The sequence below is a fragment of the Lolium perenne genome, unplaced genomic scaffold, assembly GCF_019359855.2.
Source record: "Lolium perenne isolate Kyuss_39 unplaced genomic scaffold, Kyuss_2.0 unplaced26, whole genome shotgun sequence".
Taxonomy (NCBI): Eukaryota; Viridiplantae; Streptophyta; class Magnoliopsida; order Poales; family Poaceae; genus Lolium; species Lolium perenne.
The window spans coordinates 337006-409094 of NW_027248984.1; the positions used below are offsets into that span (position 1 = coordinate 337006).

Below are 72089 nucleotides of genomic sequence, written 5' to 3' on the forward strand. Positions count from 1 at the left end.
GCTCATACTAGGATTTATAAGTGAAAGGTTATGGTTGATGATCCGCGTACTGTGTTACGATGATTCGGGGTAATCCCGACGGATGGAATCAAATGTTGTGGCACAAGTGTGCAACCTCTGCAGAGTGTCAATCTATTCGAATAGCCGCGTCCACGGTTACAGACGGTTGGAAAGGCCATACAGTTTCCGATGTCGTCTCTTTGAAAATGATGTTGAAAGATGATGGTGAAATGACTTGTGGTGAATTGAATTGAAATCACCACTTGAATGGTGGGAATGACACTAATGTTCCCACTTGAGTTAGTTAGCACTTGAATAAGCTTTTCTCAACTATTGTGAACTAAAACTAGCTTTATGCAAATAAACTAGAGCTTAGCAAACCATACTAGAATGTCGAGCACTTACATTAGTATTAGTTTGCGAGTACTCGACGTACTCACGGCTTTGTCCCTGGCTATTCAAATGGCCAGAGTATGAAGATGAACAAGGAGACGACTAGCAGGACGCCTACGACAACTAGGAGTCTTCCAACGTCAAGCGTTGGCCTGTGGACTAGAGAGTCCTTGTATCTTACGCTTCCGCTATGAACTATGAACTTGTGGTTGTTCGTTGATCAATAGATCAACTATTCGTGTAATATGGATCATGTGATTCCAATTTGTAAGGCTTATGGTTTGTAATGAATGATGACTGTGATACTTAACTATTATGCCTCGCAACAACAATATTCCTGGGATTGCGATGTATGACATAATAGGCATCCGGACTTAAAAATCCGGGTGTTGACAATAGCCACGACCCCTGTTCCTGGAAATCGCGAGATGTTCTCTCTCGCTGCCTTGCGGCCCCAATTTACGCATCATATTGACACGTCGTGCAAGTGGGGGACACACGTCCTCCGCTTTTCCTGGCGCACGCACTGTAACGCCTGTAAGGCGAAATTACTTTTTTACCCCTGTTCCACGTGTACATCATCTGCCGCACACTTTTTCCATCCAACGGTTCGCCGCTTCGCCGCACCTCTATTTAAGGTCTTCATCTTCTTCCTCCAGCACTTTCGCTCGCGCCGCTCCTCTGCTCTCCTCTGCAAAAATTCCCTCTTGCGCTCCATAACTCCCTGAGCTCAACCACTCTCACATTGTGTTCCTGCGCCATTGTTGATGCCACCGCGCAGATTGATCAGGCACAGCACTCCTGAATCCAAGATGGCTTCCGCAGATCTAGGGAGCGCTGAGTGGGAGAGATCCAAAATCTCCGCCCAAGACATCAACCTCCTGAAGAAACTGGGGATCAGCAAGAAGCCAAAGGCGCTGTGTTTCCCCAGCGAAGAAAGCTACCCAACCCCTCCAATGGAGTATCGGGTTAGTTTCGTCGATCATCTCATCCGCGGCCTCTCTGCCCCCATTCACCCTTTTCTTCGGGGGTTGCTTTTTGTTTATGGACTGCAGCTTCATCACCTCACTCCCAACTTTATCCTCCACATTTCCATCTTCATCACCCTTTGTGAGTCCTTTCTCGGCGTCCAGCCTAACTGGGCGCTGTGGAAACGCATCTTTTTTTGTCGCCGCAATGGCTCTCCCAATGTCGCCTATAACATAGGTGGCGTTGTTATCTGCGTTCGCCCTAATGTCGATTACTTCGATGTCAAATTCCCTGACTCAGTTCAAGGGTGGCGCAAAAAATGGTTGTACATCCATGAGGAGAACCATGGATGTGCTGAAGACAACATCCCTCCTTTTGATGGTGCCGAGAAAATCTACCGCCGCCGCTCCTGGGATGCCGAGGCTACCGAGGAAGAAAAAATGGCGACGGAGGCACTAACGACCCGCATCCACGAGCTCCAAAGCACCCGCGGTAAAGAACTGTCGGGTATCCAAATCACGACGTATTTCCTTAGGATCAGAGTGCAGCCTCTGTAGGCTCGCAAAAATCCCCTCTGGAAGTATGCTGGCGACAATGATGTGGATCGCCTGTCGGTGGATTTGCCGGTCAAGGACTTAGAAAAACTCGTCCGGAAAATTTCCTCCCTCAGCAAAAAAGATGCTGTCCCCTCTTCTTGTCGGATAAAACCATACAGCGCCACCAATGCGCTTCCCAAGGTAACTTTTGTCGACTCTCTATTTTTGCTGACATCCTTTGCATAACTCCTTTATTGACATCCTTCTTTGCTTTGTCCAGAACCATCCAGATATTGTCTCTCTTCCTCCCCTTCCTGAAGGTGGGGAAGTCGAAGAATGAGCCGTTGTCACTGATGACAACCAAGATGCTCCTTGTCCTGAGAGTGAACCCGCAGGTTCTCGAAAATCTGCGGGATCCTCTGAAAAGGAGGCTGGCTCTGAGGCTACCACATCGGCACAGTCTTCTCCTCTTGCTGTTTCTCCAAAGAACAAAAGGAAGAGGACTGATGTCGAAGATTTCGGCACCTCCAAAGCCGAAGAAGCTGCTCCTTCACGTCGGAAGGCAGCTTTCGATCCATACCTTGAAGCCCTCGTCAGTTCGTAAGTCACCTTTTGTTTCTTACTGTTTTGCTACTTGAAGATTTTTGTCTATCTTGCTTCTTATACTGTCGCCATTTAATCGTAGTGGTGACGAGGAAGAAATGCCAACTATTGATGCGACTGCTCAAACGAGTACGTCGCATACTCTAGTTGTTTCTGAGGTGCAAGTTGAAGGAGAAGAATCCTCGCCTCCTCAACAAAACACCGATGCGCCTACTCCTCCTGCAAGCCTCCTCGTCCCTTCACCAAAAAGGGCGAGGGTTGAATCAATCACAGAGCCTACCTTACAATTGGGTAGCTCCTCGACTCCTCTTTTGGATGATGTAAGTCCTTGAATGCTTTCTGATGCTGTCGATGTTTTCACTATTTGCTTCTTTTCATTTTGTGCTATCGCACTTTTTTCCCCTACCGACGCTTTCTTTCTCTATCTTTCTTTAACAGCCTTTGATTAAGGAGTTCATCCGCTTCGGTGCCCAATTCGTTGGGTACCGCGAGTATGCTAGCAAAACTGAAGGTAATGTCCTTTTGCTTCTCTTTACCCTTCCCTTTCTCACTCCTTTCTTGTCGTGATTTTTACTGGATTTTACTATCTTGGCAGAAGAACTGGCAGAGGCCAACAAACGTGCCGACACACTTGCTCAGAAATTAGATCAAAGTGAGGAGGCTCGTAAGAAGGCCGAATCAGATGCTAGTAAGGCTAGGGCAGAGGCTGACAAGGCCAAGGCCGACGCTGCTGGTGTCGAAGAACTTCAGAAGAGGCTTCACGACGTCGAGACTTCGTTGAGCGAGCATATAGCCGCACAATCTGCTCGCGAAGACGCGATTACTAAACGCCTGAAGTCGCAAAACCGTCGCTTTGTAAGTGAGTACTCGAACCATTTTGTATTCTTTGGACTTGCTTTTCTTTACTCATTTGTTGATCAATAAATTCTGCCTCGACAGGTAAAACATCTCAGGAATATGAGCTTGAAGATCCCGACAATGATCCTCTTCTTGACGCACTTGCGTTCCTTGAGTTTCACGGAGAAGAAGCACGCGACGGCATTGATCAGGCCAAGGAAGGATTGTCGCGGATCTTCCCCTACTTCTTCCCGAAGAAAAAGGAACCCGCGAATTTTCTTGCTCTTGCTAAGGACTTTAATCCGCCAGAAGATCTTGGACTGAAGCTGCGCCAAGAAAATATGAAGGTTGCCGTTGAAAGCACTGTCGCCTTGGTTGCTGACAGCCAGCAAAATATTGACTGGACCAAAGTTGGCGACACACAGGAGATGGAGACCACGAAGTGGCGATCGCTGATCAAGGCTGCGAAGCCCAACACAAAGAAGATCCTCGCTTATCTTGGATTCAAGCCTACTCCTGCTCCTAGCTCGTCGAAGCCGGAGGTCTAGTAGAATGCCCTATCTTGTTCTGTTTTTACTTTTACTTTTCCTTTTGAATTTGTCGTCGCAGTAGTTTTGGCGACAAACGTTGTAGTAATTCTTTTGAAGACTCCTTCTGTAATATCTTTGTAAATTTCCTGAAGATCAATGGAATTCTATTTTGCGTGATCATTGATACTGAAATTTTTTTTTCAGTTGATATTTGATAACTACTCCACAAATCCTCATCCTGCCGATACTTTTCCTGCTTCCTCCTTCTCGAAGAAAACTCTTGTCGATGATAACCTTATCGAAGGTTCTTCAAGTAAACACTCCTCGCAAGATTTGCAAGAACTTCGCCAGCAACTTCAATCCATGAAAAAACAAATGCTTGTACTAATGGAACAGTCTCAAAGATCTTCAGAGAGGGAAAAAATTGCTCTTCAACAGGCTTAGGATGCTATGGCTGCGAAGGATGCCGCGGTTGCTGAGGCTGCCGAAGCTTCTTCTCGAGAAAATTATATGCTTCAACTGATGACTGACGCCAGCCTGGATATGACAGGTATGCTTCATGCATTTAACCATGCTTGATGTCGTTCCTGGTATTGTTCCTTCTTTAATAATTTCTCCGCTGAAACAGGCTCATTTTTGGATACTGCTGCCGAAGATCAACGTGTTGAGGCTCGAGCCAATGTACTACTCAGACTTGCCGCACAACACGGTTCTAACTTTTGGGTTACGCCTGAGCGTACTCGCCAAATTGTTAGATTCCAAGATCGCGCGGGTCAGGTCCGTGATTTCCTCGACTTCTGTACAAGGACCTTGTTTTTAGTTTATGGGACCATGTTTCCGCGTAACAAGATGCCAGAAACTCTTCCTGCTTTGATGGAAAAATTTCGAGATGCCCCTCGAATCCATGGCTTTGTGCGCGCCCAACTATCTGCTGGCGCAAGATTTGCTATGATGATGATAAAAATTTGCTATCCAAAATTGCCCATGAATCAAGTTGTTTCCAAGTGCATGGCCAAGATGTCAAAAAGGAAAAGAAACATGGGCAAAATTGATGATATTGTGACTCCTGTAGCAGAAGATATGATGGATGAACTTCTTCGGATGGATGCTGAGTTCTTCGTGAAGGGTAGCTATGCTGAGCATAGTACTCGTGCTACAAATGAGCGAATAACCATAGATCATGTGCTAGGCATCCACTGAGGATTTTTCTTTTATCTTGCTGTACTTTCTCCATTGTTGCGTCTTGTATGTTGTGAGCATAATCTATATTGTAAGGCCGCCAAATATGTATATGTATTTTTTATTTTTGATCGTCAAGCCCCCGAGTGTTTTGGTGGCGACTTTTCTATATTGTTTTTTGCGAGGTTTTAAACCAAGGCAGTTGAGTATACTATATTTATGGGTGTTAGCCCCTGATCTTCTTTTTATTTGGCGAGGTGTTTTGTACCAAGGCAAAATATTTTTTTGCAAGTTGAGTTCATCTATGTTGTGTATATTTTGTACCATCGAAGGCGTTAGCCCCCGAGCGTGTCGAAGAAAAAAGATGTATCTCATCACTATCTTTTATTATATTGCAGCACCGCGAGCCCGCCTCATTAAAAACCTTCCCAGCCCCACTTGGTGCCCTGAAAAGGAAAAGAGTGCGTCTGAAAACTCGCGGGCGTTTCAGTACATTGTATTTTTACAAAGGAGGACTATATTTCGGCTCTAAGCGTAGAAACGCCTGAGCTGCGCCACGTTCCAGGGGTTTTTCTCGGGAACTCCTGTCTTCTTGTCCTTGATCCTGTACGCTCCTCCTTCAATTACTTCTGTGACGACGTAAGGGCCCAGCCATGGTGACTCGAGCTTTTCAGTACTTTGTTGATTGAGCCGTAGAACCAAATCTCCGACCTGGAAAGATCTTGGCCGCAATCGTCGAATGTGGTAGTTTTTTAGGTCTTGCTGGTACTTGGTGACTCGTGAGAGTACTTCATCTCGAGCTTCGTCGAGTGCATCTACGTCGTCCTCCAAAGCTCTTCTTGGAGTTTCTTCGTCATACTCTGTGACTCTTGGGGAGTCATGCTCTATTTCGATCGGTAGTACTGCCTCAGCTCCATGGACTAAAAAGAACGGAGTTTCTTGCGTCGCCGTATTTGGTGTTGTTTGAATACTCCACAGGACACTTGGAAATTCTTCTGGCCAGGTATGTCGAGCCTTTTCAAGCGGTCCTAGCAGGCGCTTTTTAATACCGTTGCAGATGATACCATTGGCTTTCTCGACTTGGCCGTTGGTTTGCGGATGCCCAACTGACGCGAAGTGTAATTTGATGCCTACTTCTGCACAGTATGCCTTAAACTCCTTGGACGTAAAGTTACTACCATTGTCTGTGACGATGCTGTGAGGTACTCCAAATCGAAAAACGATGCCCTTCACGAATTTTAATGCTGACGCTGCATCTGGTGAATTTATCGGCTTCGCTTCTATCCACTTGGTGAATTTATCGACAGCAACCAACATGTACTCGTATCCTCCTGGCGAAGCCTTGTGCAATTTTCCCACCATATCGAGTCCCCATTGGGCAAAAGGCCAAGACAATGGTACTGGCATCAGCTCTGCCGCCGGAGAGTGGGGTTTTGCGGCAAATCTTTGGCACGCATCGCAGGTTCGTACTATCTCTTTTGCATCCTCGATCGTTATCAACCAGTAAAATCCAGCCCGAAAAACCTTGGCTGCAATAGCTTGACTGCTCACGTGGTGACCACATATTCCCTCGTGTACATCCTTTAAGATTTTCCTTCCTTCTTCGGGTGTAACGCACCTTTGCAGCACGCCCGAAATACTTCGCTTATATAACTCCCCTTTCTCCACTGTGAAGGCTTTGGATCGTCGAATAACTCGCCTTGCTTCAGCTGGATCGTCGGGTATTTCTTTCCTTAGGATATACGATATGTACGCTTGCATCCATGGGACTTCTACCATCATCACCAGCTCCTGGTCCTCTTCTTCGTCTGGAGCTTCTTTGAGAGGCGCCGAAGTTTTCTCCTCCTTCGTCTTCTTCTGCGCCTTCTTTGGCTTTGTGGATTGACACGCGTACAGCATGCAACCGTTGGGAACCCCAAGTGGAAGGTGTGATGCGTACAGCAGTAAGTTTCCCTCAGTTAGAAACCAAGGTTTATCGAACCAGTAGGAGTCAAGAAGCACGTCGAAGGTTGATGGCGGCGAGATGTAGTGCGGCGCAACACCAGGGATTCCAGCGCCAACGTGGAACCTGCACAACACAACCAAAGTACTTTGCCCCAACGAAACAGTGAGGTTGTCAATCTCACCGACTTGCTGTAACAAAGGATTAGATGTATAGTGTGGATGATGATTGTTTACAGAAAACAGTAGAACAAGTATTGCAGTAGATTGTATTCGATGTAAAAGAATGGACCGGGGTCCACAGTTCACTAGAGGTGTCTCTCCCATAAGATAAATAGCATGTTGGGTGAACAAATTACAGTTGGGCAATTGACAAATAAAGAGGGCATGACCATGCACATACATGATATGATGAGTATAGTGAGATTTAATTGGGCATTACGACAAAGTACATAGACCGCTATCCAGCATGCATCTATGCCTAAAAAGTCCACCTTCAGGTTATCATCCGAACCCCTTCCAGTATTAAGTTGCAAACAACAGACAATTGCATTAAGTATGGTGCGTAATGTAATCAATAACTACATCCTCGGACATAGCATCGATATTTTATCCCTAGTGGCAACAGCACATCCACAACCTTAGAACTTTCTGTCACTGTCCCAGATTTAATGGAGGCATGAACCCACTATCGAGCATAAATACACCCTCTTGGAGTTACTAGCAAAAACTTGGCCAGAGCCTCTACTAATAATGGAGAGCATGCAAGATCATAAACAACACATAGGTAATAGATTGATAATCAACATAACATAGTATTCTCTATCCATCGGATCCTAACAAACACAACATATAGCATTACAGATAGATGATCTTGATCATGTTAGGCAGCTCACAAGACCCGACAATGAAGCACAATTAGGAGAAGACAACCATCTAGCTACTGCTATGGACCCATAGTCCAGGGGTGAACTACTCACTCATCACTCCGGAGGCGACCATGACGGTGAAGAGTCCTCCGGGAGATGATTCCCCTCTCCGGCAGGGTGCCGGAGGCGATCTCCTGAATCCCCCGAGATGGGATTGGCGGCGGCGGCGTCTCTGGAAGTTTTTCCGTATCGTGGCTCTCGGTACTGGGGATTTCGCGACGATGGCTTTAAGTAGGCGGAGGAGATAGGTCAGGGGGCCTGACAGGGGGGCCACACACTAGGGCGGCGCGGGCCCCCCCTTGGCCGCGCCGCCTTAGTGTGTCGGCGCCCCGTGGCCCCACTTCGTGACTCCTTCGGTCTTCTGGAAGCTTCGTGTGAAAATAGGCCCCTGGGCGTTGATTTCGTCCAATTCCGAGAATATTTCCTTACTAGGATTTTTGAAACCAAAAACAGCAGAAAACAGCAACTGGCTCTTCTGTAGGGATTCGTTGCATAGAAAACAAAAAATTTCCTACCGCGAACACGCAATCCAAGCCAAGATGCAATCTAGAAGACGGTAGCAACGAGGGGATTATCGAGTCTCACCCTTGAAGAGATTCCAAAGCCTACAAGATGAGGCTCTTGTTGCTGCGGTAGACGTTCACTTGCCACTTGCAAAAGCGCGTAGAAGATCTTGATCACGGCGCCACGAACGGGCAGCACCTCCGTACTCGGTCACACGTTCGGTTGTTGATGAAGACGACGTCCACCTCCCCGTTCCAGCGGGCAGCGGAAGTAGTAGCTCCTCCTTGAATCCGGCAGCACGACGGCGTGGTGGCGGTGGTGGTGGAGAACTCCGGCGGAGCTTCGCTAAGCGTGCGGGATGTGGTGGAGGAGAGAGGGCCGCTAGGGTTTGGGAGAGGGGGGCGCCGGCCACTAGGGGGTGCGGCCACCTTGTGGTCTTGGGGTGGCCGGCCCCCTCCCCTTGGCTCCTCATTATGTAGGTGGAAGCCCCAAGTGTTGGACTACAAGTCTTCGAATAAGACCCGAACCCAAAACCTTCCATGTGATAGGGAAACCTACCCAAGGTGGGAATCCCACTTGGGGTGGGATTCCCCCCTTCCATGTGGGGGGTTGGCCGGCCCCCTTGGTGGAGACCAAGGTGGACTCCACCCTCCTAGGGTTGGCCGGCCATGGGAGGTGGAGTCCCTCCGGGACTCCGCCTTCCTTAGTGGTTTCTTCCGGACTTTTCTAGAACCTTCTAGAACCTTCCATAGAACCTTCCGGATCATTTTAAATCTTATAAAATGACTTCCTATATATGAATCTTATTCTCCGGACCATTCCGGAACTCCTCGTGATGTCCGGGATCCCATCCGAGACTTCAAACAATACTTCGAACTCCATTCCATATTCAAGTTCTACCATTTCAACATCAAACCTTAAGTGTGTCACCCTACGGTTCGCGAACTATGTGGACATGGTTGAGTACTCTCTCCGACCAATAACCAATAGCGGGATCTGGAGATCCATAATGGCTCCCACATATTCAACGATGACTTTAGTGATCGAATGAACCATTCACATATGATACCAATTCCCTTTGTCACGCGATATTTTACTTGTCCGAGGTTTGATCATCGGTATCACTCTATACCTTGTTCAACCTCGTCTCCTGACAAGTACTCTTTACTCGTACCGTGGTATGTGGTCTCTTATGAACTTATTCATATGCTTGCAAGACATTAGACGATATTCCACCGAGAGGGCCCAGAGTATATCTATCCGTCATCGGGATGGACAAATCCCACTGTTTATCCATATGCCTCAACTCATACTTTCTGGATACTTAATCCCACCTTTATAACCATCCATTTACGCAGTGGCGTTTGATGTAATCAAAGTACCTTTCCGGTATAAGTGATTTACATGATCTCATGGTCATAAGGACTAGGTAACTATGTATCGAAAGCTTATAGCAAATAACTTAATGACGTGATCTTATGCTACGCTTAATTGGGTGTGTCCATTACATCATTCATACAATGATATAACCTTGTTATTAATAACATCCAATGTTCATGATTATGAAACTAATCATCCATTAATCAACAAGCTAGTTAAGAGGCATACTAGGGACTCTTTGTTGTTTACATATCACACATGTATCAATGTTTCGGTTAATACAATTATAGCATGGTATATAAACATTTATCATAAACATAAAGATATATAATAACCACGTTTATTATTGCCTCTTGGGCATATCTCCTTCATCTTCGGCATCTTGTTAATAGGTTAGTGCCGGAAAATGCATAAATATGACATAAAGTATGCATAAAACATGTAGATATCATCAATAAAGTGGCATGGAACATAAGAAATTATCGATACGTTGGAGACGTATCAGCATCCCCAAGCTTAGTTCCTGCTCGTCCCGAGCAGGTAAACGATAACAAAGATAATTTCTGGAGTGACATGCCATCATAACCTTGATCATACTATTGTAAGCACATGTAATGAATGCGGCGATCAAAACAATGGTAATGCAATGAGTAAACAAATGAATCATATAGCAAAGACTTTTCATGAATAGTACTTTCAAGACAAGCATCAATAAGTCTTGCATAAGAGTTAACTCATAAAGCAATAATTCAAAGTATAGGTATCGAAGCAACACAAAGGAAGATTAAGTTTCAGCGGTTGCTTTCAACTTGTAACATGTATATCTCATGGATATTGTCAATGTAAAGTAATATAACAAGTGCAATATGCAAGTATGTAGGAATCAATGCACAGTTCACACAAGTGTTTGCTTCTTGAGATGGAGAGAAATAGGTGAACTGACTCAACATAAAAGTAAAAGAATGGCCCTTCGCAGAGGGAAGCATTGATTGCTATATTTGTGCTAGAGCTTTGATTTTGAAAACATATAGAGAGCACAAAAGTAAAATTTTGAGAGGTGTTTGTTGTTGTCAACGAATGGTAGTGGGCACTCTAACCCCCTTGCCAGACAAACCTTCAAAGAGCGGCTCCCATTTTATTTTTATTTTTGTGTGGCACTCCTTCCAACCTTTCTTTCACAAACCATGGCTAACCGAATCCTCGGGTGCCTGCCAACAATCTCATACCATGAAGGAGTGCCTTTTTATTTTAGTTTTATTATGATGACACTCCTCCCCACCTTTGCTTTCTCAAGCCATGGCTAACCGAATCCTTCGGGTGCCGTCCAACAATCACATACCATGGAGGAGTGTCTATTTTTGTTAATTAATTTGGGACTGGGAATCCCATTGCCAGCTCTTTTTGCAAAATTATTGGATAAGCGGATGAAGCCACTAGTCCATTGGTGAAAGTTGCCCAACAAGATTGAAAGATAAACACCACATACTTCCTCATTAGCTATAAAACATTGACACAAATCAGAGGTAATAAATTTTGAATTTTTTAAAGGTAGCACTCAAGCAATTTACTTTGGAATGGCGGAGAAATACCATGTAGTAGGTAGGTATGGTGGACACAAATGGCATAGTGGTTGGCTCAAGGATTTTGGATGCATGAGAAGTATTCCCTCTCGATACAAGGCTTAGGCTAGCAAGGCTATTTGAAACAAACACAAGTATGAAGCAGTGCAGCAAAACTCACATAAAAGACATATTGTAAACATTATAAGACTCTACACCGTCTTCCTTGTTGTTCAAACTCTTACTAGAAATTATCTAGACCTTAGAGAGACCAATTATGCAAACCAAATTTTAGCAAGCTCTATGTATTTCTTCATTAATAGGTGCAAAGTATATGATGCAAGAGCTTAAACATGAGCACAACAATTGCCAAGTATCACATTATCCAAGACATTTTTCCAATTACTACATGTAGCATTTCCCGTTTCCAACCATATAACAATTTAACGAAGAAGATTCAATCTTCGCCATGAATATTATGAGTAAAGCCTAAGGACATATTTGTCCATATGCAACAGCGGAGCGTGTCTCTCTCCCACACAATGAATGCTAGGATCCAACTTTATTCAAACAAAACAAAAACAAAAACAAACAGACGCTCCAAGCAAAGTACATAAGATGTGATGGAATAAAAATATAGTTTCGCTAGAGGAACCTGATAATGTTGTCGATGAAGAAGGGGATGCCTTGGGCATACCCAAGCTTAGACGCTTGAGTCTTCTTGAAATATGCAGGGGTGAACCACCGGGGCATCCCCAAGCTTAGAGCTTTCACTCTCCTTGATCATATTGTATCATCTCCCTCTCTTGATCCTTGAAAACTTCCTCCACACCAAACTCAAAACAACTCATTAGAGGGTTAGTGCATAATCAAAATTCACATGTTCAGAGGTGACATAATCATTCTTAACACTTTTGGACATTGCTGTTATCACCAGATTTTAACCAAATCAGAAGTGGGCCGTGATTGAGATGGGCTTAGCAAATATACGTAGAAATTATTCATGAATCGGCCTTGTATAAAGAGTTTGGGCTAAATTGCCCGTGTATCTGTAAATATAGTAGGATACGTGTCGGTTAGGATTAAAAGGTAGAGTTTAGCTCGTATAAGGTTGGGATTATTCCCACGTTAGGAAGTCTACGGACTATAAATATGTATCTAGGGTTATTGAGAAGGAGGACGATCACGTTCACAACAAACCAATCTAGGCGCATCGCCACCCCTTGTTTCGAGGGTTTCTTCTGGGTAAGCACTATGCTGCCTAGATCGCATCTTGCGATCTAGGCAGAATCTAGTTTATTCGTTGTTCATGTGTTGCTCGTACTGAAGCCTTGTTGATGGCGAGCAACACCGTTATCATGGATATGTTAGGGTTAGCATCGGTACTTTCTTGATGTGTTTGATTAGTCATGCTACCCCTGGATATCTAGACACCCTTGTACCGATCTTAGGTGCAAGGGTGGAACCTTGCTTAGTCATTGTTTAAGTAGATTCGATCCGTTACGATTGCTCCTTGTTCTTCAAGGATTAGTTTGATATCTACATAGTTAGGCCTTGCAAACGGGTTGAAAGATCCAGTAGCACGTAAGGTATAGTTTGCTAGCCCTAGAGGAGATGTTCCGGGAATCAACTCCACGTTGGTTTTTAGGCCTTGTCTAGGGCTGGTTTGTTATCATCTTTCGTGTCTGCCAGGCTCAATTACGTGTAGGACGTTCCGGTTATGTGGTGAAAACCCTAGATCGTCGTAGATCGTTTTAGCCTAATATTGATCAAGCAGGACCACCATGTTATCGTAGATCTCATATGAATCATGGGTGGATCGGCTCCTTGAGCCGATTCACAGGACAACCTGAGAGCCGATCGAGGCTTGTATTTAATGTTTACGTGTATACCATGCAGGAAACTAGTCGAAGCAATCCATCACCTTCCTGACCAGGTATAGGTCAGGTGGCACGCCCTTGCACCAGCATCGGACGTGCGTGCCGGAGCTTTGCGGGCCGTCGTCCGAGGGACCAGGGCCCACCAGCAGTCCTGGGAGCCTCCCGGCTCTTCGTGTTGCCCGTCGCTACTCGTCGGTGGGTTTTGGTGGTCAACACATTCTGGCACGCCCGGTGGGACATTCTTCTACATCAACTGCATCAACATCCGCATCAGAGATGGCGGAAGATCCAGTCACGTACGAAGACCTGTCTGAGGAGTACAAGAAGAAGTATGACGAGATCAAAGCTCTCTTCGAAGCCGACCTCATCGGCTCTTTCCAGAGGACCCGCTCACACGGCATCAGGTGGAAAGGGTTCTCAGCTGAAGGCGCGCACGATGGAGTGGATTTGTCTGCTCCTTCAGAAGAACGCACCAGGTCTCTACGTCAGGAGGTTAATCACATGGTAGCTCATTCGCTACACCGCCATTCTGAGAGCCTGGTGAACACTTTGGAGCGTGTCGCGCCTCGCGTGGTCCAGGAAATCATGAAGCATCAGTACTCTCCGTCAGGACCTGCCCTAGGGACTCACCAAGGAGAGATGGCATTCCAGACCAGACCACAGCTGCCATTCGCGCTAGCAGCACCAGAGCTACCAAGTTCACCGGCATACGTCGTCTACAAGATCGGTGGCGATCCTAGTGATTACCAGTTCTTGTATGAACCGCCTAAGGAGATCCCGCACGGATACATGTGCACATATGTGCCAAACTGCAATAACTGGGCGCGCACGAACCAGGTTGCAACAGCAGGGATTTCTGGAACAGCAGGAGGGGTTTCTGGAGCGGATCCCGAGAAGCAGGCGTGGCTAGCTAAATATGCCACTTCAACGAATCATCAGAGCTCAACTCCTGCAGCTAGCACCGTGGATCAGATCAGTGCAATCTTGAGGGACCAGTTCGGCATGGTGCCGAAAAGGAGGGCAATCAGCTATTCCAAGCCGTACCCCAACGAGTATGATTTGATCCAACTACCACCCAAATATCGGCTCCCTGAATTCTCCAAGTTTAGTGGATCGGAAGGCTCTAGCTCAGTTGAGCATGTGAGCCGATATTTGGCGCAGCTGGGCATGATCTCGGCATCAGACCCATTACGTGTGAGGTTTTTCGCGCAATCTCTCACAGGATCGGCTTTCGGATGGTGCACCTCGCTGCCACCAGATTCAATCCGGACTTGGAAGCAGATGGAAGAACAGTTCCACATGCAATATCACTCAGAAGATTCCGAGGCTGGCATTGCCGACCTAGCACAAGTACGACAGAAGCGCGGAGAAACGGTATCAGAGTACATTCAGCGCTTCAGGGCCGTCAGGAACCGATGCTATTCGGCTCGCATGAACGAAAAAGAGGCAGTCGATCTGGCAGTGGTGGGTCTCGCATCGCCGATCAAGGATATGGCTTCCCAAGCAGAGTACACTTCACTGGCGCATATGGTTCAGAAACTATCATTATATGAACAGCACCACCCAGAGTTGTACCAGGACAAGTTCAAGCGCTCGGTAGTCCTGGTTGAGACACAAGAAGATGAAGACTCTGCAGGAGATCAGGAGGTAGCCGTGGCTGAATGGACTCGGGGGGCAAACCCCGTGTCCTGCAAATGGGTTAAACCACAAGGTCCTGCAAAAGGGTTTGACTTCGACGTAAGCAAAGCTGAGCAGATTTTCGACCTCTTACTCAAGGAGAAGCAGCTGAAGTTACCCGAAGGCCATAAAATCCCCACGGCGCAAGAAATGAACGGAAGGCCATACTGCAAGTGGCATAACTCGTTCACCCATACCACCAACGACTGCAGGGTGTGGCGTCAGCAGATCCAAATGGCGATAGAACAAGGCCGTCTAATTTTCAGCCAGTACGCCATGAAAGTTGACACACACCCCTTCCCTGCCGTTAACATGGTGGAGTAACTTATCCCGGGAGGTGCCAGCCAGGTTTCTCGTTCAGCATCAACATGGTAGGACCTGTGTACCACCCTGGTAAGGACAAAGGCGAGAGCAGCCGCTCTCGTGGCAAAGAAAAAGAGGAGGCCGTCCCACGCGACCGGCCCCAACGTAATGACAAGCGCTACATCACAGAGGAGCAAGTGAGGAATGTGCGATACTAGCGACCTCTCTCCGAGCACCTCCTCAACAAATATGAGCGTCAGTACGACCAGCGCCGGCGATACGACAGCGACGACGAAAAAGATCGTCGGTCTTGTGTGGACAACAGGAAATATCGTCGGTATGATCGAGACGACGAAAGATATGAGCGCCGCGTCAAGGAAAAGTCAAGAGAGCAAGACAACGTGGACAGACACTGGGATTGTCCTTTCTTCAAGCATTGCTGGGATTCAGGGATGAGCCGATTGCCTACAATCGGCAACTGCCCAGAGTGTAGACAGAAAAAGAGGGACACAGGAGACGTGTCAGTGTTCAAGCGTCTAGGGCCTCTCCCATCTCGGAACAAGCAAGCTGAGTCCTCTCGGGTGGAAGATCTCGAGGAGTTAGAAGATGAAGAAGAAGAAGAAGAAGAAGAAGAAGATAGATACCACCGGCCAAGGTGGTGCCCTGATGGACTCAGCCATTCTCAAAAGCGTAGGGTTCAGCGACTACGTAGCGTAGAGGAAGCCGAGAGACGATACCTACACAAATTAAGGAAAGCGCGGCCTGATCTGGCCGCGAAAATTCAGCAAACTCTGGATGAGGAGGGTCGTCCACAGAAGAAAGAGTGGCGCCCCAAACAAAAGAAAGCCGATGATACGACATCGGCTGGCACGAACATGGTGTTCATTCTTCCATCGGAGTTTTGTGCTCCAGGAATAGAGGAGGCACCTATAGCACAGCTCGACTGCGGCCCACGGCCAGTTATCTTTCAGAAGCCACGAGAAAGGAGCTACAGGCATCTGAAGGCCCTGTACTTGAGAGGTTATATCAACGGGCAGCCTGTCAACAAGATGCTGGTCGACACAGGAGCAGCAGTCAATATAATGCCATACTCCATGCTACGCCGTTTGGGATGGTCTAGCGCAGACCTGATCAAGACCAACGTCACATTGAACGACTTCAACGGCCAAGCATCAGAAGCACGAGGCGTTCTGAACGTGGATTTAACTGTAGGACGAAAGACCATCCCTACGTCATTCTTCATCGTCGACAGCAAAAGCACCTACGCCGTCCTGCTAGGGAGAGATTGGATCCACGCTAACTGCTGCATTCCATCCACGATGCACCAATGCTTGATACAGTGGGATGGAGATGAAGTGGAGGTCACCATGCAGATGATTCAGCCGAAATCTCAACGGCTGGCATGAACATTTGGGAAGCGGGAGGCCAAGAGCCGCTCTCCGGAATCAGTTTGGACGGCTGTGAGTGCATCGAAGTGACAAAAATGGGGTGAGGCTGGTCTTATCCACCGGCCTGACAGTGTAACAAGAGCAAAGGCAACGGACATACGTGGCAAGGCCGATCCCTGCGATCGGCCCCAAAAAATAAAAAGTGATGATCTCGTCTCAAGCATGCCACGTAGTCGTAGTAAAGCACGAACAAGATGTAAACCTTCATTGAGCAATTCAATCAAAATGGGGGCCGATTCCAGCAATCGGCCCATACTATCCTCGCCATACGTTTTGCCTGTGTTTAACATTGATCTAGCAGGCGATGGAAAGCTAGGGTATGGGTTTACATCGGCTGATGAGCTAGAAGAGGTTGGCATTGGTCCTGGGGATAAGCCACGACCAACTTTTATCAGCAAAAAGCTAGATCCACATCTCAGGAGCAAGATGATAGCTCTGTTAAAAGAATACCCAGATTGCTTTGCATGGGATTACACAGAGATGCCTGGGTTAGACAGGAGCATCATTGAGCATCGGCTCCCTCTCAAGAAAGGATTTCGGCCGTTCCAGCAACGTGCACGACAGATGAAGGTCGATATCCTAGAAGAAGTCAAGAAAGAGGTCGAGAAAATGTTGACCGCTGGGTTCATCAGGCCGTGCAGGTACGCTGAATGGATTTCCAATATAGTGCATGTACAGAAAAAGGATGGCCGATGGCACGTTGCCATAGATTTTCGAGATCTCAATAGAGCCACTCCAAAGGATGAATATCCCATGCCGGTAGCAGAGACATTGGTCAGTGCAGCTGCTGGTCATAAGGTCTTGAGTTTCATGGATGGCAACGCCGGCTACAATCAGATCTTCATGGCTCCAGAAGATATACACAAGACTGCATTCAGAGTACCAGGTTCAGTGGGCTTGTTTGAATATGTAGTCATGACTTTTGGACTGAAGAACGCCGGTGCAACATACCAAAGAGCCATGAATTACATCTTTCATGATCTGATCGGCAAATTGGTGGAAATCTACATTGATGACGTGGTGGTCAAGTCTGTCTCCGTAGAAGGACACCTGGAGGATTTGCGACGCATCCTGGACCGAACCAGAAAATTCGGGCTAAGAATGAATCCAAAGAAGTGTGCCTTTGGGGTGACGGCCGGTCAGTTCTTGGGTTTCTTGGTTCATGAACGTGGAATCGAGATCGGCCTGAAAAGCCAGGAGGCAGTGCGCACCATGCAACCACCTACCACGAAGAAGGAACTCCAATGCCTCATCGGCAAAATCAACTTCGTCCGAAGATTCATCTCCAATCTGTCGGGACGAATTGAGCCGTTTATGGGATTGGTGAAAATTAAATCTGATGACGAGTTTCACTGGGGGGCAGAGCAGCAGCAAGCGTTTGACGAGATTAAGGAATATCTATCGACACCGCCTGTGCTGGTTCCGCCTCAGCAAGACAGACCATTCTACATTTACTTATCGGTAGCTGACACTTCCATCGCGTCAGTGGTGGTGCAACTTTATGATGGTCTGGAAAAGGTGGCTTTCTACCTCAGCAGAAAGATGTTGGATGCAGAGACGAGGTATCCTGAGATCGAGAAGTTGTGCCTCTGTTTGTTTTTCACCTGCACCAAGCTTCGTCATATCTTTCTGACGGCAGAAATCATCATCATATGCAAATCAGACGTCGTCAAACATATGTTGTCGGCCCCTGTTTTAAAAGGCCGACTCGGTAAATGGATGTTTGCATTATCGGAGTTTGATCTCCGGTATCAGCCTGCGAAAGCAGTCAAGGGACAAGCATTGGCCGATCTCATTGCTGAACGAATCAATACTAATATAGCAGCACTATCTGTACGTGCATGGGCTATGTTCTTCGATGGATCGGCTTGTGACGATGGTTGTGGCATCGGCATTCTGCTCGTGTCGCCTCGGGGGGCAACATATTCCTTCTCCATCAGGTTATCTACCCCTTGTACCAACAATGTTGCTGAGTATGAGGCAATACGCAAGGGAATGGAGTTGCTTTTGGAAGCCGGGGCAGAAGCAGTGGAACTTTTTGGAGACTCTAAGTTGGTGATTTCCCAGCTCACGGACGAATACAAGTGCGAGAGTGAGTCACTCTTCCCATTATGGATGGAATGCCGCGAGCTGATGGCACAATTTCGGTACATCAACTTCAATTGGGTCCCAAGATCTCAAAATACCGAAGCCAACAATCTCGCACAGATGGCGTCAGGCTACAAGGACATACCAGATGGGTCAGAAGTTCAGGTGCAGTTCCTGGAACACGATGACTGGAGAGCCGATATCAATTACTTGAAGGATCCGGCTCGGGGGGCACCTAAACGGATAAGGTATAAGGCCATGAAATATGTCCTTATAGGAGACGACATGTTCTACAGGACGTTGGAAGGGTTACTGCTCAAATGCCTGGGACCAACCGAGTCTAATCGGCTCCTACACGAGGTACACGAAGGCGCCTGTGGAACTCATCAATCGGCTCATAAGATGAAGTGGCTGATCAGACGATCAGGGTTTTACTGGCCCACCATGCTTGAGGACTACTTTAGGTACTATAAAGGGTGTCAAGCGTGTCAGATGTTTGGGAAAATTCAGATGGTGCCGGCATCGGCAATGAACCCCATCATCAAGCCTTGGCCATTTCGAGGTTGGGGCATGGATATGATCGGTAAAATCCATCCTGCATCGAGCAAAGGCCACGAGTGGATTTTGGCCATTACAGATTACTTCACTAAATGGGTGGAGGCCGTCCCTATGAAGAAGGTAAAATCGGAAGATGTTATCAATTTTGTGAAAGAACATGTCATTCATAGATTCGGGATTCCCCAGACTATCACGACCGATGGAGGATCGGTCTTTGTTTCTAAGGAATTCAGAAAGTTCTGCGATGACATGGGGATTAAGCTGATCTGATCGTCTCCATACTATGCTCAAGCCAACGGGCAAGCTGAAGCGTCCAACCAGAGCCTTATCAAGCTGATTAAGAGGAAAGTTGACGAGAACCCTAGGCGTTGGCATGAGGTATTGTCGGAAGCTTTGTGGGCCTATCGCATGTCATGCCATGGAGCTATAAAAACTTCGCCATACCAGCTGGTCTATGGGCAGGAAGCCGTATTGCCTTGGGAAATTACGGCTGGATCGAGACGTGTTACGTTTCAGAATGATCTAACAGCTGAAGAATATGCAGCCCTGATGAGTGATACTATTGAGGATTCAACGGAACTCAGACTTTGGTCGTTGGAGAAGATTAAAGAGAACAAAGCCAAGGTAGCCCGCGCATACAATAAGAAGGTGAGACCAAAGGAGTTTCAGGTTGGTGATCTAGTATGGGAAGCTGTGTTGCCATTAGGGACTAAGGATAAAGAATATGGTAAATGGTCTCTTAATTGGCACGGTCCGTACAGAGTCGACCAGGTTTTGAAGGGTAATGCATAGATGCTCGAGCAGCTGGACGGTGTTAAATTCCCAGTAGCTGTCAATGGTCAACATATCAAGAAATATTTCCCAAGCATGTGGGATGACGGACAGTGAAGTATGGGGGCCGATGCATGAAATCGGCCAGTAAAAAAAATTATATACAAATCACAGCCGATGTACAGACATCGACTTTAGAAATATGGATACCAGTACAGCCGATGCACGGACATCGACTTCAGAATATAAAAAAAAGCCGATGCATAGCCATCGACTCTAGAGGAACAAGCTCAATTGAGCGGTCAACGTATTATTTTCAGGCCAGAGACCGTGGCATTGGGATGATTCTCCCATGGGTTTCGCTGAGGAGTTGAATCTGTGCGTTTGAGATCTAAGGACACGGATTGGACCTGTTTTGGATGGCAATTTGGGGGATCTGATTTTATTCTCTCAAACAAAGGTTGCAGATTACCGTGTAAATAAGCAACTGATTTGGCCTTAATCGCGTTTTATGGAAAAGGCCGATGCGCTGCCATCGGCTCTTTGCGCGTTGACTTACTTTGGCAATCGGAAAAATTGATGTTAAAGCAAAATCGACAGAGGAACATTTTCTTCATTAATAGAGGGGATTTCTTACAAAGAAAGAGCCGATTGCTCAAGGGAGGAAGAACAAAAGAGAGGTCTATTGACCAATCTGCTACTACCACTAGACCTATACTAGTAGGTGCTGCTCTACGGGCCGTCGCTGCCCTCGTCGTCGCCGTCGGAGCTGCCGTCGGCGCTGTTGCCGGCGGGCTCCTCGTCGCTGCTCCCGTAGCCCTCAATGGGAGCTTCCTCCTCCTCGTCGTTGTCGTCGTCGTCGTCATCATCCGATCCGGCGCGGAAGCGCTTCGCCGGCGGGTAGTCCTCGAGGGAGTCGTCGTCCTCCTCTTCTTCCTCCTCGTCGGACGAAGTGTAGTCGTCCCAGGAGAACGAGTCATCCTCGCTCTTCGCCTCCAGTTCCCCATCGGCAAGGAACTGGAGGTCATCGTCTCCGCTGGTCAAGGACTTGTCGTCCTCAGACCAGACGGAGGAGTCGTGGTCCTCCTGGTCCCATTCCTCTGGGGCGTGCTCGTTGTGCGCCGCCATCAAATCCCACTCCGGCGTGGGTTCGCGGGAGGAGGAAGATGAGGAAGAGGAGGATTGGGAAGAAAGACCCGACGAGGCGGAGGAGGAGGAAGAGGAAGACATTGCTACAGGAGAAGGGGGTTTTTTTTGGTGCCGATGGCTAGGACAGAGCAAGGGGATGAAGGGGCGAACTGTTCGGCACGGTTAAATAAAGGGGATATAGTGGTGATTTAATGCCACAGCAGTTTCCGAGGAAGTGGTGCCAAAGAGAAAAAAAAACTATCAGATCACGCGGAGAAGTTGAGAAGGCAAGGCATCATGATGAAGGATACTGTGACGGTTTTGCTCTGCCACGACATGACCCGACGAAGAAAAAGCAGAGTGGTTTTGGAATTATCATTACCAAAACCAGGGGGGCATGTGTTATCACCAGATTTTAACCAAATCAGAAGTGGGCCGTGATTGAGATGGGCTTAGCAAATATACGTAGAAATTATTCATGAATCAGCCTTGTATAAAGAGTTTGGGCTAAATTGCCCATGTATCTGTAAATATAGTAGGATACGTGTTGGTTAGGATTAAAAGGTAGAGTTTAGCTCGTATACGGTTGGGATTATTCCCACGTTAGGAAGTCTACGAACTATAAATATGTATCTAGGGTTATTGAGAAGGAGGACGATCACGTTCACAACAAACCAATCTAGGCGCATCGCCACCCCTTGTTTCGAGGGTTTCTTCCGGTTAAGCGCTATGCTGCCTAGATCGCATCTTGCGATCTAGGCAGAATCTTGTTTATTCGTTGTTCATGTGTTGCTCGTACTGAAGCCTTTTTGATGGCGAGCAACACCGTTATCATGGATATGTTAGGGTTAGCATCGGTACTTTCTCGATGTATTTGATTAGTCATGCTACCCCTGGATATCTAGCCACCCTTGTACCGATCTTAGGTGCAAGGGTGGCACCTTGCTTAGTCATTGTTTAAGTAGATTCGATCCGTTACGATTGCTCCTTGTTTTTCAAGGATTAGTTTGATATCTACATAGTTAGGCCTTGCAAACGAGTTGAAGGATCCAGTAGCATGTAAGGTATAGTTGGCTAGTCCTAGAGAAGATGTTCCGGGAATCAACTCCACGTTGGTTTTTAGGCCTTGTCTAGGGCTGGTTTATTATCATCTTTCGTGTCTGCCAGGCTCAATTACGTGTAGGACGTTCCGGTTATGTGGTGAAAACCCTAGATCGTCGTAGATCGTTTTAACCTAATATTGATCAAGCAGGACCACCATGTTATCGTAGATCTCATACGAATCATGGGTGGATCGGCTCCTTGAGCCGATTCACAGGACAACCTGAGAGCCGATCGAGGCTCGTATTTAATGTTTACGTGTATGCCATGCAGGAAACTAGTCGAAGCAATCCATCACCTTCCTGACCAGGTATAGGTCAGGTGGCACGCCCTTGCACCAGCATCGGACGTGCGTGCCGGAGCTTTGCGGGCCGTCGCCCGAGGGACCAGGGCCCACCAGCAGTCCTGGGAGCCTCCCGGCTCTTCGTGTTGCCCATCGCTACTCGTCGGTGGGTTTAGGTGGTCAACAATTGCACAAAGCTACTGAAAGTTAATGGAATCGAAAAATCCATCAAGCATAGCAAAACAGGCAATGCGAAATAAAAGGTAGAATCTGTCAAAACAGAACAGTCCGTAAATACGAATTTCTAAGAGGCACCAGACTTGCTCAAATGAAAATTCTCAAATTGAATGAAAGTTGCGTACATATCTGAGGATCACTCACGTAAATTGGCATAATTTTCTGAGTTACCTACACAGAATTAGGCCCAGATTCGTGACAGCAAAGAATTCTGTTTCTGCGCAGTAATCCAAATCTAGTTTGAACCTTGCTATCAAAGACTTTACTTGGCACAACAATGCAACAAAACTAAGATAAGGAGAGGTTGCTACAGTAGTAACAACTTCCAAGACTCAAATATAAAATAAAGGTGCAGTAGTAAAAACATGGGTTGTCTCCCATAAGCGCTTTTCTTTAACGCCTTTCAGCTAGGCGCAGAAAGTGTGTATCAAGTATTATCAAGAGACGAAACATCAACAGCGGGGTTTGGAGTTTTCTCAACCATGCATTGTATTTTGGATACATAAGTTTCAGAGGCTCCCTTTTCATTAGTCTTGGGCTTGCTACTCTCATCAAACAAATTTTCAGGAACAAGCCAAGCATAATTATCATCTAGAGCTTCATGCATTGCTAGGAGCTTACAAGGTATTGGTGCTTTAACCTCCCCACCATCATTAACATTATTAGTGTACTTAATTCTATCCATATCCATCTTTTCAAGTATTCTTTTAAAATCGGTGAACATACCAAGCCTCTTATGCTTAATAAAAACTTTTCTAGCTTCTTTGGCTATATCCTCAAATTCTCGCACTAGGACTTTTAAAACAAAATCTCCCTTCTCTCCCCTCTCCATATCAGAAAGTGTAAGAAACATGTGTTGTATCATGGGGTTGAGACTAATAAATCTAGCTTCCATCATGCGTACCAAACAAACAGAGGCATCTTCATAAGTAGGGACAGCTTTTGCCAGGGGTATATCTTTAAGATCTTCATGCATACTAACATGGGTGAAAAACTCTTCTATATTATCTCTTCCAATTATAGACCCTTGCCCTACCGGTATATCTTTTAAAGTAAAATTAAGAGGAAACATGATGAAGTAAGTAAAGTAAATACAAGTAACTATTTTTTTTGTGTTTTTGATATAGCAAACAAGATAGCAAATAAAGTAAAGCTAGCAACTAATTTTTTGTGTTTTGTTTTAGTGCAGCAAACAAAGTAGTAAATAAAACAAAGCAAGACAAAAACAAAGTAAAGAGATTGGAGGTGGAGACTCCCCTTGCAGCGTGTCTTGATCTCCCCGGCAACGGCGCCAGAAATTTAGCTTGACACGCGTACATCACGCGACCGTTGGGAACCCCAAGTGGAAGGTGTGATGCGTACAGCAGTAAGTTTCCCTCAGTTAGAAACCAAGGTTTATCGAACCAGTAGGAGTCAAGAAGCACGTCGAAGGTTGATGGCGGCGAGATGTAGTGCGGCGCAACACCAGGGATTCCGGCGCCAACGTGGAACCTGCACAACACAACCAAAGCACTTTGCCCCAACGAAACAGTGAGGTTGTCAATCTCACCGGCTTGCTGTAACAAAGGATTAGATGTATAGTGTGGATGATAATTGTTTGCAGAAAATAGTAGAACAAGTATTGCAGTAGATTGTATTCGATGTAAAAGAATGGACCGGGGTCCACAGTTCACTAGAGGTGTCTCTCCCATAAGATAAATAGCATGTTGGGTGAACAAATTACAGTTGGGCAATTGACAAATAAAGAGGGCATGACCATGCACATACATGATATGATGAGTATAGTGAGATTTAATTGGGCATTACGACAAAGTACATAGACCGCTATCCAGCATGCATCTATGCCTAAAAAGTCCACCTTCAGGTTGTCATCCGAACCCCTTTCAGTATTAAGTTGCAAACAACAGACAATTGCATTAAGTATGGTGCGTAATGTAATCAATAACTACATCCTCGGACATAGCATCGATGTTTTATCCCTAGTGGCAACAGCACATCCACAACCTTAGAACTTTCTGTCACTGTCCCAGATTTAATGGAGGCATGAACCCACTATCGAGCATATATACTCCCTCTTGGAGTTACTAGCAAAAACTTGGCCAGAGCCTCTACTAATAACGGAGAGCATGCAAGATCATAAAGAACACATAGGTAATAGATTGATAATCAACATAACATAGTATTCTCTATCCATCAGATCCCAACAAACACAACATATAGCATTACAGATAGATGATCTTGATCATGTTAGGCAGCTCACAAGACCCGACAATGAAGCACAATTAGGAGAAGACGACCATCTAGCTACTGCTATGGACCCATAGTCCAGGGGTGAACTACTCACTCATCACTCCGGAGACGACCATGGCGGTGAAGAGTCCTCCGGGAGATGATTCCCCTCTCCGGAAGGGTGCTGGAGGCGATCTCCTGAATCCCCCGAGATGGGATTGGCGGCGGCGGCGTCTCTGGAAGTTTTTCCGTATCGTGGCTCTCGGTACTGGGGATTTCGCGACGAAGGCTTTAAGTAGGCAGAGGAGATAGGTCAGGGGGCCTGACAGGGGGGCCACACACTAGGGCAGCGCGGCCCCCCCTTGGCCGCGCCGCCTTAGTGTGTCGGCGCCCCGTGGCCCCACTTCGTGGCTCCTTCGGTCTTCTGGAAGCTTCGTGTGAAAATAGGCCCCTGGGCGTTGATTTCGTCCAATTCCGAGAATATTTCCTTACTAGGATTTCTGAAACCAAAAACAGCAGAAAACAGCAACTGGCTCTTCGGCATCTTGTTAATAGGTTAGTGCCGGAAAATGCATAAATATGACATAAAGTATGCATAAAACATGTAGATATCATCAATAAAGTGGCATGGAACATAAGAAATTATCGATACGTTGGAGACGTATCATGGATCTCTCAGCTATCTCTTCCCAAAACACACCTGGCGGGATTGCAAGGCACTGCGACCCGATGTTTGCGAGAACATCGGCTTCATCATTGCTCAGCCTACTGATGTGATTTACTTCACATCCATCAAACAGCTTCTCAAGCTCGTTGTACACCTCCTTGTATGCCACCATACTGTCATTGACTGCATCACATTGGTTCATAACCTGCTGAGCTACCAATTGTGAGTCGCCAAAGATTTTTAGTCGAGTTGCGCCGCAAGCTTTCGCCATCTTCATCCCGTGTATAAGGGCTTCATATTCTGCTTCATTGTTAGATGCGTTTGGGAACGTCATCCGTAGGACATACTTCAATTTATCGCCTTCAGGTGATATGAGTATCACCCCTGCACCAGCTCCTTCTACTCTCTTGGATCCATCGAAGTTCATGGTCCAAGTTCTCGACAAATCTGGGGGTCCCGTATTTTGTAACTCCATCCACTCTGCAATGAAATCTGGCAGAATTTGCGACTTGATTGCTTTTCTTTTTTCATATGTGATGTCCCGAGGGGAAAGTTCTATTCCCCAAAGGGAGACACGCCTTGTAGCTTCTGGATTGTTCAGTATATGTGATAGAGGTGCTTCATTGACCACTATTATCGGGTGTGCCGAAAAATAGTGGCGCAATTTTCTTGCTGTCGTGAATACTCCATATGCTAACTTCTGGTACTGCGGGTACCGCTGTTTGGAAGGCGATAACACTTCACTGATAAAATATACCGGCCTTTGCACTCCATGGAGTTTCCCTTCTTCTTCTCTTTTGACGACTAGTGCCGTGCTAACCACCTGAGGTGTGGCTGCGATGTATAATAGGAGAGGTTCCTTTTCTTTCGGTGCCACCAAGATTGGTGGTGTCGAAATTGTGCGCTTCAAATCCTCGAAGGCTCTATCGGCCTCTTCGTTCCACTGGAATTTCTCTCCTTGCTTGATTAAAGCATAGAACGGTAACGCTTTTTCTCCCAGTCTGGCGACAAATCTGCTTAAAGCTGCGACTCGCCCAGTTAACTGCTGTATTTCCTTTAACTTTGTTGGCTTCCTCATTGTTACGATAGCTTGGATTTTTTCGGGATTTTCTTCGATCCCTCTTGCTGAGACTAGAAACCCAAGAAGTTCTCCTGCGGGGACACCAAAGGAACACTTCGTCGGGTTCAACTTGAGGCAGAACTTGTCGAGGTTGTCGAAGGTTTCCTTTAGATCCTCGATTAACGTCGTCCCCTTCTTTGATGTTATGACAACATCGTCGATGTACACTTGTACGTTTTTCCCAATCTGTGTTGCTAAGCACTTCTGCATCATCCTCTGGTATGTTGCTCCCGCGTTTTTCAGACCAAAAGGCATTGTTCGGTAGCAAAATACTCCATAGGGTGTGATGAATGCTGTTTTGACCTCATCTTCTTTCAATCTGATCTGGTTATAACCAGAATATGCATCCAGGAAGGAAAGACGTTCACATCCTGCCGTGGAGTCGATAATTTGATCGATCCTCGGGAGGGGAAAGTGATCCTTTGGACAATGTTTATTGAGACACGTAAAATCGACGCACATGCGAAGGACTTTAGTGTTTTTCTTCGGCACCAACACTGGATTCGCTACCCATGTGGCCTCTGTATGCAGCTCCTTGATAAAACCAGCTTCTCTTAGTCGGTCGATTTCTGATAGCATAGCTTTGTGGTTTGGCTCTGAAAAACGCCGCAAAGGTTGTTTTATTGGTCTCGCTAATGGATCCAAGTTTAGGTGGTGCTCGGCAAGTTCCCTGGGTACTCCTGGCATGTCAGTTGGACACCATGCGAAGATTTTCCAGTGCTCACGGAGGAACTCGACGAGCGCGCTTTCCTATGCGAGGTCCATGTCTTTTGCAATGGACGTCGTCTTTTTCGGGTCTGTCGGGTGAATCTGCACCTCCTTAGAATTTTTCTCAGTGTTGAAGGTTGATTCTTTGTTTGGCCTTCCTACATCTGGCAGCACATCATAATCAGTTATGAGCCTTGACGCCATGTATTCTGCTTGCATCCCGAAAGTTTCTTACAGTCGATGAAAATCCTTATCGCACTTATCGGCTAGCGCAAAGCTTCCTTTGACTGTGATTGGTCCCTTAGGCCCAGGCATCGTCCACAGCAGGTACGTGTAATGTGGTACCGCCATAAACCTAGCATATGCTGGACCTCCCAACAAAGCGTGGTATTGTGATGGGAAATCCACGACTTCGAATTCCAGCTTCTCTATCCTGTAGTTTTCTCGGGTCCCAAACTGAACGTCGAGATTAATCTTCCCTAGCGGATAACTTGGCTTCTCCGGTGTGATACCGTGGAATCGCGTGTCGGTTGGTTTCAGGTTTGCTAGGGATATGTTCATCTTCCTTAGTGTATCTGCATACATAAGGTTTAAACTGCTGTCGCCATCTATGAACACTGGAGATACATCGAATCCTGCGATCACTACTGCTAATATAAGTGCTGACTGCCCTGGTCGAGGAACTTGCTGTGGATGATCCGCTATTGTGAATCCAATATCTTACCCTGACCAGTTTAGAAACTCAACCGTTGGTGGAGGCATCTTCTCTGCCATGAACACCTGTCGCGAGATTACTTTCTGAGCTCTATTGGATGGCCTGCCTTTCTGAATCATCGAGACCGCTCCATTGGAATTGGGATCAACATAAGGCGGTGGTGCAGGTGCTGCCGCAATTCTGAGCTGATGTCGATTATCGTCCGTAATTGCGGGAGGAGGTGGCAGGTGAATCTCACTCCTGGGTCCTTGAGGATTTCTGGGCGCTGCCTGAGCATTGGCATGCCCTGCCCACCTTAACATTGCCTAAAAATTTCGGCAATCCTTTTGCAAGTGTCCTGACTGTCTTTTTCCGTTATTATCGAGATAAAAATGCATCTGACACGGCCCGTTCATCATCTCCTCGGGAGGCACGAAAGGTCTCTGAAACCTTGACCCTGTATTTTGCATGTTGTTTCGAGAGTCATCTCTGTTGTCGCCTCGCTGCTCGCTGCTCTTCTGATAATCATCTCTATTGTTTCCTCCGGCGCTTGCTCGGAAGCCAGCCGAAATTTGCCCAGGAGCATCATAGCCCGAGTACTGCCGAGGAAATCGTCGCCTATTTTGATAATTTCGGTCGCGGTCCTCCTCTGGTGACCTATGCCGTTTGTTGTGAACAGCATCTTCTCCATCTGCCCATCTGTTTGCTATCTCCATTAATGCGGATACTGTCTTTGGATTGGTTCTCCCCAAATCCTCGACAAAATCTCCTCGCCTGATTCCTGCGACAAATGCATCTATCGCTCTTTCGTCAGATATATTGTCTGCCGAGTTTTTAATGATATTCCACCTTTGGATGTATTTTCTCATTGATTCATCTGGCTTTTGTCGACACGCCCTCAATTCATCTAGTGATGCAGGTTTTTTGCAGGTGGACCGGAAATTCTTGACGAGCACGTCCTCGAAGCTATCCCAGCTGTCGATAGATCCTGGGGGAAGCTTTTTTATCCAAGATCGCGCGGCTCCACTTAAATGCACCTGGATGCTTTGCATAGCTGTTGCTCTGGTCCCTCCTGTGAGCTTCACCGTCTCGAGGTAATCAACTAGCCAATCCTCTGGATCTTGCAGGCCGTCGAATTTTTTGAAGTTATCAGGCAGTTTAAATCCTGAAGGGACTCGAGTTTTTCGGACTCTCCTCGTGAAGCATGGTAAACCGCACATGTCCTCGTCGTTTAGTTCTGGGGAGTGCCGATGTTCCCTTCTACTTTGTCGTGCTCTGTCCACCCTTGACTGCGCTGCCGTGTCTCTTGCTCCACTTGTTCCTTCGGGAACCGCTGCTGCTGCCGCAGGTCGTGGACTATTTTGCCTTGCTGTTCCTTCGGGAGGTGTTGATGCAAACGCCGTTCCCATGGCTCCGACTCCTGCCATTGCCATGTTGTACAGTGCCTCCCTTGGATCTTCTGGAGGTGGCCTGGATGCAAGGATAAAGGCCTGTGTCGCCATATACCCAGCTTCTGGTGTCTTGGAGATAATATTCCCTCTCGTGTCTATCGACATAAAAGACATGTCGAGGTTTTGAACCAAGTGCTCTCTTTCTCCTTCAGGTATATGTTGCAACCTTGATCTTGATCTGTTCCGAGCTTCCCTGTGGCTATCTCCCGAGGTTCCAGATTGTCGACTCAGCTCTGCCCTTCGCCTGCTTGACGCGGAGGCTGCCTCCTTTCTTCTGTTCAGGGCAGCTGTCTGTTTTTCCAATTCCCTTGCAGCTCGTGCGAGCCTATATTGATATGCTTGCAACTCTTCTGGCGTGGCTGTTGTGGCCATTGGTTCTGAGCCATCCATAGCTCTTGCGGATCTATCCCATGCTGCTTGCGGGAGTTGAACTCTATCACGAGGCTCAGGTCCGATATATTTGTTGCCTAGACCTCGTCGTAAATCAGAGGGATCGACGTATGGATTTCCCAAATCGTCGAAAGCCTCAGATGTTTCCTCCTGATCGCGGCTTGGCTCTCCGATGGCATAAATCTGATGGTATTTTGTATTCAGATCTGTGCTGGGTTTGGTGACACCATCATAAAGATTGGTGAAGACCTTGCCCACTGTAGTGGATTTGTCGATGAAGTTGAAGTTGTCGACACTGCTCGAGTCATCGCTTATATAGGAGTCCGCGGATGACTTGAAGGACATATCGCTGAAGATCTTGGCGAGCTTTTCTCTTGCCCTGGTGCTGATGAAGCGTGGCGATGAAGTCTCCTCTTCGCCTGACTTGATTGACGATGTTGAGCTCGAAAAATCGGAATCGACCGCCGACAATCTCGACGAGATCGGAATTTCGAGACGATACGTTCCCTCTTTCTCGACGCGAAAGTGGAATCTTCCGAACGTCATCTCCATAGGCTCCCCCAGATACGCATATGCATCCAAACGGGAGGGTGGGTGAGGAACAAAATCGACAGGACCAGTTGCGATCTGTTTACCTCGATCCATCGCGTTGCTTGCTGTTGATGAAGTCGACGATCTTGAACGTGCCATCGAGATCAGATCCTTGACGCCTCTAATCCCCACGGTCGGTGCCAATTGACAAGGGATTAACTTGTCAATGCCTACGGGTTGTAGACTAGGGTTTAGTTGGAAGTAGAGGGCAAGTAGATCTCGAAGGTTTCAGCCGAAAAGTACTCGACGATATGAAAACTAGGGTTTGCGAGACAATGATTCGATACTTTCTTTGTCCCTCGACTCCCCCTTATATAGGAGGTGGAGCCGAGGGATTCGTATTGTACAAGTTACAGAGTCTGGGAGGGTTTCCAACTCATCCCGCAAGATTACAAATATTATTTCCTAATACAATTCTAGCTTTCCTTAATAACAACTTGGGCTTCCGATTCTTCTTATTCTTCGAGTCATGGGCCTTCAGTAAACCCCGGGTACTATCTTCGGCAGGCCCATTGGGGGTGCCTATGTCAAGTAGGTATTTTGTCTTTACAAAATTTGAAATAATCCTTGAATTCAACAAGATTTTAAATAATAAAATATACCCCTAAAAATCCAATAAAAATTGGTTTAGTGAATGAAAAATTATTCTTAACTAGAATAAAATAAGAAATAGAATTAAGAAAACAAATTCAAATTTTGGAATTTTTGAATTTAAATTTAAACTTGGAATTTTTAATTTGAAATTTTCCTTGGATTTAAAAATGAAGGAAAGATTTCAAATGAGTTCAAATATTTGTTTTCAAATATTTTCAAAAGAAAATTCTATTATTCCTAGTCACTTCCTTTAAAAAAATATTTTCCAAAAGGAAAATATTCTATTATTCCTATTTCTTTTATTTCTAAAATAAAAAGAAAATTCTAACATTTCAAATTAAATTTGAAATAAATATTTTTCTAGAAGGAAAATTCTATTACTCTTAAACTCTTTTCTTTATAAAAATAAAATGATGTTAATGACTTTATAGTAATTATAAATTACTGCCAAAGGCACAAATCCTTAACTTAACCCTAAATTTTAAAACTCATATTGGGGTAAGGGTTTCAACAGAGAATAATACATCCATGCATGCATTATTTGGATTTTATAACATTGTCCTTACCGGACAATGATGCTTCTTTACAGAACCCGAGGCCCAGGTTCCATCCACTACATTGAACTGCACTATCTCGCAGTCACCAGGCAAGTTCACTCTTGCTCATGCCATATTGATTATGTTCTATCAATTTACTCGCAAAGCTATATACTTATCACTCCTGCATTGAAAATGAAATGTTACTTTTCCAATTATGAATATGACTATGTGGCTGGCAATGGAACCATGGTATGTGTTGATGGTGGAGGTTCCATTGCAAGGGTTCTACTCATCTAGGACTAATAACAAATGCCGTCCAGTGATCCTAGGGCCGTACATTATGTGTTACCATAAGATCTATAATGGTTCTAGGGAAGTCAGCTGTATCTTTTCCCTCTCGCATAAACGGACTATTAATAAGGGTTGCCTGGATCGGTATATCTTTTGGTAAAGGTGAGGACAGTGGTCCGTAACAGTCTACCATCAGATATAGGGGAGGGCAGACTCATTAAGAGTCTATGAAGGATTGTAAGGGTTGTCTGGGTCGGTCTATCTATGGTGTATAGGACATGGCATACTAATTGTTCGGAATGGTCTACCGTAATGGTATAGGGGAGAACAAATGCCTAGGTCGGGCTCTCCATAGATAAAGGGCAGGACAGACTTACAAAAGGGTGGGTCTGCGGGGTCGTGGAGAAGGCAGTGATCGCTGCACAGTCTACAGTCGCCAGTGCACCTCCGCGTATAGGGCTGCATCTCTCCGGTCGTAGGTGCGCCTGAGCTGGTAGCTGCTTCCCCGGCGCGATACAGCCACGCCGCCGCACCTCCTGGCTCCTCCCCTGGCCTTGCTAGCTCTAGCTCAGCTGCAGCCTCAAAGCCAAATCAAAAATTGCAGAAAATTAGAGGAGCATGGTCGAGGGTCGAGCCGAAACAGAAGAAGGGAGCGGCGACCAGCCAACTCTTCGCTGACTAGATCCCCTAAATCCTAACCCTATGTCTCACTCTCAGCACACAGGGGAGGACGAGATGAGGGGGTTCATCGAGCATAACTTCGCGCGGGAGTGGTCGCCGTGCTCCCCGGAATCCCGCCGTCAATCACCCTTTCTTCCCCTTCTCAGGCCGCCTTCATGGTTTCCGCCGCTCGCTTCGTCTACTCGAGCTATGAACGAAAGGGAACGAACGGGTCGAGCTCTCAATCGTCCCAGGTCAAACATGTACTAGGGTATTTCCGTCACAGCACATGGGCCCGGCCTATCAGGGGCAAATAATCAAGAGACAATGTAAAGAGTGGCAAAAAATAAAGGTTAAAGTAAATAAGGGCAAATAGTAGAGTGCCAAAGTAAAGTGGGGCAAAAAGTAAAATTCCCCCAAACTGTTACCTTCGTGGGAACTCCTTTATAGAGCCAAACTGGTTCTTTTCGGGTTCTCTTGCCATGACATGGAGTGTCAATGACCATGTGGAGCTTCACACGAACAAATGGATTGAGTTGGGCATATATTTTTTTTCAGTGGGGGTGGCATTACGCTTGAAAGTGCATATATGCTCTCTAGTGAGTTTTGGATTATTGATGACAACATAAATTAAGGGACTAAATGTTATATCTAGTGTTTACATGCACGTAGTCCCTATATGATTGGTTTACCATTCAACAACACCACAAAAATAGACTCAAGAATCATACGCCAATCTACATCAACACCAGACGTGTTTGAGAACCTTTTAATACCAACGCTGAAGCATCACTACATGAAGAACTCAAGGAGAAAATCACTTGGTTAAAGGCAAGACTCACCTGATGGTCTTTGGGGTCTTTCTGGTGCAAGGTTATCACTAAAAGACAACAATCATTGAGGAACTCACAAATGCAAGAGCAACTTAACTAGCACTTTTGAGAACACGCGTTGTAGTGCTAACATCGTTGTAGACAACAACACATGAAGCATTCAAGGCGCAACCATCTATTTCAAGCACTCAACTGGCAACCTTGAATATTCTATGTTGTAACAACGATAGGCTAAAAGACATCAAACCATGAGCAACTCACAAGGGGAACCATATGCATGGTTGCTTCAAGCACTCAAGACAGCTCTTCGGAGGACCATCATCTGTAAGCCTCAATCATTCTTAAAAACTACATCAAGTATGGAACTCTGAAGCACATTGATGACTGCAAGTGCACAGCTAGTTTGTAGCTAATTTCGAAAGTAAGAGTATCGAACCACACAGAGCTAGATTGCAAGAGGTCTTAATGCTCTTACTTATTGTTATTAAAGTATACTTATATGAAATCTACTAATGCAAGTAATGATGTTTTTAAGAGTGTTTGAGAATGTTTGAATAAACTAAATGCTAGAGATTCCAAACTAGGGGTGGATTATGAAGATATTAAGATGAAACTGCAATAGTCGAAAGAGTTCTTAGGGAGGTGTAAATACACCGCTAGCAAGGTATTAATCATATTTAGGATAATCTATCCCTTCCTTGGTGGAGCTCCATAACTAGATGAGAGCGGACCATCCATCAACTCCACATCCCTCATAACCACTGCATCGATTGATAGTTGGCCACTTCAATCCACTACAATTAAGGGTTTCCCATGGTCATGGCTAGATTCAATGAGTCTCCTCATACCCCCCCCCCCCCCCTCGGATAGGTGAAATGAAGATCAGATGCGGCATGTCACTTAGTACCTTTAACATCACCCTCTACCCAAGATTAATCACCTCTCTCGTCCCAAGGGAAAATCTTGCGTGGTTGAATTCACACAAGATCAAGAGAGAAAATTAATACATACAATCATAAATTAAGGAATGGGCCATATTTATTTCATATCATAATGTTGCGAGGGTTTCTCCATCTCCCCAAGAACAAGTCAAACAACTTACTCATGGAGGTAATCAACACCATCATCATGATAACATACATGATACATAAATGGATAGATGGAGACTTGTGCAAATCCACGATACGATCTAGGAATTACAAGAAGGCTGGATGTAAAGGGATGTAGATGTCGATGTCGATGACGATGGTGATGATGAAGATGATGCTTGGACCTCCAAGGATCTTCGTAGTTGCCTAGATCGATGCCCTCCGCTAGTTCCCCCTCCGGATCCCTCCCGGAGGTTAGGTTTTTGCGACTTCTAGTGGTTGTGTGTTGGATCTCTTTTACGTCTGAAGGGACTGAGAGTATTTGATGAGGCGGATCCGCCGACACTCGATACATGCACCGATTCGGGCGGGCCCTTCCCGTATCGTTGCTCGTTAAAGTCTTTGGCGCTTTTCTTCTTGATGACTTTTCTCACATACACATAAATAAATGTTCAGAGCACTTTTACAGCTTCGGTTTGGTAATTTATCTCCAGAAATAGTAACTTTAAAAAGGCGTTTCCGTCGCTCCTTCAGATTTCTGGATCCTGGCAAAACAAGCATAGAAAGGTGCGTACAAGTGCGATAAAATACAATAATCCTAATGTAACTAGTGCAAAAGTTTATAAGGTAAAAATGTTGCAAATTGGACTCATCACACATCCATATGCTTAATATACAGGCAACTCAATGGTGCTGATGATTTCTATTTGTGTGACCTCAACAACATTGAAGAACGACACACAACGTAGGTTACTAAGGTGCAACCATTAGCTTGAAGAACAAGCAAACCAATGGCGCTAAATAATTCTATCTACTGTCAGGAGAACACAACAATCAACGAAGATCAAGAGACGCATATATCTGCTTGATGAAAAAGCAACTCAAGTGGATTTCTTGTGATCTATCTGTTGTAGGACCAACAAGATGAATAAAACATTCAACGAAGGACTCAATGTGTATGCTCTTGCCAAAAAAGGAATTCAACAGAATAACCTTGAGGACTATGTGTTGTGAAGAAGACAAGACCAATACAGCAATCGACGAAGGACTCAAGGCATATCCTCTTTCCAGAGAAACAACTCAAGAGAACGCCTTCAGGACTATCCGTTGTAGCCACAACAGGAAAAAAAGAAAAGACACAAACGCTACCTATCCAGAGAGTGCTCTAGCACACAGTGAAGAAATGTCACGTGTGAAGATATTAGTGGTTGAAGACTTGAAGGCGTGGATATCCACTTGAGGAAACAAGAGTAGAAGACTTGCAGCGGAGCACATTAATACATAGTCTTATCTTTTATAGCTTTGAGTCATAGGAACAACTGTACTATCAAGGGGGTTTCTCGTTCTTTAAAGCATCATCCTAGTTATGTTGTGAAGTGCTCATGTAAACCTATCACTAGTATAGAGCAACGCTAAGGGCACCCCTATATAGAGGCATGCTAGAAGTGGGCCGCGACCGCGAAGACAACATAGGACTTGGGGGGTATCACGACAATGCCCATAACTTATGGACTTAGTTTTTAGGGAAGAAGATGCGCTGGTGGATTCGTCGGCGTACAAACAACACAACACACGGGACACAATTTACCCGACTTCAGGCCTCCGGTGGAAAAATTCTATGTGTTGCTTGTCTGCTCTTGATTGATGATGTCGTTGTGATGGCTATGATGTGCTCTAGGTCACGTATTGTGGATCGCTGCTCGCCGTCGATTACTCCTAATCCTTATATAGGAGGCCAGGTCTCATGACTCCGGATCGATTACATATTCATATTCAACTACCTCTATACGGGGCTTGTACTTGTGTTGCACACCAGGTTCTATTGCATTTTGGGCTTCACGAGCCTTCAGTCATCACCGGGTATGGTAACAATGGGTACCCAATAAGATATGCCCATGTTAACCAACAATTCTAATTTTTCATTGGAAATGGCTGAATTATAGTACTCCGTATTTATCACCTACCGACCACAGTAATGCCGACAGCAACAGAGCAACCATCTTCCGCTGTCCCACAGACACCGAACTTTCCCTCTTCACCAAAACAAGGTTGAGAGCACCATGCCGCTGGCAAATAGACCTCGCAGGATGATACGGTTTGCCCAGGACTAAAATGACAAACAAGCCACGAAATGGCCTGCTTAAGTAATGCGACGATTTTCTTTTTTTTTTTTTTGCAGGTAAATGCAACGAGTTTGAACAAACCATACTCGGCGCTCTGGATTACATTAGAGGAGTTACAAAGAAAATGAGCCACAAACCCATGACCAGAAAAGGTGCATGACAGTGCCAATCCATTCCTGGAACAAGTTATCATCTTAAATATAAAGCAATAAGAAAAAGCTGGCAGGACAACTACAGTAAAATTGTTTGTCATTACATCCAATATCATATCAACGTAGCTTGGCTAAATGTCTAGCTTCATCCAAATCAGTTGATATCTAAACAACCTGAGATGAAATCTAAATAAGCTCTAGAGCCTGTGCAGTAAGAATATCTAATAAGCAAAGTAATGGCTACAGTTTCTCGCCGTCATCAGCTTGTAAAATTCAACTCAATGTTGCCTTGGCACTCTCCCCAAAAAGTCCTAACCATCAGAATCTTCATCATCACTGGGCTGTTCGAAAATTTCGAACTCACCATCACTTGCTTCGGCATTATTAAGGGTGTCGCCTAATTTATCCTGGCCATGTTCATTTAGTGGGAAGCTGCGCAACACCTCCTCAAGATATCCAGTGGACAAGCCTTCTCCAAGTGTGTCTGATACTTTTAATAGGAAAACAATTTCGAACCTCATCCATGGAAAACAATTTCGGACCTCATCCATGGAAGGATTAGTTTTTGAGGTAAATCATTTTATCTTGTCAATACACAAAACACAACTATCAACATGCATATATATCAAAAAGAACAAAACATAGTTTCAACTGCAACCTAAGAATGTAAAATCTGCTAACTCGGAAGTTTTGAAAGATACACAAGGAAAACAAACCAGTTTTTGCTATGCAACCAGATTCCAGTTCCTTTGTTTTTTTGCTCCAAACTAAAAGCTAAAACCAATGGTGAGTCTTTGGAACATAAACCAAACTGACACTCAATCCTATCTGAGTAAGGATGTAAGTGACCTGATAATATTCCAATATTCCTTTATTTATTTTTTTGCTCCAAACTGAAAGCTAAAACCTATGGCGAGTCTTTGGAACATAAACCAAATTGACACTCAATCTTATCTAAATAAGGATGTAAGTAACATGATAATATTCCATGGGGGGACTATCTACATCCTTATTTAGATTAGATCCCCCATGGAATGCACATGAATTAACTTCTGCAGAATGTTAGTAAAACTGTAGCAAAACATGCTGTAAAAGTTTTCTTTGTTAACCAACATAATACCTTTACTGCTACCTTAAAGTCTATGAGAAATAAAAAATGGTAATGAATTGTATAAGGATACACGAACCATGTAAGGTGAAATCAGGAACATCCTCGGCCTACATACATATATTAGAGGATTAGTTTTTGCAGCACCCACATATAGGAAACTGGTGCAAGTAGAGACATACCATGGATGGAGAATCATAACCATCTGATTCCTCTTTATCCTCTTCTTCATCGTCATCATCATCTTCACTATCAGAGTTGTTAGTGTCCACTTGATCCTCAGATCCAGCATGTATGCCAGGTGCTTCTGCAGAACAAATGGGATTTAACAAGTATGGGTGTGCTTAAGCATCCCTCATGAAGAACAAACATATGCTCATCAACTTTTACGTTCATCATATACAAAGTTACAAACAAAAGTAAAAGAAAAAAAAGAGCATGCATAAAATTGGGTAATAGAAATATGAACCCATATGTTAGCATGCATGTATTAGTTTGTAATTTTCCTATAAAAACATAGTACTGGAACAAGTTAGAATGTGGATATGCAAAACTGTGTGTAAAAATATGATAACGTGTTCACTGCAAACAAATACCGTAGAAGATTGTGAAGATTCTACTCACAGGTCATTTTTTCTAATGTGTTAGTACTATGAACTTTTAGGAATTTCTTGTACATTCACGAGTACCCAAACCACAATACTACCTCCATTCCATAAAAGAAGGCATATAAATTTAGTCAAAAGTCAATGTGCTCTAAGTTTGACTAAACATATAGTAGAAAATATAAACATCACAATATTGAATAAGTACATTGTTAGAAAATGTTTTATGGTGAATCTAGTGATATTGATTTGGTATTGTGAATATTCATATTTTTTTCTATATAATTGGTCAAACTTAGTAGGCGTTGATTTTTGACTAAATTTATATGCCTTTGCTTTATGAATGGAGGTAGTAGCTGCACACAAAGCTAGGTTCATAAGATCCATGTCTGCATAAAATTACAGATAGAGCCATCCAAGCAGCATATGTAGCTCAATAAGAAATGTTTTGAGCCATTCAGATAGTAATATATTCATACTGCTCATAGCTCATTAAGAGGTCTACAAAACGTGAAAAGCTAACCACACATTATGTCTGCAGATTGCACAGCGGCCAGAGCCCCTATGGATTGGACAAATATGCATTTGAATAGTGTTAAAGTAAGATGAAACGGAATAAACCTTCATCAACATCTTTTCTTTCCTTCAATTTCCCAGATCTGCAAAAGACTTCCTGCTTTTTCGTCCTTTCAATACGTTCATGGTTAGTCCTCAAAATGTTTTTTGCATCTTCATTAGGACATAATGAGAGGAACCTTATGCTTAGTTGTAACCTCAACATTTCAATCATTGGCTGAGAAAACCAACCTGTCGATTGCTAAATAGGAGTTAGTTAGTTGATGACAAAAAGGACTACTGGTACAAGTTATGGATCAAGATTATCTCCCAGATAATGATAACAGAAAAAGTTGAGTAAGCTTGGCAATTGGAAGTGGCCAGTGAAAGTATGCGAGCAGGCAAAGTGGTCAGTGAAATTTCATATTACAAGCTGTTCTCTGCCATATTTCCTCAAGATACTTAATATGACTGTACAAGGAGCTAATGAGTTAACTGATAACTATACTTCTAAAATTAGATTTCTAAAGGCCAGAGTCCACCCAAAACCCACATAATGTTAATTCACCCTCATGACATCAGTAAATAAGTAATAGTAAAGGTGGTATGCCCACACATTGTTTATGTTTTTCCTTTCCAAGAAAGCCTCAAAATAAATATTTAGTTACTCACTGAGCAAGTCGACTGATGAGAAGGTTTTCTAATTTCTGCTTGAATGAAGTCGTCCTTCAGTTCAAATAACTGCAGGGAAATGAAACTCTTCGATGGCATCCTTTCAAGCTTGCACATGTCTGACCACTTTTCAGATCTTAAATGCAAAAAGAATAAAATGTATAAGCAGGGGGGTAGAAGCATAAGCAGCAATTGTGAAGGCCGTCTTATTAAAAACAGAAGAACTTAAACAACGTCATCCGGAACCTGCGTTCATGGACAAACAACAATACCACCAGGCCCTGGACACCACAATCATCTGGAAGAATGAAAGTGAGGAACCAATATTTGGGCAGGTTCATCGGGATAAAAGTTCAACTGGATTGATGCAGATGAAAGTGAAGAGCTAATAAGCATCTGTTCGCCATATCAGGACACCAGGATTATATTATGTAGCTCTTGTACTAATCATATTAGTCATGTCCAATGACCAACAGTTCAACAGAAACCCTTGATAGAAATCAAAGTTGAACATGCATTACTACATCTACTCCCTCAGTTCCCTAATATAAGACGTTTTGGTAGGCAATTTCAAGAGCACTTAAATAAAACCCTCAGTAGAAAACTAGAATATGCCAAAGAGAGTTTTTGCAATCTGTAACGAAGCTTCAACACTTTACGTGCATGTAGTGTGAGATTAGTACCTGAACCATCTATAATTTTTGACCCACATACCCATTACGGCAGTTTCACAATTAATTACATTCAAGTTCTCTACAAAGTCCAGCCCAATCACTATAAGGTGGCGGGCTGGAAACTACTATGTTCACAATAACTATACCCAAAAACTCGATGCACCACAATGAAACACAACTGCCGACTTACCTCCAAACACAGCTCCTCACTATTTACCATGTTGACCTTTTCTACGACAATCAAACTAACATAATATTTTATTTATTCCAAAGATGAATATTCCACATATTTCGCCTGAGAAATCTACGCAGCACAACATATTTGTTATTGCTCAAATCTCAGCAAGCTAATGTAAAGAATCGGTATAGTTATTCACTGTGTTTGGTGCTCTTGAAAGATGGACAGACAAATATTTTAGTTGCGGAAGAGAGTCAGCATCTTGTACATAACTAAATCGTATAACACTAGCATCCACTGGATTCGCGGGAGAGGTGGCAGAAATATCAGGATGAGCTTCAAAACGGTGCTGCCATTCACATGCATTCTGTTTTGAACAAGGACAGGGAGTAGAGCATGCAACTTTGCCCACTAAGTTCTTTCACCAGTATAAAAAGCTAGTAAGACTAGTATTATGAAAGTACTTTTACAACAATCCACTAATACAGGAAACCTTGGGGCAACTGAGAGCCAGATCTTTTAAAATGTTGCGGCAATATAACATTGTCTCAAAATTCAAGCTAAAAGAAATATATAACTCACCCATAGTTATTTTTCTTTTGAAGATTCCTTAGCTCATGAGGCATGCGGAAATCAATTCTCTGATATCTAGCACAAGAAAAGCAGCTTTAAAAAATTCTGGGACAGCTAACAATATAGTTCCAAAACAAGAATGATATACTCTTTTTTAGGAGTTGGTTGCTCCGGATTACTTGAACATTTGGTTGCAAAGCTAAAGAATGTTTTTGACGAAGTTTCTTCTCCTCATAGATAGAAGTTACTTTTCAGGATAAAGAACTCCTCAAAGAAGGGCTTCTCAGAATATGATGGATGCTAGTTAGGAAGTAGATTTGATCATCGCTGTTAGTTAACAGGATTTGTTTTTACCATGCTACTTTGGTGGTAGTGTTATAATATGATCGCTAGCATGTTACTAACCTTGAAGTAGATATGTTGTTGAACCAAGACAGACATACAGATATGCTGCTCTAGCATACAAGTCTGACAGAGGATTGAAACTGGATGGTTTTTCGCTAATCTGAATTCTGAACCAACCAGGAGCCTACAAGCAATAATTTTTCCCTTCTCCTTTGCACTTTCTAATTAAGTAGCCCATTATGCATTATCCATATACTGAACAACCACATTTATGCAACAACAACAACAACAACCAAGCCTTTCAGTCCCAAACAAGTTGGGGTAGGCTAACAACCACATTTATGCACTTTTAAAAAAATGATAGCAGTAGTCTAACAATGTCAAGCTTTTTGTCTAATGCATAGTTCAGAAAAATAAGACTTGTCAATGCTTGATATTAGAGTGCTCATTTAAAACATTTTCTGATGGTAGTTTATACTTCATAGGTTCTGCAGAAGAAACGAGAGCTTTATGGTCACTGATCATCTAATGGATGTCAAATAAGAAAGTAGCTGTGCTTAGAAACAGGCTCTAGTGTCTAGGAGACATCTAATGGGTGTCAAATAAGAAATAGTTAATGAAATAGCTTTGCTTACATTCGTGACTCAGGATCTTTACGAGGATCATATTCTTTTCTGATCCAGAATTTACCAAAGGGTCCGGTAGCGAAGTAGTATCCAGCTTTAAACAGAAGGCTGAGCAAGCACAGAAAAAGAAACATTATGAATGAAGAGCATGATAGTTGAAAGACATTTAAGACATCTAAAGGCCTAAATGATCAATCGAGTCAGCAAAAGTGAAAAAAAATGAAACCTTTTGAACTGGCCTGTTGACACCTGCACACCATCATCAAGCAAACGTTCATAAAGTGACTGTCTTGGCCACACAGGACGCTCGTCAAACAATTTGCACACAGCCATCTGCCAATCCCACTCTGATGAATTCTTCGGTATGTGGTCTTCCCAATTGATCTTCTTAGGAACAGGTAAATGCCAATTAAGGTAACAAGGGCAATATTGTAAATTACATCATGCCCAATGTTTGATAGGAGTGGAAATGCAATATAGCTTAGGGAAGTGAGGAAGATAATTTGTTTTCTGGGAAGAATCTCTAAGTTGTATGTCTTACAGCAGTTGCTAATACGAGTTGAGTTATAAGAGTAAAATGTTTATGCAAGGCGGAGTGATAACTGAAATCATTTTCAAATTGAAAAAGAAAAATGTTTGTTCCTAAGAATAAAAGGCACATAGAACTTTTCCCCTCAACACAAAATGGGATTCAGTAGAACTGCACCCCTCAACAAAAATGCGAGACTCGGGTAGGTTAACAACTATCAGTCTATCATCACAAAATCTACAGAAACATATTAACCTCCTCATGCGAAAATCTCTCTTTTCCATTTTGGGTCTCTTTAATTGTTTTGGTCTACTTTAAAAAAAAATCAGCTCTTGATTTTCCAACTCCTCTTAGGCTTACTTTATTATTTCTCCATTTTGCTCCAAAACCACAAGGTCTAGCTATTTGAATATCACATACACACAAATGGCAATATCTTATATGCCACTCAGAGTATGCAAAATGTTGGTTCTGCCACTAAGTTTGTACATTTTTGTATATGCTACAGGAAACACATGTCAGTAATGATTCGATCCACTTTTAATGGCGACGGTGTGAAAACAAATACCTGTGCTCGATGATTACTTAGTATTCGTCTCCTTGATTTGAGGACAGTGACAATACCGACCAAAGGGTGAGCTATCAGCTACCTACACCCAGGTCATGCCACATGTTTTACCTCAGACCAAGTCACACCACTGCTAAAAGTGGCACTGCACGCTAGTGACAAATGCTTCTGATGGCAAATACAAGGCAATACAATACCCGAACTCAGATGGCAGATCCTAAATTTCATAAACCCAGAGTAATATGTAAGATATTATCCTATTATTATAAAAAAGAACTTACACAAACTTGATGGAACAATGCTAAATAAAGGATATCTTGAATGTTGAAAGGAAGTGCAATGGTTGGTTCAATATCCATCTGCAAACAAAGAAAAACAGCCATAGTTAAATCAGTTAACAAGCCAATTCATACCAAGTACAATGGGAAAGAGAAGGCAATGTAGGAGGCGGCGGGATGAGAGGAGGTGGTAGCAAAAAATGTCCAAAATGCTATTGAAGTAAGCCCGCTAAATTAAAGAGTGCCCGAAAGCATTAAGAAACAGTTCTATGAAGGCAGTGTTCCCATTTTCCTCTGAAAATTGATGGGGCAGAGGCAGTCTATCTAACAACAACGGATTGTACCTCTACAGAAATTTCAGCATCCTATAACAAAAGAAAAGTATAAACCAGCAAGATATGATATAGAGCCATGGCCTCAAGAAGATACACATTGGCTTCGTCAAGAAACTATCAAGGAAGCGGATTTGACAGCACAACAGAAGACACATTGATATGGAGTAAACCCCTAACAATGTCCACATGGGAAACAGTATATAAATTAAGAACTCCTTAGTTAGTTTTGTGTGTTTTCTAGGACTACCTGAATTTCCATGTTTTGCTACAGATAAATAAACATCATACTTCCCAGTTGTAACTCCTACAGATATCCTATTTTAAAGGAAGGTGGAACAGGAAAGATGTTGAGCATACCACCACTCAACAACTCCGTCTGTTTAGTAAGGAAATCCAAATTTCACATGAATATTAATATTTTTAACTGTTAGCCCGCTTCAAAGCACTTTCAAATTGGGTGGCGTATTGCTGGCTTGCTGACCACTTACTGCTATTTAGAGCATTCTTGCAATGTAGAGCCAAGTATGGCACAATTACAATAAGCAGACATTCCCGAGAACCTAGAGACCACTGTAAGAAATAAACAACAGAAGAAGTCCATGCAAGGAGGACATACCTCCCACCGATGCTGTACAACTCCCCTTTGCATGCTCTTGGATAGTGCATTGGACGATGGTAGAAGCCTACAAAATTACAGAAAACACTATTAAGCAATATTTAAATGATATATTCTTCGCACATATATAATATATGAAAATAGCGGAACTTTAAACAAGCTAGTACAGCTGATTCCAGAAGATCTGCAACATAGACTCGCGTTTAGTCTTAAATGATTTTAATGCGTTTTGTACCAATTATGAGCAGGTCGGACAAACATGTTTTATCTAAGCTATATAAGAAGATTTGGGGAGCATTCTGAAAAAATCTGAGAGTACTGTTGATGCCTTATGGAGATTAATGACACTATCAGTCCTTTGACAGGGTTTGACCATAGGAACAACTGTGCTGATGAAGGACATTTGGCACCAGAAGTCATGTGTGTGACAGGAAGTCACTTATAGGAAAAGTAACCTACTGTAATTCCTTTTCCGTTAGGGAAAAGTAACTAATCTCATTGCACAAAGCTAAAGAGATTAGTCACTGCAGATGACAAATAAAAGAATCAGACATCCCTCACTTGGTATGTTTGCGCAATGAGTTATTCAATCAGAAGCTGTCATGATAAATCTACAAAGCATGTTTTGGCTTCCAATTGTTTCAAGGCACAAGATATATCCCATGACCTTTTTTACATATCCAGCAGATATTTGATGTATCAGCAGCATAACAGAGTACTTATAAATATTCCCACATGGTGCATCATAGGAATATGTGCATCCAACACACCATATATGTAAAAAAAATTAAAAATTATCAGGTATTTTATCACAGTAACAAATTTTAGGTTCAAGTTCATATGTTTACCTTCTCCAAAGGAATCAAGAGAAACACAAATATCAAAACAAAAGTTGAATAAACCGATATTCAATTTCATTGCTAAATGTGAAATTAGCATCACTTACGCTATGTTTGTCGGAGTATCCTTTATTGAGAAGAGTGGTGGTACCAGCATCATGACATCTCCATCCTCTGTTTCTAGATCTCCTGCCTTATCTGCCATGCAGGAGAGAAAAGCAATGATCAGAAATGGTAATAATAAGAAAATTGCATCATCAAAGACAGAAAATCTGAAAGTAGCATACCACTGCCTAAATCATCTTTAGCGTTTGGACGATCTACCCGTTTTCTTTTTCTCACTTCAGCAGCATGCACTGGAACGACATGCTGAAAATCTGACATACCTGCATAATCTTGAATATCAGCAATGTACAATCTCCCGTATGCATATCGTATCCTAATCTACTAGCCGTGAAAAGTAGAACAAGAGAATAATCTGTTGACACATTCTACCAGAAGGAATCGTCCTCCTTGAAGTCGCAAAGCTGATGTAAGGGGTGGGTGCAGTGATGGCCACAGATATACTGATCGTTCCAGTTGTATCACAAGCCACATTTATACTACTTCATCATTTCTGCCAGTGTGTGGTGGCATAGTTACTGTGTTGGGCATGTTCCACAGAGGTGTTGGGTGTCAGCAGGACATAGGAGATGGTGTGCAGCGGCCAGCTGGTACGCAGGGACAGGCATGCTGGACGCCCAGGTCTCACAACATTGTTGGTCGTGACACCATCAGGCACATTTCTTTTACGCTAAACCTTGCATTGTTTGACATGTAAACTTCTGAATTTATATAATTTGACAGGTGGTGGTACTTAGCTATCTATTAGACTCTAGAATCATAATGGTGCAAATAATATGCAAGACAAGGCTATGCCATAAATGGGCAGCTTGTGTGAGGAAAGTAATTTTAGAATATTTTACAATAAATGCAATTCACAAACTCAGTTTAGGCCGGAAGGGTATATAATATTGTGGTTTGATTAACAAGCAGAACTTTGTATCTTACATTTTTAATACCTCCGTTCGTAATAAATACCTTCCTCGAAAGGAAGCAGCGGAAAAAAAATCTAACTTTGGATATTAATGTGTTATAAAAATATATTGAAAATAGTACTACAAATATATTGCATCAAAGTAGTTTCATAATTTCCATTAATATATACATACAAAATCTGACAGTCGAAGATACAAAAATGGAGACTTTGTCAATGTCCAAAACATCGTCTATTTCAAAAGCGGAAGTATTGTTTTAGTCCCTCAACCATAAGCGGAAAAGATGGTAGTGTGCCAGCCCAACAAGACATGTCCCTATGCTATTTCTTCTAAAGATAGACTTGTTTAACTCAGTTTGGATTCTGAAAATAAACATCAATCCAGATGATAAGCATTCATCTGGATGACAATCAGTAAGCGGACATGACACGTTTTGGAGCAACAAAGCTATAAAGTAGTAAATTGTATACCTACATTTGAGCAAGGAATATAAGAACTCATCTCCAATTGTTGAAAAAGACCATTACTCTATAAAGCTTATTTCTCCTCACCGCATCAGCTCAGATTCGGAATGTGGTACTTGAACAGCTGTGAAAAAACTGCTACTACTACTACATCTTCTAACTGGTCCAAATAACCAAGTCTTGGAATATGACAGCCATTATTTAAGTGTAAGAAAGACAAGGCATTTCATCGAACAGGCTGTGCTGAAACGCTCACCTTCAAAATGGTAGCCGCCATGGACACGCGCCACCACCTGAGCACGCGGCGGCGCAGAACCTCCTTTGGGCCTGGAGAGGCGAAGGAGAAGGCCAGAGGAGGCCCGGTGCTCGGCGCAGGCCGGGTGGCAGTAGGGGTCCTCTGGGCGGAATCGGAGCTCGAGGCGGGGAGGCGCGGGGGCGGAGGCGGGGGCGGGGGTGGAGGCGGGGGTTGGTTTGTAGTTCCGGACCTGCGGGACATAGGAGAAGAAGCTGTGAGGTGGGTCATTCCGCGGAAGCGACAGAGGTGGGGGCTTCAGGTGTACCTTGGTGATGGCGGGGAGGCCGCCAAGGGTATGGGCGGCGCGGGCGGGAGAGGAGGGGTACCCAGGGTAGTGCACGGCAAAGGCCTCGGCCTCCGGCAGTGTGCCGCTGACGGTGCCGTCCTTGATGGTGGACGAAGACTGCGGCGCCTCTTCCGCCGTCGCCGCCGACGCCATGGGGATGGGAGAGGTCATCTTCTTGTCTTGGGATGGCAATTTTCCAACCTACTAAAAAACGCAGCTTCCGACGCCTTAATTACGATCCGAGGCAACGCCAACGCGTGGAGATTACTGCTCAGGTCGGAACGAAATTAGGAAGGCAGCAGCGGCATCCAAGATTCCGACATCCAAGGCCGGAGGCGGCGGCGTGGGCCGGAAGGAGAATAGCGACAGGGGGCGCACCTCGTCTAAATGCTCGCGCTCGCCGCCGTCGTCTCTCCTGGATGCCGCCGTACCGCGGAACTCACACGCCTGCCTGCCTGCCTCGCGCCGTCCCGTCGGCCTGGTGGTCGGACAGGAGCTCGTCCCTCCCGCTACCGCCGACCGAGGACCCGGCGAAGAGCAGTGTTGTGTGTATATGCGTGTACCATCGACAGTGCTTAGATCTGGCAAGCCCGGGTGACCCACAGATGGTGATGAGGCATGTGGCCCATCGAGCGGCCCAGTTGCTGTTGATCTTGAAGGATGAAGTCCGGCCTAGGAGAAGGGAGCCGGATCCGACCGATCTCAGGAGGAACCTGGATCTATGAAGGTCCATTAGGAACCCGGATCCGGTACAACGTTCAAAGAAAGGTGAATCCTTGACGTGCACGGCAAGACATTGTACCGTAGTTAGGCAAACCTGTATTCGGCTAGGACTCTCCATGTAAACCCTAGATCCGTGCGCCTTTATAAGCCGGATCCCGGGAGCTCTAGAGGCACAATCACAACTCATTGTAACATCGCGAAAGCACCCAGATAATTCCAGACAAGCAGCAGTAGGCCCTGTCATCGTGCAGGTGTTCCGAAGCTGGGTAAATCGCGTACCACCGTCCCGAGAGCACTCCGCCCTATGGCCCCTACTTCTTCTCCCCCTCGTGAGGATCCCTCCTCCGAGGTACCGTCGATTAGGCAACGACAGTTGGCGCCCACCGTGGGGCCTGCGGCGTACGGAGGCGGAGCAGGAGGGTTCCGCCATGGAAAGCTACGACGACACCATCGCTGTGGGGCGCGTCCTTTACGCCGGAAATCTGCCGTTCGTCCCTCCGGATGAGTGCTGCATTCCGGCTAAGACAAACCCCGTCAAGCTCTCCATCGTCCCAGTTGGCAGCATACACATCTTCATCGGGGAAACCGTCGATTCCGACGGAAACCCACTGGTAAGTAGCGCTGACGCGACCGCCGCTGAGCAGGACGCAGTCGCGAAGATCCGATCTGAGATGTAGGAGCTTCCTAAGGAAGATTCCGCCTTGGATCTGGAAATTTCAAAACCCACCCAATCCGCCCATGAGCAGGAAATAACGGTGGAAGACCAATGCAGATCCGCCTGGGTCTCCCAGGTGTTAGAAAAGCAGAGGTGCCACTTCGTACACTTCTTGGCCCATACCGCCGGAACCGCCCCTCAAGAAGTCGGAGCTGGTCCCGAGCAGGTCGGGGCACCGGAAAACAACGCTGCTCCGGATCAGGACGAGCCTGTCGGAGAAAGCGAAACTCCGGCCGAAGAGTCGATTTTGGGGAACCTAAGCCCAATTTCCGGGGATACCCCCTCCATGGATACTGAAGAGTTCAACCGGAAGCTAGGGGAATACGGATTCGGTGATCAGCCCGAAGTTGAATCCGCCCAGCCTAAGCAGGTACTTGCGACCGTGGCGGCGCTGGAACAACGTGAATCAGAAGATGCAAACACCCAATCCGACCCCCAGCCATCCCGTCAAGGATCTCCAATGTCGCGGGAACGACCGCATGAGGAACTCCTGTCGCCTGAGGAGATGGTTGCACAAGCAGGCATTGATGCAATTTATCACTCGGATATTCTTAACAAACCCATCACTCCCGAAGACGTAGAAGCGCTAGAAGCCAAGAGACTGGAGATGCTGGCCACAGCCAAGAAATTCGCCGACACCGCAGCTGCAATGCTTGATGAAAGGAAGCACGCCGCAGTTTTTGTGGAAGACTTCATCCAGCGCGAGCAGGAGGTAGACGAAGGATTGGCGAAGGTCAAGGAACTCCGGAAGCATTGGGAGGACAAGATCGTTGAAGCTCATCAAGAGGTCGAAAAAGTCCGGCGAGACTTGATAGCTCCCCGTAAGATCACCTTCGCAACTCCGACTGAGCAGCAGCCATACGCCACTCCAAAGGACAATATGAAGAAGGCTGTGGAGATCTTGAAGAAAAAGGACAAGTGACAAGGTATCAACTTGTCAATGCCTATGGATTGTAGGCTAGGGTTTAGTTGGAAGTAGAGGGCAAGTAGATCTCGAAGGTTTCAGCCGAAAAGTACTCGACGATTATGAGAACTAGGGTTCGTAACAATGATTCGATGATCTCTTCGTCCCTCGACTCCCCCTTTATATAGGAGGCGGAGCCGAGGGTTTCGTTTTGTACAAGTTACAGAGTCCGGGACGGTTTCTAACTCATCCCGCCAGATTACAAATAACACTTCCTATTACAACTCTAACTTTCCTTAATATATCTTGGGCTCCCGAATCTTCTTATTCTTCGGGTAGTGGGCCTTCAGTAAACCCCGGGTACTATCTTCGGCAGGCCCATTTGGGATGCCTATGTCAGTAGACCCCGAGATTTTGCTTGAATCGTAGAGTCAGGGAAAATCTCCACTGTTTATTTTTATTCAACAGCTTCAACTTTTTTATATTTCTTCATAAAATTCTATATTGTACAGGGATAATGGTAGTTGGGGCTAGTTCATCTGACGGATCAGGTACTAGTTAACTGCTCTAGTGGCAATCCGCAAAAACCTACTTCAAGATCACGTCCCTGGACATGATCTCGGGATAATGGTGTAAACTTCGACAGGTGTCGCTTAAGGTCTTACCATTCTGTCGAGTCCCAGTCAAATTTATCGAGTACCTAACGCGTCCGTTAGGATTTTTCTTCGTATCTGTTGATACGGATAAAAGTAGCAGAGCGCAGTCTTCGGCGATGCCACGCCCAGCAGAAACGTATCTGAGGTCTTACCTTCGCAAATTTGCGGCATTCAGAAATTGATCGCAACTTTGGCGTTCTGAGAATATATTGTCGAGTGCTTTTCCGGCTGTTGGAATGGCACATTTTATCGAGTCAAAGATGACTTATATTGCTCTCCCGATGGGAGTATATGTAGAGTTAGTTATAACTCGAAATATATTCTTTTGCTTTGCTATGTTTCTTTTTTAATTTCATCGGGTACGCGAACAGCGTTCCCGATGGGAGTAGCCTCCGAGGCTACAGCCAAGGACTTGTGCTTGGTTGTAGGCTCAACATTTTAGTCCACCTTGTCGCTATATTGTCATTATTTCTCGATATGATCTTCTTTTCATCTCTCGGGTGCGCGAACAGCGCTCCCGATGGGAGTAGCCCCCGAGGCTACAGCCAAGGACTTGTGCTTGGTTGTAGGCTCCCACAATTTCTATATTGCCATACTCGAAATTTTACTTTTGTCGAAGTAGCCCCCGAGCATTTGGGCAAAAACTTGTATTTGATCAAAGGCTCCCGAAGTATTTAATAACTTCTCCTGCCGCCAATCTTCTTTTATTTTTCTTGTCGGCATGCTTCCCTTAGTCAAATTTACTTCATCTCTGTTAATAGTCGTGATTTTTCTGCCTTGTGGGTCCATTGTTTCCACCACATTGACACGTCGTGCAAGTGGGGGACACACGTCCTCCGCTTTTCCTGGCGCACGTACTGTAACGCCTGTTCTATTCCATCTCAGTAAAAATACCTTTTTACCCTTTATCTACAAGATCTTTTTTCACCACACGATTTCTTCATCCAACGGTGCATTGCTTCGCCCAATTCCTATATAAACCTTTCTTCAACCTCCGTTCACTCCTTCGCTTGCGCCGCACATCTGTTCCTCTTTGCAAAAACTTCCACTGCGCCCAACTCTCTTTGATCTTACACACGCACGAACTTTGCTTTTCCAGTGCCGTTGATGCCACCGCGCACGCGACTCACTCGCCACAGTACTCCAGAGTCCAAGATGGCCGCTGAAGATCTTGAGTGGGAGAGATCTAAAATCTCCAACCAAGACGTCAACATGCTGAAGAGGCTAGGCCTGATGAAGAAAGAGGACGCCATCCGCTTTCCCAGCGAAGAAAGCTACCCAACCCCTCCAATGGAGTACCGGGTTAGTTTCGTTGATCACCTCATCCGCGGCCTTTCTCGCCCCAATTCCACGATTTCCTCCGCGGCCTTCTTTTTGTTTATGGGATTCAGCTGCACCAGTTGACCCCCAATTCCATCCTCCATGTCTCCATTTTTATCACTCTTTGCGAATGCTTCCTTGGAATCCCTCCTAACTGGGCTCTGTGGAAACGCATTTTCTGCCTCCGCCGCAATGGCTCCCACAACGCCACCTATAACATAGGCGGCGTTGTTATCTGTGTCCGAACTGACGTTGATTACTTCGACGTCAAATTTCCTGATTCTGTCCAAGGGTGGCGCAAAAGGTGGCTCTACATACACGAAGAAAGTGCCAATTATGTGGAACACAACATAGTCCCTTTCGACGGAAGAGCCAAAATTCTGCGCCGCCGCTCTGGGATCTTTGAAGCTTCCGAAGAAGAGAAAACGGCGACGAAGCACTTATGTCTCGTATTCATCGCCTTCAAAATACTTGAGGCAAGGAGCTGTCTGGTGTTCAAATCACCGCCTACTTCCTTAGGATTAGAGTGCAGCCTCTTCGGGCTCGCAAAAATCCCCTTTGGACGTATCTTTGGTGAAAATGACGCCAATAGGCTCTCCAATGATCTTTACGTAAAGGACTTGGAGAAGCTTATTCGAAGAATTTCCTCGCTTAACAAGAAGGATCCTATTCCCTCCTCTTGCCGCGTGGAACCATACAGCTCCGCCAATCCTCTCCCTGAGGTATTTTGTCTTCTCGAATTTTTGTCTTGTTCCGAACTTTCCCTGCATCTCATTGTATTGATATCTCTCTAATTTTTCTTTGGTCGCTATTTTCCTGCAGAACCATCCTACGTGGTTTCCCTTCCTCCTCTTCCCGAGGATGGAGAAGTCGAAGAACGAGCTATCGTCGCCGAAGACAACCGGGGTTCTTCTCTTCTGAAAGTGAAGTCGCGAGGTTCTCACAAATCTGCGGCTTCCCATGAAAAAGAAGTTGAATCGACTCCAGTCGACGCAATCCCTTCCTCCTGCTGTTTCCCCAAGGAACAAAAGGAAAAGGAATGACGCCGAGGATTCTGGCACCTCCAAAGCCGAAGAAGCCGATCCTTCACGCCAAAAGGCGGCTTATGATCCATATCTTGAATCCCTCGTCAGCTCGTAAGTTGTCTTTTACTTCTTCTTATCATTGTACTCGAAGTTCTTTTGTCTATCTTGTTTTTTATGCTGTCGTCTTTTGTTCGCAGTGATGATGAGGAAGAACCACCAACTCTTGACGTGGCTGCTCGAACGAGCTCGTCACGTACTCTAGTTGTTTCGTAGACACCGGCTGAAGGAGAAAAATCCTCGCCTCCTCAACGAAACGTCGTCACCACAACTCCGCCGACAAGCCCCCTTGCTCCTTCACCAAAAAGGACAAGGATTGAAACGATTGTTGAGCCTGCCCCTCAATTGGGCGGCTCTTCTACTTTGCTCTTGGATGATGTAAGTTTGTCGATATCTATATTTCCTCTATTTTGCTTTTTCACGCCTTCACTCTTTTTTCATGCCGATGTTTCTCTTGCTTTGTTCTTCTTTGACAGCCCATGATCAAAGATCTTATCCGCATCGGATCCCAATTCATTGGGTACCGTGAGTATGCCACAGAATCGAAGGTAACAACTTTTATACTTGCCGTTCTTTACGACTTTTTGCTCCTGTTGTTTGTCGCGATTTTTGATCTTTCTTCTTTTTTTATCTCGACAGAGAAACTTGCAGAGGCCAACAAACGTGCTTGACGCACTTGCTCAAAAAGCGGAGCAAAGTGAGGCGGCTCGCAAGAAAGCCGAACTTGTTGCTAAGCGAAGCCAAAGCCGAGGCTGATGAAGCCAAAGCAAAAGCTGCTAGTGTCGAGGAACTGCAGAAAAGACTTGAGGATGCTGAATCTGCTTTAAACGAGCATAAAGCTGCACAAGCTGCTCGTGAACAGGGGATCCTCAAGCGCCTGAAATCACAAAGTCGACGCACTCACAGTAATACTATTGATCCCTTCTATTTTTATGAGAACCGCTGTTTCTTGTTTTTGACCAACGTTTTGTTTCTGTGGCGGACCAAACAAACCAAGAGTTTGATCTGGAGAATCCCGTCAATGACCCTCTCCTTGACGCACTTTCTTATCTCGGAGCTTCATGGGTCCGAAATTCGTGAAGGCGTGGCAAATGCTAGTGCGGGATTGTCGACGCTGTTCCCCTACTTCTTCCCGAAGAAAGAGGAGCCCCGACTTTCCTTGCCCTTGCCAAGAGCTTCAATTCATCGAGAGGACCTTGGGTGAAGATGCGCCAGAAAATATGAAGATTCTTTGTCGAAAGCACCTTGTTGCCCTGGTTGCTTTGACAGCCAACAAAGCTGTTGATTGGATGAAAGTTGGCGACACCGATCAGATAGAGCAATCAAGATGGAGGTCGCTGATTAAGGCAGCCAAGCCCAACACGAAGAAAATCTTGGCCTATCTCGGGATCAAACCAGCTTCAACTCCTAGCTCATCAAGGCCGGAGGTCTAGTTGCATGCCTCTTTGTTTTTCTTTCTCTGTTTCTTTTGCTCTTGTCGCCAAAGTAGTTATTTGGCGACACGTACTTCATTAGCTCCACTGTAAGGCCTTTGTAATTATTCCGAAAGATTAATGAAAACTCTATCTTTGCTTGTTGATTGATGTTGTCTTGTTTTATTAAATTTCAGTTGGTATTTGATAACTATACTCCATCTTCCGCTCCTTCCAATGTTTCGCCTTCTTCTTCTCGCTCAAGGAGAACTCTTGCTGATGCTACACCTGTCGAAGATTCCTTGTCGCGAGAATTGGATGAACTTCGGCAGCAACTTCAGTATGCAAAGAAGCAAACACTTGTGATGTTGGAACAGTCTCGTAAGTCATCCGAAGCCGAAAAATTGCACTTGACAAGCTCGCGAGGCCGTGGCTGCTAAGGAAATCACTGCTTCCGAGGCTGAAAAGGCGACTACTCAAGAAAATTTCATGCTCGAGTTAATGAATGAAGCCAGTGCGGATATGTCGGGTATGCTTGTTTCATCCTCCGATATCTTCCGTCTTCATGCTACGTTTCTTAAAGTTTTCTGCTCTGTTGTTTTAATAGGTTCCTTTACTGATGCTGTTGCCGAAGAAGAGAGGGTAAATACTAGGACGAACCTCCTTGTTAACCTTGCCCTTGACCATGGTTCTCTGTTTTGGGCTACCCCAGAGAGGACCCGCCAGATTGTCAGATTTCAGGATCGCACCTCTCAAACTCGCGACTTCCTTGACTTATGTACCGGGACCACTGTCTATGGTTTATAACTCCATGTTTCCTCGGAACGTTCAACCACAAACTCTTCCCGAGTTAATGGGGAAATTTAAGGATGCCCACAAGATCCATGATTTTGTCGAGCTCAAGCGGTAGCTGGCGCCAGATTTGCCCTTATCATGCTTCAGATCTGCCACTCAAAGCTTGACCTGACCCAGGTTGTTGCGAAAGTTCATGAGAAGGTAAGGCGCCGAAGAGTTGGTGTCGACCGAATTAACACGAAGGTTTCGCCTATAGCCGAAGAAATGATTGAAGACCTTCTTCGGATGGATGCCGACTTTTTTGCAGATGGTCATTATGCTGATTTTCTTGGCGCTGCTCCTGAAGAAAACAGAATTACCCTTGATGACATATTGAATCATGACTAATTATTTTCCTTTGGTAGATAACTCTTCTTTGTAACCCATGATTGTGATTATATTGTGAAGCAATCATCATATTTCTATATTTGTCTAGCCCCCGAGTCTTTCGGTGGCTATTTACTGTATTTGTGTATTGCGAGGTTTTGAACCAAGGCATTTATTCAATATGTAGTTTTGGCGAATATCAGCCCCCGAGCTTCTTTGTTGAGTACTATTTTGTATTTTTATTGACTCACGAGGTATTTTAATACCAAGGCAAGGCTTTTCTTTTTTCGAGGAACTATATTGAAATTCGTCGGGTCGGAGACTTTGAGCATGTCGATAAAGAAAAGTTATATTGACACTATCTTTATTATATTGCAGCACCGCGAGCCCGCCTCATTAAAAACCTTTCCCGGCCCCACTCGGTGCCCCGAAAAAGGAAAAGAGTGCGTCTGAAAACTCGCGGGCGTTTCAGTACATTGAAGTTTTACAAGGACTATATTTCAACTCTAGGCATAGAACCGCCTGAGTTGCGCCACGTTCCAGGGGTTTTGCTCCTCCACCCCTGTCTTCTTGTCCTTTATCCTGTATGCTCCTCCTCCGATTACTTCCGTGACAATGTAGGGGCCTAGCCATGGTGACTCGAGTTTTTCATGACTTTTTTGCGTGAGCCGAAGAACTAGGTCTCCCACCTGAAAGGATCTTGGCCGCAAGCGTCGACTGTGGTAATTTTTCAAGTCCTGTTGGTATTTGGTTACCCGAGACAGTACTTCATCTCTAGCTTCGTCAAGTGCATCGACGTCATCTTCTAGCGCTTTTCTCGACACCTCGTCATCATATTCCACGACTCGTGGAGAGTTATGCTCTATCTCGATTGGTAGTACTGCTTCTGCTCCATGAACCAAGAAGAACGGAGTTTCTTGTGTTGCTGTGTTTGGTGTTATTCGTATGCTCCATAATACACTGGGCAGCTCCTCTGGCCAGGTGTGTCGAGCTTTCTCCAGTGGTGCTAATAAGCGTTTCTTAATGCCGTTGCAGATGATTCCATTAGCTTTCTCGACTTGGCCGTTGGTCTGCGGGTGCGCAACTGACGCAAAGTGTAACTTGATACCCACTTCTTCGCAATAATCCTTGAACTCGTGGGATTTAAAGTTACTGCCATTGTCTGTGACGATGCTGTGGGGCACTCCAAATCTGAAGACGAGGCCTTTTATGAATTTTACTGCGGATGCTCCGTCTGGTGAATTTATCGGCTTCGCTTCTATCCACTTTGTAAATTTGTCGACAGCTACTAGCATGTACTCCTTTCCTCCTGGCCAGGATTTGTGTAACTTGCCCACCATATCAAGTCCCCATTGGGCAAAGGGCCATGACAATGGTATTGGTGTTAGTTCTGCTGCTGGAGAGTGAGGTTTTGCGGCAAACCTTTGACACGCGTCGCAAGTTCTTACTATTTCCTTGGCGTCCTCTATTGCTGTCAACCAGTAGAATCCTGCCCGAAAAACCTTGGCTGCAATAGCTCGACTACTTGCGTGGTGGCCACATATTCCTTCGTGTACATCCTTCAGAATTATTCTTCCTTCTTCGGGTGTGACACACCTTTGCGGGGCCTTTGAAATACTTCGCTTGTACAATTCTCCTTTGATCACCGTGAAAGCTTTGGAGCGTCGAATTACTCGCCTTGCCTCAACTGGATCATCGGGTATTTCTTTCCTGAGGATATATGATATGTACGTCTGCATCCATGGTGTCTGTATCACCATGACCAGGTCCTGATCTTCTTCTTCTTCTTTTTGCTCTTCCTTGGTAGCCCCCGAGGGTTTCTTCTCCTTCTTTTTTGATTTTGTCGATTTTGTAGATCTCTCTGTTATCTCTTCCCAAAATACACCTGGCGGAACTGCAAGGCATTGCGACCCGATGTTTGCGAGAACGTCGGCTTCGTCGTTGCTCAATCTGCTAATATGATTTACTTCGCATCCATCAAACAACTTTTCGAGCTCGTTGTACATCTCCTTGTATGCCATCATGCTATCATTGACTGCGTCACATTGGTTCATAACTTGCTGAGCCACCAATTGTGAGTCACCAAAGATTTTTAGTCGAGTTGCACCGCAAGCTTTCGCCATCTTCATCCCGTGTATGAGGGCTTCATATTCTGCTTCATTGTTAGATGCGTTAGGGAACGTCATCCGAAGGATGTACTTCAACTTGTCGCCTTCAGGTGATATAAGTATTACTCCTGCGCCAGCTCCTTCTACTCTCTTGGACCCGTCGAAATTCATGGTCCAGGTTCTCGACAAGTCTGGGGGTCCTGTGTTTTGCAGCTCCATCCACTGCGATGAAGTACGCGAGAACTTGCGACTTGATTGCTTTTCTTTTTTCATACGTGATGTCCTGAGGGGAAAGTTCTATTCCCCAAAGGGAGACACGACCCGTAGCTTCTGGATTGTTTAGTATATTTGACAAGGGAGCTTCATTGACCACTATGATCGGGTGTGCCGAAAAATAGTGGCGCAATTTTCGTGCTGTTGTGAACACTCCATATGCTAGCTTTTGGTACTGAGGGTACCTTTGTTTTGAGGGCGATAAAACTTCGCTGACGAAGTATACTGGCCTCTGCACTCCGTGGAGTTTTCCTTCTTCCTCCCTTTCAACGACAAGGACTGTGCTTACTACCTGGGGTGTGGCCGCAATATACAGTAACAAAGGCTCCTTCTCTTTTGGCGCCACCAAGATGGGGGGTGTCGAGATTTTGCGTTTGAGGTCCTCAAAAGCTCTGTCCGCTTCTTCGTTCCACTGGAATTTATCTCCTTGCTTTATGTGGGCGTAAAATGGTAGCGCTTTTTCCCCTAGCCTGGCGACGAATCTGCTCAAGGCTGCGACTCGCTTGATTAAGCTGTATTTCTTTCAACTTTGTTGGCTTCCTCATTGTTACGATAGCTTGTATTTTATCGGGATTTGCTTCAATCCCTCTTGCTGAAACTAGAAACCCCAGAAGTTCTCCTGCTGGGACGCCGAAAGAACACTTCGTCGGGTTCAGTTTGAGGCAGAACTTGTCAAGGTTGTCGAAGGTTTCCTTGAGATCCTCGATCAGCGTTGCCCCCTTTTTTGATGTTATGACGACATCATCGATGTATACTTGCACGTTTTTCCCAATCTGTGTCACCAAACATTTCTGCATCATCCTCTGATATGTTGCTCCCGCATTTTTTAGACCGAAGGGCATTGTTCTGTAGCAAAACACGCCGTATGGTGTAATAAACGCGGTCTTTACTTCATCTTCTTCTTTCAATCTGATCTGGTTATAACCAGAATATGCGTCCGAGGAAGGAAAGACGTTCGCATCCCGCCGTGGAGTCGATAATTTGATCGATCCTCGGGAGGGAAAGTGATCCTTTGGACAATGTTTATTGAGACACGTAAAGTCGACGCACATGCGAAGGACGTCGTGTGTTTCTTCGGCACCATCACTGGGTTAGCTACCCATGTGGCTTCTGTAGATATCTCTTTGATAAAACCAGCATCCTTAAGTCGATTTATTTCTGATAACATAGTTTTGCGGTTTGGTTCCGAAAAACGCCGCAAGGGTTGTTTGATTGGTCTCGCAAGAGGATCTAAGTTGAGGTGGTGCTCGGCAAGTTCCCTGGGTACTCCTGGCATGTCAGCTGGACACCATGCGAAGATTTTCCAGTGCTCACGGAGGAACTTGACGAGCGCGCTTTCCTATGCGATATCCATATTTGTTGCAATGGACATCGTCTTTTTCGGGTCTGTCGGGTGAATCTGCACCTCCTTAGAATTTTTCTCGGTATTGAAAGTTGATTCTTTATTTGGCCTTCCAACGTCTGGCAGCACGTCGTAATCAGTCATGCTTTTTGATGCCAAATACTCAGCTTGCATCCCGAAAGTTTCTGATAGCCGATGAAAATCCTTGTCGCACTTATCGGCTAAGGCGAAGCTTCCTTTGACTGTGATTGGTCCCTTTGGTCCAGGCAATCTGCACAACAGGTATGTATAGTGTGGCACCGCCATAAATCTAGCATATGCTGGTCGTCCCAACAAAGCGTGGTATTGCGACGGAAAATCCACGACTTCAAATTCCAGCCTCTCGATTCTATAATTTTCTCGGGTTCCAAACTGAACGTCGAGATTGATTTTCCCCAATGGATAACTTGGTTTCTCTGGTGTGATGCCGTGGAACCATGTGTCTGTTGGCTTCAAGTTTGCTAAGGATATGTTCATCTTCCTCAATGTATCTGCATACATAAGGTTTAGGCTGCTGCCGCCGTCTATGAACACTCGAGAGACATCAAATCCCGCGATAACTGCTGGCAGAATAAGTGCTGACTGCCCTGGTCGAAGAACTTGCTGCGGATGATCTGCTATGGTGAAGCCAATATCTTGTCCTGACCAATTAAGATACTCAACTGTTGGTGGAGGCATTTTTTCTGCCATAAACACCTGTCGTGAGATTACTTTCTGAGCTCTATTGGACGGCCTTCCCTTCTGAATCATCGACACCGCTCCGTTGGAGTTAGGATCAACATAAGGTGGTGGTGGAGGTGCTGCCGCTATTCTGAGCTGATGCCGATTGTCGTCTGTAATCGCGGGAGGAGGCGGCAAGTGAATCTCGCTCCTGGGTTCTCGAGGATTTCTCTGTGTTGCCCGCGCATTAGCTAGCATTGCCTGAAAATTTCGACAGTCTTTCTGCAGGTGCCCTGACTGTCTTTTACCGTTGCTGTCGAGGAAAAAGTGCATTTGACACGGCCCATTCATCATCTCTTCAGGGGACACGAAAGGCCTTGGGAACCTAGGCCCGCTATTTTACTTTGTTGTTGCGAGAATCATCCCTGTTATCACCTCGCTGTTCACTGCTTCTCTGATAATCATCTCTGTTGTTTCCTCCTGTGTTTGCCCGAAAACCTGCTGAAATTTGCCCTGGAGCGTCATAGTTCGGGTACTGCCGAGGAAATCGTCGCCTCGGTTGATAGTTTCGACCACGGTCCTCCTCTGGCGACCTGTGCCGTTTGTTGTGGACAGCGTCTTCTCCATCTGCCCGTCTGTTTGCTATCTCCATTAACGCGGATACTGTCTTTGGATTGGTCCTTCCCAAGTCCTCGACAAAATCTCCACGCCTGATTCCTGCGACAAACGCATCTATTGCTCTCTCGTCAGATATATTTTCTGCCGAGTTTTTGATGATATTCCACCTTTGGATGTACTTTCTCATTGGCTCATCTGGCTTTTGTCGACATGCTCTCAACTCCTCTAACGACGCAGGTTTTTTGCACGTGGATCTGAAGTTCTTGACGAACACGTCCTCGAAACTTTCCCAGCTGTCGATAGATCCTAGAGTGAGTTTCTTTATCCAAGATCGTGCGGCTCCACTCAAATGCACCTGGATGCTTTGCATAGCTGTTGCCCTGGTTCCTCCTGTGAGCTTCTTTGTCTCGAGATAATCAACTAGCCAATCCTCTGGATCTTGAAGGCCGTCGAACTTCTTGAAGTTGTCGGGTAACTTGAATCCTGAGGGGACTCGAGTTTTTCGGACTCTCCTCGTGAAGCATGGCAAGCCGCACATATCTTCGTCGTTAAGCTCCGGAGATTTCCGATGATCCCTTCTGCTTTGCCGCGCTCTGTCGACCCTTGCTTGTGCTTCTTTGTGTCTCTTGCTCCACTTGGTCCTTCGAGTCTTTGCCCATTGTTGCTCTTGCAGGTCGTGGACTATTTTGCCTTGCCGCTCCTTCGGGAGGCGTTGATACAAACGCTGTCCCCATAGCTCCAACTCCTGCTACCGCCATATTGTATAGTGTTTCCCTTGGATCACCTGGAGGTGGTTTAGATGCAAGGATAAAAGCATGTGTCGCCATATACCCAGCCTCTGGTGTCTTAGGGATAATATTTCCTCTTGTATCTATCGACATAAAGGACATGTCGAGGTTTTGGACCAAGTGCTCTCTTTCTGCTTCGGGTATATGTTGCAACCTTGATCTTGCTCTGTTCCGCGCCTCCCTGTGGCTATCACCCGAAGTTCTAGATTGTCGGCTTAGATCTGCCCTTCTCCTGCTAGATGCAGAAGCTGCCTCCTTTCTTCTGTTTAACTCAGCTGTCTGTTTTTCCAATTCTCTTGCAGCTCGTGCGAGCCTATATTGATATGCTTGCAATTCCTCTGGTGTGGCTGTGGTGGCCATTGGTTCTGAACCGTTCATAGCTCTCGCGGCTCTATCCCACGCTGCTTGCGAAAGTTGAACTCTGTCTCGCGGCTGTGGCCCAACGTATTTGTTGCCCAGGCCTTGTCGCAGATTGGAGGGATCGACGTATGGATTTCCCAGATCGTCGAAAGCCTCAGATGTTTCCTCTTGATCCTCAATGGCATAAATCTGATGATATTTTGTATTCTGATCTATGTTGGGTTTGGTGACATCATCGTTGAGATTGATGAAGACCTTGCCCACTGTGATAGATTTGTCGATGAAGTCGTAACTGTCGACATCGCTTGAGCCATCGCTTATATATGAGTCCGCAGATGACTCAAACGACATGTCGTTGAAGATCTTGGCGAGTTTCTCTCTTGCTCTGGTGCTGACGTAGCGTGTCGACGAAGTTTCTTCTTCTCCTGACTCGGTTGATGATGTATAGCTTGAAAAATCGGAATCGACCGCCGACGATCCCGACGAAATCGGAATTTCGACACGATACGTTCCTTCCTTCTCGACGCGAAAGTAAAACCTTCCGAACGTCATCTCAATGGGTTCCGCCAGATACGCATATGCATCCAAACGGGAGGGTGGGTGAGGAACAAAATCGACAGGACCAGCAGCGATCTGTTTACCTCGATCCATTGCGTTGCTTGCGGTTGACGATGTCGAAGATCTTGAACGTGCCATCGAGATCAGATCCTTACGCCTCTAGTCCCCACAGACGGCGCCAATTGACAAGGTATCAACTTGTCAATGCCTATGGATTGTAGGCTAGGGTTTAGTTGGAAGTAGAGGGCAAGTAGATCTCGAAGGTTTCAGCCGAAAAGTACTCGACGATTATGAGAACTAGGGTTCATAACAATGATTCGATGATCTCTTCGTCCCTCGACTCCCCCTTTATATAGGAGGCGGAGCCGAGGGTTTCGTTTTGTACAAGTTACAGAGTCCGGGACGGTTTCTAACTCATCCCGCCAGATTACAAATAACACTTCCTATTACAACTCTAACTTTCCTTAATATATCTTGGGCTCCCGAATCTTCTTATTCTTCGGGTAGTGGGCCTTCAGTAAACCCCGGGTACTATCTTCGGCAGGCCCATTTGGGATGCCTATGTCAACAAGGAGATCGACATCGACTACGTCCGCACGCTCGTCGCTTCAGCAATGAGGCACAGAGCAAGGCAGACACTTCGCGCAAATTGGAATCTAACCCAGAGCATTGCGTCTCCACTGCGCAGAAGGACACCTACGACAATCGCCATCGAGATGACGAATCGCGAACCGGATCCTCGGAATGCAGAAGGAGAATCAGAGAACACCCAAACCCAATCCCGATACCATCAAAGACGCCTCCGTCAGATCCAAGAAAGGGAAAGGATGCAATGTACTCTGGTAGGGACAAGTACCGCAACCCCTCTCCTCCGCCTAACGGATACCCGCGTCCCCCTCGCCACCGTAGTCCAGCCGGAAACACCAGGCCCCATGGGCCTGGCGGAATCAACATCCGCGACAACGTGCTGCCCTCAAGAAACAGGAACAGGGAGCGCACGCCGGAACCCCGCCGGAGCCAGATCAACGACCGTGAGCCCGAGCCTAGGAGGAGTCGGAACGAAGACCGCGACCCGGAGCCTCGTCGAAGCCGGAACGGTCATGGCAGTCAGCGCCAAGGTGAAGGCAGCCAGGGAAGCCGGAGCCAGCATCGGGAGGGGCGAGGAGAATCTGAAGTTCGTACCCCGAAGGCGGGTCTCCAATTGCTGGATAGCTTTCTGGCTATTTTCCGCGTTCTGGCGCAGCCCCTCTATCTCTGTTATTTGCTCAAGCACGTGAACGCGCAGATCTTCATACAGCTTCCGCGTGTTCTAAGGCGCAGACAGGAGTTAGTCGGATATTTAAAATTCTGGGGGCTGGCGAGGAATTCAAAGTCTTGGAGGTATAAAATTTTAAATTTCCGCCTAAGGTACATGTTAAAGAGAAGCATCGGCTAACACATGTTACACGGAAAAATGTCTAACCCAATGCTTGGGGGCTAGTGTTACCTGGCGCACGTTCTTATGCTTGGCAAAGAAGACCTTGAGATCACTCTCAAGGTTGGAGAGCTCCTGCATTTCTGTATTCGCAGGCCCCCACACTTTTTCCATCATGGCAGAAACTTCCGCGTGGCGTTGTGCGAGGGGAACCTTTTTTAGAGTCGGAAACAGCTTAGGATTGGTCTGCGGCGTGCCAGTCGCATGGATAAGCTGCACCTTCTGCTCGTATTGTTCTGGCGTAGGTTCGGCAAAGGCAGAACTTGGTTGCTCAGGTGGAGGCGCAGAGGAGGATGCGCCCTTGCCGGAATCGCCATGGCCAGCGGGGTCTTCGGGGAGATCATCGGTATTGATGACGTCCTTGGGATCCGGCTTGGTGGCAGAGGAGGCCTTGGGCGGAACTTCCACTTACGGCGTGACGGGGATGGAAGCCGGAGATGGCTTGACCTTTTTCTTGAGGGCTCTTGGGGCCTTGGGGGCTGGCTTCCGGAACTTCTGCAAATGAAGAAAGCATAATAACTAAGGGCTTGCTCGTGAAAACAGAAGAATTTGGATTCCGGAAATCAAGTGTCGAGGGTACTCCTCGCCAATGCCCTCCGATAGGGGCTTAGGGTTGACGGAATCCTGTAGGCTGACACGAGACATCGGTTCACAAACAAGCGGGGAGAGCAATTTACCCAGGTTCGGGGCCCTCGATGAGGTAAAACCCTTACGTCCTGCCTGTCTGTTCATTGATTATGAGAATAATGGGTTACAATGGGGTGCCGAATAGTTCGGCTAAGATCTAGGCGAGATTGCTGTTGCTAGGGTTACCTAGCTCTAAGCTTTTCCTAGCTAAGATTGCTAAGATTGTTCGTGTCTTTCGGCAGCCCCTCTCCTGGCCTTTATATAGGAGGCCAGGTCTCAAGAGGTCTAACCGAATACGACTAGATTTACAGTAGTTTAGATCCAATCTTTCCTTGTTTGTTCGCTTCCTTGTCTTGCCCGTCAAGGAATCTTCTGGTGCGCCGACCTAGTGGCCCATCTAGCCTTCGGGTGTCTTCATGGGCCTCCAGTTGGTCAATACAGGATAGGGCAACGTCGGTTACTCGAAGGGTAATGCCCACGTCAGTAGCCCCCGAGTGTCTAGCCGAAGATAATTCGGGTAGAGACTAATGCATGTCCTCTCATGAGATTCTTCTCCTTCTTTATTCTTGTTCATCTCGATTTTACTCCATCTTCTTTTTATCGGGTGCGCGTCAGCGCTCCCGATGGGAGTAGCCCCCGAGTCTAGGTACGGATGCTTGCAATCCGTGCGTAGACTCAAGTTGTACTACTCGAATACTTTCCTCTACCGAGTTTTTCGCAAGGCTTCATAGGTCATCCGATATATTTTCTTCACGCAAAGGATAATGAGCAACGTGCCCAACTTTTGTTGGTTAACTGCCGATGGCAAAACAACGTTACTCTACACAGAATCAAGTCCCCGGGCATGATCCTGGAGTGCAAAAAACTTTTACTGGATGTACATCATACGCTCCCGATGGGAGCGTCTCGGTGTAATTGCTTGTAACCGAGGACAGACTCAGTCCTCTTTCCTTCGACTGCTTACTCTGTCGAGTCTTCCTTTTTATCGGGTGCGCGTTAGCGCTCCCGATGGGAGTAGCCCCCGAGTCCAGGTTCGGATGCTTGCAATCCGTGCATGGACTCAAATCCTTCATCCGATGACTTTTTATATTCCCATCAAGTGCCTTTAATCATAATATTTTTTTTATATGACGTCACAGTTGTGGGCCAGTTGATGGGATTTGACTTGACGTGTAACTGTTGTGGGCCAATTGATGGAACTTGACCTGACGGGCCCACCCTAGTTCTGCGCAGGCAGTTTTTAGGTTTTAACTAATGCATGCGCGGCGATCGAGGCGTCTCCTCATTTTTCGCGCGACGTGGGAGTAATGGGCCGCCGGTTCCACTCTTTCTTCCAGTGCCACGTGTACAGTCAGATCTGCTCCTCTCCCCACGATGCTTTGTGGAGTTATGGCCACGTTTGGGCTCAAATTCTTACGGGATAAATAGGGAACCTCTATTCCTTTTACCTTTTACCCCGCTCACTGCTCATCTTCTCCCTCAAGCCTTCTGTCCTTGTACCTCTCCATCAAAAGCTTCGTCCACCATGGGCAAGAAGAAGAGCGGCAGTACATCGGAGGCGGCCAAAGTTAGCCGCGACTGGAGCGCCTCCGCCATTACCAACCGCGACATCAACAAACTCCGCGCCCTCGGCTTCATCTCCGCATCTGAGGATGACATTCGTCTCCCAGGTCAGGTTTCTCGCCCGAGTCCCCCAAAGGGCTTCACCGTCATGTTCGCCGCTTTCCTGTTCCGTGGCCTTTCTCTTCCGGTGCACGAGTTCCTTCGCTCCCTTCTTTTCTTCTATGGGATTCAGCTCTGGCAGCTGACCCCAAATTCCATCCTCCACCTTTCCATTTTTGTCACCGTTTGTGAAGCTTTCCATGGCATTGAGCCCCACTGGGGCCTTTGGAGGAAGATCTTCTATGTGAAGCGTCACAATGATAGCAACGGCCCCCCCGTTGTTGGCGGCGTCGGCTTTGTCGTCAGGAAGGAGGTCGATTACTTCGACTATCCGATGAAAGAATCCGTCCAGGGCTGGCGCAACAAATGGTTCTATCTTCGGGACCCTGTTGTTCCTGGGCGGCGTTCAAATCTCCCCGTTTTTGATGATGTCTTGGTGGCTCACAAGAAGAAATCTTGGAACAACGCCCTTTCTCCCGAAGAAAAGGCGACAGCCGGTGAGCTATTCAAGCAAGTTGTTATTCTAAAGAATTCAGGAGGCATGACGATGCGTGGTACTGAAGTAGTTTCAGTGTTCCTGCAACGTCGAGTGCAGCCGCTGATGTCTCGCCCTCACCAGCTGTGGCTTTTCGCTGGTAAAAACGATAAGTCGAGGGTCAACTCTGCCGACATTTCGGCAGACGAGCTCCAGAACAAAGTTCGTCGCCTAACATGCCTCAGCACCAAGGACACCATCGTTCTGACATCGGCGCGCCCTCCTTATGACTCCAAGCATCCTCCATCCGAGGTAACCTTTTCGTCCTTCGTTTACTGTCATTACTCCTTCTTTCTGTTCGTGCCTTACACGTTTTGCTATCTTTCTGCAGGTTCCCGCTGTCGCCCAATGTTATCCTCCCTCACCCGAGAGCGGAGCGGTGTTAGAGGATGACGATGACGATTCTGAAGGAACCGAGGATACCCAGCACGCCCTTGAGGACAGCGATGTCCAAGAGGAGGAAACTGCTGAAGATGACGCCTTTCTCAAGAGCAGACGTCGCAAGCAGGTGCATGATGATTTTATCACTTCGGCTGAATCAAGTCCTAAAGGAGGAGATAATGATGCCGACGAAGCTGCTTCGCCTCCTCCTCCTAAGAAGGGTTCAACCAGTTTCTTTGTGGACGAAGATGACCTGGACTTGTGAGTATTTATACTCTTGTTACTTTCATTTCTTGTCACCTTGTATGCTAACTGCACGCTGTACTCAAACAGCTCTGCCGATGATGATGATGATGATGTTCCTCTCGCAAAGAGGGCTAAACTAGCTTCTGAGAGAGCAGCATCGGCTAAAGAATCAAACCCTTCTCCCGCCAAGTCGACACCTCCATCCCGAACGGGTGTAGAGAAGGTCCCAGTGTTGAGAGTTATTCCTTCCGATGATGCTCCCACACTGCCGGCTGGCCGTGATCACGTAAGTACTTTAATCTGTCGATGCTTTGCTGAATTTCCATCGCCTTACTCTTCTTGACTTTTTCCTGGCTGCAGCCAATTTACGCTACAATCGATGCTGTGGCGGATTTTGCTGAACAATTTACTCGTCTCGAAGCTGAAAATTCTCAACTTCGGAAGGCCGTCAAATCTTCGGCTGATCAGGTGGTCGAAGCCAACAGACTTGCTGCCGATGCCAAAAGTGAGAATACTTCGCTGAAGGAAGAAGTAAGTCGGCTGAAGCGTCAAATGAAGGATGACCAAGATGCCAGGCGTGCAGTGGCGGCTGCGATTGATGAGAAGGAGGGTGTCCTCCGTGAATCCATCAAGGGTTTACTGGGTAAAATCCTTGTAGTGCTCCGCCTCTTTCTTGATGCTTCCTCCATTGATTACTAATATTCTTTTTTTTCTTTTTCAGAGGCCGCCAACTTAACTGTCAGTCGTCGTCATCAGCTTCGGGAGGATTCTACAGCCGACGCCTTATCGCTTGCTGCTGAGTCAAATGTCCAGGTCCTCAGATTGCTGCAGAAGTCCAAGGGAGCGCTGTCGAAGTTATACTCGATGATCTTCCCTAAGGCGAAGCTGGACAAGACTCTCGACGAGATGGCTGAAGCCTTCCTTATCGATCCCTCCGAACATGTAGAGGTACTGAAACGTCGCAACCGCTTGTTTGGTGCGGTTCTTACTTTCCAGTTGCTTATGGGCCACGGGATGGGATCGGAATTGGAAGAGTTTTCTAAGGCGCTGCCTGTTGATGATGAAAATCATCTAGTCAACCTTGATCCTTTCAAGAGATCGGCAATAACTTGTGCCAACCGGCTTCTGAAGTTGGTGGATGAAGCACAAACCGAACCTGCTCCTGAGTCAGCCCCCGGTTCAACGTCGGCTAACCCTTGAACTGTTATTCGATTTGTTGTAAATATTCTCGTAACACTTTTAAATTCGGCTTTGTTGCCAAACATCCTTTTGCCTGTATGATGTGCACTCAATGCTCCCGATGGGAGTTTTTTATATTAATGCTTGGTCTGAAGTGAGGACGTGCTGCAGATTCCTTCATCTTCTTCCCGTGCTAAGCTCTTTCCAAATTCCTCGGGTAACGATGAATCAGGCCTTGTTCGTCAGTTACGTGACCAGGTGTCTAGTCTAAATAAAGACATTACTTCCCTTCGTGCGATGGCTGCCTTAGTGAAGAAGAAGGGAGAAATAGCGACTGCCGTCGAACAATACGCTCTTGATGGTCTTCATGTTGCTACCGAAAGTTTGAACTGTGAGTATTAGCCTGCCTTCTGATTCCAGGTATAGCTTGAATGTTCTAACATTCGTTCCTTTTCCAGTCGTGGCTTCGGATGCAGCTGAAGAGGACAGGAAGATTCATGAAGAGGTTGAGGCGATGACTGACGTTGCGCATCCAACACATGGTTTATGGCAGCATCGTCCGAAGGCCGTCATTATGGCGAAGTTCAAGTACCGGGTGATGAAGGCACATTACTATTTTGACAAATACTATGCCCTTCTCACGATGGTTTGGCACACCTTGTTTCCTCTGGATCAAGCACCCGAAACTTTGTCTGGCTTGTTCACCCGATTCAAGTCTCCAGAAAGGATTCGGCTGCTAGTGCGGAAAGAACTTCTAGCTGGTGCTGAGCTTGCTTTTGCTTCCATATTGGCATGCCATCCATCTTTAGATTTAAGAGCCGTGGCTAACACCGAAAGGGATTTAGGCCAGTACTATGATGTTGCTAGAGGTCCTGCTCACACCATTGTTTCTCGGATGGAATCATGTCTCGAGAAGGAACTGAAGGCCCACTGGGACCGGGGATCCCGATTATGAATGTAATGGCCTTGTATTTCACATAAGACTTGTTTGCTGCGTACGCTGCACGCTTTGATTTGATTGATACTTTATTGTCGAGTGCGGCTGAGTGATCAATTCAGCCTGCTTACTCGACGACTCCATTGTATTTTATGCAATGTGATTGCGAAGTCGGTATGTAATTTATGTGAAAGTTCGGCTTCGTCACACGGTGCACGTGTTTGAGCCTTATCTTAATGTAACCATCGACTGCAGCACTCGCGTATTTTTCGAGGCTTGGATTGGTTGTTTTTGTGTGTCATTAATCTTAGCTCTCGTAGAGAGTATTTAATTAATGTCATCGTGTGAACACGTTTTTTCTAGGCCAGTGCTCCCGATGGGAGTTAGAGCCGATGGAAAACGGTTCCGAACGTTACGTTCGGGTGTCAAAGCCTGAAGCAAAAAAAGGGGTAACAGAAATCTGATTAGATCTTTATTCATAATGTAAAGTAACCTTGTAGGCTGTCGAAAAATAATCGTATTCTATGTATAAAACCGTCGCAAGTGCGCGATGTTCCACGGATTCTCGACATCTTTTCCTGAGGCTGGATTTTTGAGCCGATAAGCTCCTCCTGGTATCACTTCGGTGATGATGTACGGTCCTTCCCATGGGGATTCCAGCTTCAAGGGTCTTTTTTGCTTCAGCCGAAGTACCATATCTCCAACACTGAAATTTCGACTGCGTATTCGTCGACTGTGATAATTTCTTAGTGCTTGTTGGTAGACCGTTGTTCTTGCTAAGGCAATATCTCGTGCTTCATCAAGGAGGTCGACAGCATCCTGTAGCGCGATATTGGAGGAGGACTCTGTGTACGCTGTTACTCGAGGTGCTTCAAATCGAACGTCGGCTGGCAGGACTGCTTCGGCTCCGTACACCAAGAAGAATGGGGTGTATTGAGTTGACCTGTTGGGGGTGGTTCACAAACTCCATAGCACAGATGGTAATTCCTCAACCTAGGCTCCGGCTGCGCCTTTAAGGCGTTTCTTTAAACCATCCCCTATTAAACCATTGATCCTTTCCACCTGACCGTTGGTCTGGGGGTGAGAGACTGATGCGAATTTCAATTTGATTCCTCCATCATCGCAAAATTTTCTGAATTCCTCAGAATCAAAGTTGGTGCCATTGTCTGTGACGATGCTGTGGGGCATACCGAATCGACAGGTTATCCCTCTAAAGAATTGGACTGCCGTTTCAGCCTTTTGATTTCGCACTGGTACTGCCTCAATCCACTTAGTGAATTTATCGACTGCAACCAGTAAGTACGTATGTCCTCCGGGTGATGATCTGGGCAACGGCCCAACTTGATCGAGTCCCCATTGAGCGAACGGCCACGCCAAGGGTATTGTCATTAGATCCGTTGCAGGAGCGTGTGGTTTCGACGAGAAACGTTGGCACGCATCGCACTTCATGACTAGATCCCTAGCATCCGAAGCTGCTGTTGGCCAATAAAATCCTGCCCTGAAGGCTTTTGCCACAAGAGCTCTGCTCCCTGCATGATGCCCATAGGTTCCTTCATGTATTTCACGTAACGGCGCTTTTCCATCGTCAATGGCGATGCACCTTTGGAAGATCCCTGAGATGCTGCGCTTGTAAAGCTCACCGTTTATTACTGTGAAGGCCTTTGATCGTCTGACGATTCGCTTAGCTTCCACAGAGTCTTCTGGCAACTCTTGTTTCGACAGGTACGCTAGGAATGGTTCGGTCCATAGAGGTTCGAGGAGGAGAACTTGTTCGGGAGAAGGGATTGGAGATTCCTCAGTCGAAGGTTTTTGCAGTGAGCTTTTTTCCAACTCTTCACCCGATGTTTTTCCAGACGGCTTTTCTTTAATTGATCTTTGAGCGATCACTTCGTAAAAAACTCCATCTGGGATGGGGGAGCATGTGGACCCGATGTTTGCCAAAGTGTCGGCTTCCTCGTTACTGGCTCTGCCGATGTGCTTAAGCTCGCATCCTTCGAATTTAGCCTCCATGTTACGATACAGTGCCGATAAGCAACCATGTTATCAGCGACCGCATCGCACGGGTTCATTGACCGCCTGGACCACCAAGTTCGAATCTCCGTAGATCTCTAGGCGCGTGGCGCCACATGCCTTCGCCATTTTCATTCCGTGCGGCGGTGCTTCGTATTACGCTCGTTGTTTGTCGGCAGGGAGAAATTCATACGTAGTATATACTTCATTTTATCTCCTTGTGGTGATATCAGCACTACTCCTGCCCCTGCTCCTGTACTCCGCTTTGACCCATCAAAGTACATCACCCATGACCCTGACATGTCGGGTGTCGCTGGTATCTGTGATTGGATCCAATCTGCCACAAAATCTGGGAGGATTTGGGATTTCACCGCTGTTCGGTTGACGTAAGTTATGTCGTGTGGTGCTAACTCGATAGCCCACTGAGACACTCGACCTGTGGCTTCCGGGTTGGTCATTATGCTCTTCAGGGGTGCTTCGCTCACAACTTTGATCGGGTGCTCCGTGAAGTAGTGCCTCAGCTTGCGAGCCGACCTCCATACTGCATATGCCAACTTCTGGTGATGAGGATACCTCTGTCTTGCGGGGGTAAGTACTTCACTGAGGTAGTAAACGGGCCTCTGCACACCATGAACTCTCCCTGCTTCTTCTCGTTCGACAACCAAAACGCTACTGAAGACTTGAGTTGTGGCGGCTATGTACATCAGCAATGTCTCCTTCTCGCGCGGAGTTACGAGCACCGGGGAGGTCGATAGGATTTTCTTCAAGTTGT

At 45.8% G+C, this 72089-nt stretch overlaps 1 protein-coding gene across 2 annotated transcripts; it reads right to left on the reverse strand.

The window, feature by feature from the left end:
- Positions 1-36967: 36967 nt before the first annotated feature.
- LOC127334193 (transcription factor tau subunit sfc1) lies at positions 36968-48085 on the reverse strand. 2 transcript variants are annotated; one of them, XM_051360617.2, is made up of 15 exons: positions 47926-48085; positions 47527-47748; positions 47223-47451; positions 45753-45851; positions 45573-45663; positions 44627-44693; positions 43714-43756; positions 42527-42698; positions 42310-42408; positions 41339-41404; positions 39905-40040; positions 39299-39494; positions 38255-38379; positions 38146-38182; positions 36968-37448 (listed from the first exon to the last, which is right to left on the reverse strand). In XM_051360617.2, exons 2-15 carry the CDS (start codon positions 47716-47718, stop codon positions 37276-37278), a joined length of 1725 nt encoding a protein of 574 aa, XP_051216577.1. In that variant the 5' UTR covers positions 47719-47748; positions 47926-48085; the 3' UTR covers positions 36968-37275. The 2 variants fall into 2 exon arrangements, with proteins under 2 accessions (XP_051216577.1, XP_051216578.1); XM_051360618.1 differs by having other exon boundaries at positions 47527-47814; positions 47926-48082.
- Between the last annotated feature and the right edge of the window lie 24004 nt (positions 48086-72089).

What these genes read in the sequence shown, in the direction of transcription:
- LOC127334193 (XM_051360617.2), bottom strand. Translation starts at nt 47,718, where the DNA reads ATGACCTCTCCCATCCCCATGGCGTCGGCGGCGACGGCGGAAGAGGCG. An exon ending in TAAAGATGATTTAGGCAGTG is followed by an intron (nt 45,664 to 45,752) that starts GTATGCTACTTT and finishes CCTGCATGGCAG; the next exon opens with ATAAGGCAGGAGATCTAGAA. An exon ending in TTTCACCTTACATGGTTCGT is followed by an intron (nt 37,449 to 38,145) that starts GTATCCTTATAC and finishes TAAAAGTATCAG; the next exon opens with ACACACTTGGAGAAGGCTTG.